Source organism: Bidens hawaiensis, unplaced genomic scaffold, assembly GCF_021521415.1.
Source record: "Bidens hawaiensis isolate Kalapana, Puna unplaced genomic scaffold, B.hawaiensis_p1.1 tig00003570_1, whole genome shotgun sequence".
NCBI lineage: Eukaryota > Viridiplantae > Streptophyta > Magnoliopsida > Asterales > Asteraceae > Bidens > Bidens hawaiensis.
The window spans coordinates 2,239,033-2,311,121 of NW_027491203.1; the positions used below are offsets into that span (position 1 = coordinate 2,239,033).

The 72,089-nt window shown below is 36.8% G+C and overlaps 1 protein-coding gene across 1 annotated transcript; it reads right to left on the minus strand.

Annotated features, from left to right (window-relative positions):
- Positions 1 to 32,659: 32,659 nt before the first annotated feature.
- Positions 32,660 to 34,000, minus strand: LOC143623856 (uncharacterized). Its single transcript, XM_077094664.1, has 2 exons — positions 33,161 to 34,000; positions 32,660 to 33,046 (listed from the first exon to the last, which is right to left on the minus strand). The coding sequence occupies exons 1-2, from the start codon at positions 33,998 to 34,000 to the stop codon at positions 32,660 to 32,662; spliced, it is 1,227 nt and encodes a 408-aa protein (XP_076950779.1).
- Positions 34,001 to 72,089: the final 38,089 nt, after the last annotated feature.

Genomic DNA, 72,089 nt, shown 5'->3' on the forward strand with positions numbered 1-72,089 from the left:
TGCCTCAACGTCACCCTATCAGATACGTGGAGAGTGTGAACAAGCGTATCTTTGCTCAATGTAGAACTTCGAGTGCTAGAAGCAAGCCTGAACTGCGTCCTAGGCATACTCCACTGTTTGGGTATTTAATCAACCCGGAGTATGTTCCTGCTAATGGGGACGAGTTTAGAGATCCTCAAACACAACAGGCGGGAGCACCTCAAGATGTACCTGCTGCGCCTGTTGTGTCAGCTGAAGAAGAGGTAGACCTTGACGCTGCTTTTGGCGGCCAAGGATTTTTTTACATGGACCGAGTTGATCTTCAAGAAAATATACAGGTCTCGGTTCCACAGAGTACGGGAGTAAATGTTACTAGAGCAGCTACGACGGTGGATGACTCAGATTTTGATGATGTAATGGATGAGGCAAGACGTATGATGGTGACTCAAGAGAGGACGTATGGGAAGAGAAAGAGGACAGATGACGACAGTGAGTCAGAAGAAGAAGAAGACATTCATAAGTTGATCAGACGTTCAAGAAGGGACAGGACAGGTGCAGGTAGGGGAGCTGGTGAGAGCTCTAGAGTCATACGTTTCGCTCCGCCCGCACTGTCCGGTATGTCAATTGTCCCTACACCATTACAGGTCACAAGGCCAAGCGCCACGGACGTTCCCATGGTGGCTACATCATCATCTGTTGGCCTCCCATCCATCACACTCCAGCTGACGACTCCAGATATTGTATCGTTGCCGCCTCCAACGCTTACTCCGTCGGAGGTTGTTGCACAGGTTATTGAGTCGACAGTGGTTCACACTACAGGGTTGTCGGTCACGATACCACCTCCGGTTACGTCCACAGCTACTTCTGATGTCCCGGTTTCATTCGAAATCCCTCCTCAGTATACTCAAGACATATCTCACATGAGGTTCGATTTCGATGCAACCCTATCAGACACGGAAAGAATAGCTGCACTAGAGCGGGTCGTGGCAGAGCAATCTAGGATATATCTTATCCAGACCCAGGCTATTCAGCGCCTAGTAGTAGAAAATCAACTACAGTCGTCCCTCCTGGTTGAACATGGAAAAATTATAGATGCTATGAAGGAGTTCTTGGCATCTCAGGGGGAGACGAGCTGTAAAGGCGACGAGCTCAGGACAAAGAAGAAGAATGACAGAGACGATGATCCCAATGCATCGAAAGGTGCAGGTGGTGAGTTGCCAAGAACTACTCAAGCTCTTGGGACAATCACAGCTCAGGGGGAGTCTGCAGGTGCAGCTGGTGGTTCTGGTGGTGATGAGGTGGTGATGGTAGATGACGAGGAGATGGGAGATGATGTGATCGATGCCTTGAAGGAGTTGAATGATGATATGTTAGATGTTGATGATGTGTGTGATGATGATGTGCTGCCATTAGAAGAAATTGAGAAGATTGGTGCACAGATAGTGATAGAAGATGATGTTGAAGAAGGTGAAATTGTAGAGGAGAATGTTGAACACGAGCTTCCAACCGTTGAGAAGTCGAATGTATGTGAAGATACAGTAGTTGATGATACAGAATGGGAGGAGCAGCCTAGATGGAATGAAGGCTATGCTCATTGGTTTATCAAAACGAAGAAGCCAGTGGTACCTACAATGTTCAAGAAAAGTTATAATATTAAAGGGTACGCTGAGTCAAAGAAAGGCATTATCTGTTGGTTATATGATGAACAGCTAAAAGTGTTTGTGGTGAAAAGATATGATGGGATCCAATACTTTAAGAGGACGTTGAGATCTCTAAATACCTTACCTGAGTGTGAGGTAAAGGATTTGGCCAGACTGGGGTTGATTAATAGAAGTGATGATAATATGGCCAGAGTTATTGGGAAGATAGTATGGAAAGAAAGTATTAAAGAGAAAAAGTTTGAGTTGTTAAAACCACAGAAAGGGAAATTAGTTGAAGATACTGAAAGAGGAATGAGAGCAAATGGCAAACCATGGATGGTGATGAAATATAAGCCGATTCGGTGTTTGAAAGAGGTTCCAATGAAGACTATGCCTCAAGATGTGCTGAAAGATCTGAAATGGTGGTATGTGGATTGCCAGACTGCTGAAGCCGTGATGGAAGACGAAGACGAACAAGAAGTGCTAAGAGTGTATGATCCGATGCATCTTGTTAATTTATCTAAAGCTGATCTGCAGGTGTTAAACGAGAAGAAGATATTCTATATTCCTGCTTGGAAAGGCGAAGCGAGGAAATATCAGCGAGTAGTCACGATCTGTGTAAGAGAGGGAGTGCATGCATGAAAATTACAAGACAAGTGTTTAAAGATAAAGATATGAAGCTACTGCCAAGGGGGAGTCTGTTGGTGCATAATGTCAGTAGTTCATAGTCTAGTATCTGTAATCCAGTCTGTAATGTTAATTGTGTTTCGTTTATGTTTAAGCGAAGTTACTGACAAGTTCGCTTATCAGGCGAACTTGTTAGTCAAGCGAAGTTAGCAACAACTTCGCCTGAACATATCAGGCGAAGTTGTCGCGTATTTATAAGCTAGGTCACGGCTTGTTTAAGTTAGTTGAAGGTAATCGTATACAGACGTGTGTGAGTCGAGAGACGTGAGAACCAGAGAGTATTGAGTCTGTATTCAGTGATTATTTCACGTGTTTCGATTATAATATAACGTGTGTTCGTTTATTCGTATCGTGTGTTTGTTTGATTCGTGTTCTACGCTCGTAACAACCTACGCAGGGATTCCGCACCTGTGTAGATTGAGATATCCCGTGCAGATCCATCCAGGGAACCTACAATGTTTGTTGTTTGTTTATGTGCTAGGTATCAAGCTAGTCCCCGAGTGATTCACCTGGCAGCGGTCAAGCGTATTCTTCTCTGAGGGGCTATCCTGACACCGAGTTATGGTACCCCGAGGACGATACTTTCGATCTTACCGCTTATTCTGACTCAGACTATGGAGGATGCAAGATTAATTTCAAGTCTACAACAGCAGGATGTCAATTCTTAGGAAACCGGCTTGTTTCCTGGCAGTGTGAGAAGCAGACAACGGTCTCCACTTCAACAGCTGAAGCTAAGTATGTTGCAGACTCGAGTTGCTATTCCCAGGTTTTGTGGATACAACAACCTCTTCGCGACTACGGTTTGAAGTTTCTTACTACTCCCATTTTAATTGATAATTCTGCTGCCATTAGCATCACCAAAAATCCCGTTCAACACTCTAAAACGAAACATATCAAAATTCGATATCATTTCATACGGGATTGCTTTGAAAAGAAATTAATTGACCTTGAGAAAGTACATACCGATTTTCAAAGAGTTAATTTATTTACCAAGGCATTTGATAAAACGCGTTTTCAATTTTTTCTTGCTTTAAATGGCTTAAAGACCCTTGCTAATATCCTGAAACTAGGATAACTATCTTTATTTTTAGTTTATTTTTACCTTAAATTTTATTTTGGTTTTGGCTTTTAGGGGGTGAAAATAGAAAATACAAAAAGATTGTGCTTTTCGTTAGTATAGATATAGATAAAATCCAAAAACATTAAAAAAATTTAAAAGATCAAAAATAGTGTGTTTTCATGTGTTTAGTCTTTATGTTTATGTTTTTTAAAATTTGAAAAACTCAAAAACACTTTAAAATTTGAAAAGAGAAAAACATTGTGAAATATTTAGTTTTTATTTATAAGAAAATGCTGAAAATTCAAAAAGATTGTGAATTTCTCGTTTGTATAGAAAAATCTGAAAAAGACAAAAAGATTGTTTTTTAGGTATGTAAAGAGAAAAACCAAAAAGAAATTTTCTTACATTCGCTGAAAACCATGTCAATTACTTTTATTTGAAGGACATATACTTGTATATGTTTGGTCCTGATAATTTCTTGTAAATATTCGGGATTGCCATTTACCTGATAATGGAAAGTAGTTGGGGCGTTCGTTATGCTCTTTATGTTATTTTTCCCGCTGAAAATTATGTCGGTTATTTAAGTTTGTGGAGCATGCTTGCATGTTTTGGTCCTACTATCTACTTTTAGATTGATAAGATAGCCATTAATCTATAGACTGAAAGTAACTGGGGCGTTTAAATTCATTTTGTTTTTTGCTCCTCAAAATTTTTAGTTTTTGAAGCAAAAAGAGAAAATGATAGTACATTGATTGTTTGACCCCAAATCCAGAAAGGAATAAGCTTAAAAGAATGAGTGCTTAATCATTGGTGAATTGATAGGTCTTAAACAAGTTGTTAGAGTAAAATATGTGATATAAACATAAAGAAAAGACAAACTGAAAGAGGTGTTGGTCTCTAGAAAAAATCTCAGTGAGGATGGCATAAATGTAATAACCTGTCATACTCAAGCCTTATAGTTGTTGATCACCCAAAAATATAATAAAGCAAATAACAAGCGTTAGATTCTGGACACTGTGAGTCTTTATGCGGCTTAATCATCTGGGTATTCATAATCATGAATATTTCACTCGCTTTTAGAGCAAACCTAAAGTCATTAAACTTAATCACTTATGTACTTCGTACAATCAAAATTACTGACTTGATCAAAATCCGTTGTTAGTCAAACATATGTTCCTCCCTTGCGCGTGTCTCATTACCAATAAGAAACAGACCCCAGGGGATACAATGTATGTAAGCCGACAGATGGACTCGTGCATACTCACTCACAGTAAAGGAAACTTGATGCATTGCTCAAAAGTTCTAAAATCTTCAAAATTTTGATCAACACTATAATGGTTTAAGTCAAGTTGGGGTGTTTGGCAAAAATCAAATTAAGCTTGAACCTAGATTAGAGGTTGATAGTTTCTGATATTCTGTGCGCTAATTAATCATATCACAAAAATGCTTGAAGTCTTGTTATAAGATCGCTGAAATATAAAACTGAGATGGAAGGGCAATTCAGACAATATGATTCTCTGCTATTTACTACTTTTAAAAAAACAAAAATATTTTCTAATCTATGTCTTTCATTTTTGGATATTTCGTTTGTAAATATTTTAAATTTTAATGAACAAATTATCTTTAACTTATTCGATTTCTACGGACACCAAAACGGTGCACTAACATTAGTTATTTATTTAACTTCTTTTTAAGTTATAAGTTTCAAAACGTGAAATAATTTAAGGTATTCAATTATCGAGATAAAGGTCCTCGGTAATTCATTTTAAGTTAATATTGCATTATTTAATTCTTTGATTTATATAAATATTTAATTCATTTATTAATTTGATTATTCATTTAAAATTAAATAAAGGGTAATTCGTTAATTATGAATAACGAATTTTGTCATTTTAACGAATTACATCCTAATTCGCTTCCGCACTCTGTACGAATGACATTTAATTCGTTATGCATATTTAACGAACTAGACAAGAATAAAACCTATTTCGTTATGACACATGTTAAAATTAACCTAACGAATCACCTGATTCGTTAGTTCAAATTTCAAATAAATCATCTTATTCGTTACATTGGGAATCGTGTTGTGTCAGACTATATAGGACGGCGTGCATACTAACCGCCTCACTATTCACCATCTTCTTAATTCCTTTCGTACTGTTACTCTGCCAAAATTTTCACCATTTTTTCAACCTTCGAATTTCAGTGTTTTGATTATATCTCTGGGTTTCTAAGGTATAGATGGTCAAATCGCAATACCTTTCGTCAAATTTAAGGATGGTTTGATAGGTTAATTGTGTGATTTTATCACCGGGTTTTGAAGGTTTACGTGACCTTTTATTTAACCTCATGTTATCATGATTTGGATCACCATTTTTGTATCATTGTGATCGCAATACATTTCCGAGAATCTTTGCGATTACTGGTTTGCAGTTGTATTGTTGATGATAAGTGTATTAAGTTCCGATTGCAAATTTGACTTCTGATGTTCCTGGTTAATTTTGACCTTGACTATTTAAGTGAAAGATTAAGCTTATTGGCCATTCGTTATGCTTAGCGAATTGGAACTAATTCGTGTCCAATTCGTTAAGCAATTCAAACGAATTAGAATAGCGAATCAATTATCTTAACGAATCATATTGGTATTTGTTAATTATAACGAACTAGATGATTAGTTCGTTACCTTTTCATAGTAATTCGCTAATTCTTAATTCGTTATTTATTTACTTGATAGCTAATCAGGTGATTCGTTATAATATTGTAACGACTCAGCCTGTTTTTAACGAATGACATTTTAATTTACTTCCTTTAATATGTTTAATTGATAATTTTCAAAATCTACAAATTTATATTTATGTACTATTGAATATTACTGATTCTCGACGCTATTGATTTAGAAATATGGCTGATAATATTGAACAAGATCCCCCGGCTGCTGATCCACAACAACAAGATATGCCGTTATTGCCATACGACAAAAGGCATAATGTTTGTTCCTTTGTCGGTACGAACTTTGCAGACGAAGATTTATTTGTGGATTTACTAGCTTTTCTAAGACGTTCGGTGATACATTATGTTGTAACTGCTCGGCCTAAGGTTTATCTAAGTATTATACGTCAATTTTGGAACATAGCCGAGTACGTTGAAGTTGAGAACCTCATCAAAGCCACAATTAATCAAACTCCTATCACTGTAGATACCGATGTGATTAGATATGTTCTTCGTTTTGGGGACAACATTGACAATCCGTGTGAGTTCGACAATGAGTTGATAAAGGGTTTATTTCTTCGTGTATTCTAAGGTGGCAACATTGAAGACTCTATGTACAACAAGAATGGTTTATGACCGACTTACAAGTATTTATTAAATGTATTGATTCATTGCTTGGGAGGTCGCAAGGGTGGTTTGATGAATGCCGAATCATGTTATAGTCGGCTTTTGTTGCAATAGTCCTTAACAAGCCATTTAACTTCTCAGGGATGATTTTTTTATCATCTTAAAAAACAGTGTCTTCAAACGGTTCAAAAGAAGAAGTTCTTAATGTATCCACGTTTCCTCCAGTTAATTATTCAAGACTTGATTCCAAATTTGGTCATCGATCAAACATTGTTAAACGATATGTTGGAACTAGATCACATGACGGCAGATACTGTACGGAGAATGAAGATCTAGCGAAAGGAGGTACCTAGGACCAAATGTTTTATTGCTCATTTGGTGAATCCAGAATGTGTATGTCCTGACAATGATCGCTGGATCCATGACAATTCGGATTCATAGCGTGAGGAGGTACCAAGTGGGAATGATGGGGGTGATGATGGTAATGATGATGGTGATGGTGGTAATGGTGGTGATGGAGATGCGGCTATTCTTGAACAATAAGTTGCGGGTGAAGCGGCTTTAGCTGCTACAATTGATGCTCAACGAAAGAGAAAGGGTAAAGAGTTGGCTACTGAGGGATCAGTTAAGCGACAAGTGTCTGCTGGTGCTGGCGTTTCGTTTGGAGTTCAACCTCCAAGGTCGTCCATGTCTCAACGCCCGGCGGTGCTGCTTACTACTAGCACTCCGGAGCTTACATTAACGACCACGCTTACGACTGATCCTAGGCTTGGTATGATTCCTCAAACTGTTTTATCTCCTATACCAAGGCCTTCAATGGCTACATCGGTGGTATCTCCTACACCGACTATCTTTCCTCTACAACCAATGGACTTCTCATTCTTGAGGATTAACCGACCTCAAGGTCCTGTTCAACCTATTCCAGCTTCGTTTCTTGCCATGACGCATGATCAACAGATGAGTATGGTTCTGAGCCTACTTCATTTATACGAAAATCAAATATCTTCTGACCGTATGACTCAAGAACGAATGATGGAGAATCAACGAAGGCTGATGGGATATATATCTTATTGTCAGAAGGAAACTAAGGATCTTCGTGAGATTTTTAAGTCTCAGGGGTGAAGATAAAAGAACAGGCAAGGATGATATACTCAAAAAGATCAAGAATGATGAAGAAGATCCGGATGAGTCTGGTGTAGGTGGTGAGCCTAAACAATCTCACGGTTCATCCTCAGGTGCAGGTACAAGTGCTACGGATGACTCGAAAAAGCAGATTATTATGTATCACGACTATACAACTGCCAAACCCATTGAGATGATCGAAGCTGACACTGTAATCTTCGTTGATGGATCTTGGGTGGTTAGGAGCGTGGTGAATAAAGATAAGATTGAGGTGGGTTAGTTTGTATAAAGGTCCCTAACACGAGAGCAGATTTCACTACTGCTTGGATTAAATGATGATGAATTGATTGTGTTAGAGGCTGAGCCTGATATTGAGGTCGAGAACGATGAAGAGATCTTAAATGATCCGACCATTCAGATGAATACGGACTTTATTTATGAAGATGAGGAGGTTGAGGTTGAAGATTTTATAGCTTAGGAGTATCCTGACCTGTTTCAACATACAAATATTGGTCAGGGTGCTCCAGTATTTAATGAAGAAACGTTTAAAGCAGCTGAGGACAATTTGAATAGGTTATCAAAGGGAAAAAGTGTAGTTGACAGGAGTTCGATTCGATTGAAAACCGGACCGATGCTGATATTGAAAAATGGTTTGGGTATCGAAGTATGAAAGCTCATAAAGTTATTAAGGCTTATAGGTATGTGGATCAGGAGCAGAAGGATGAAGCTGCTGCTCGTGCCAAAGCCAACCAAGTGACTTCATTCAAGAACGTGTCAAAGGTTCAAGGTGATATTATCTCTTAGTTATTTTATTATGATATGAAAATATATATTGTTAAATGGGAGAAAGGGATCCAATATTATGAGAAGATAATGGATGTTCTCACACTACCGCGTTGGGATGTTCGAACCCTCGCGTGTCGTCCATTTATCAACCGTGGGGGTGATCAGATAGCAGATTGGTTCCATCAACATCTGTTATTCGAAGTCAACCATGGATTTAAGTTTCTTAAGCCACAGGTCCCTATTCGTAAGCGTATTAATGAGACTGATCCGAGGACAGGCTGGAGAAAATTGGTCCTTAAAGTAAAGCCGCCAAAGACCATGAAGCGTGTGTCAGTGAAGACGTTGAATCAACAAATGCATCTATCATTCAACCGCTGGTATTACGATAACCGAACTGGCGAGGCCGTCATTGTCTTGGGTAAAAGTCTAAAAACAGAGTTGATTAAGATCATCGATCCAATGTTGCTTGTCAACTTAACTGAGACTGACAACGACGTGCTACATAAGAATAAGAAATTGTTCGAGCGCAATGAAGACTATGATCTGGCTATGCAGTTCCAACGCTTCATGCGTGTATGTTATGAGAATGAGATTCATAGTTGCAGAGCTTGGCAGTCCAAGCGCTTCATGTAAAGTAAAAGACTAAGAGCTCAATATGAGGGGGTGTCTGTTAGTACACGGTTTTGCGTCTCGAGTCTTTGTATTTATCGTTAACGTATTTTTCATTTTATTTATGTAATAAATATTAAGTTGTTTGTGTAGTTCGTTATGTTTATCATCTAGTTCGTTAAGGATGTTTAGCGAACTAGACTTAAGTTAAGTTCCCTCCTGATTCGTTAAGGATGTTTAACGAATCAGGGGTGATTCAATAAGTTTATTTCACCTATTGTAATGTAACGAAGTGGGTGGCTAGTTCGTTATGGAATGTGTAACGAACTAGACCCATCTTCTATTTATAGAGGTGTTCACCTTAGTTAATTTAAGTTTTGAGATTTAGGTATTGAAACTCTGTCCAGATCTCGTCTCAATCTTCACCTTAATTAATCATCTAACATTATACATACACCTATATACAATTAATACTATACATAACATTAATACGTAATTAAACCAGAGCATCATGAACTAGATCTGGTTTACAATTATTAGATCTTAGATCTATAAGATTAGGTTCAAACAATAATATCATAAGATAATATCTCTAAATAAATTATCCATGTAATTTGTTGATTCCTCAAGTGAAAATATTTAGAAACTCATTTTCTAAATATCATAAGTGTTAATATTTATTTGTTAAATCATATCTACAATAAATATTATGGTGTTTGTCTAGCGTGTTATTGGGTATGACCAGAGTTGGAACATAACGTACTAGCCACATCAATTATAATATGTGTCTTGGGCAGACGATACCAACAATACTTGTTCAAGCAAGGTTGTTTTTCAGTCGAGCAAGGTTTGTCTTAGAGCAAACCCTTGACTTAGCCAAGATTAAACCATGTAACTTGGTGGATCGAGCAAGGTTTAAATAATATGATCTCAAGAACACTTGTAGGAAGTTAGTGGAATTATGCTAAGGACTTCTATGAGCAAGGTTCAACCTCGTGAAAGTTACAGGACCCAAGCACACTTGCTTTACTAGAATAAATCTTTGACATAGAAAGATTCAGATAGCTTCAAGTCTTGCAACAGGTTCATAGACCATATTGTAATCAATGCCCTCGCCTTGGTTAAAACCAAGAATGACCAACCGAGCTTTGTTTTTTACAATAGGCCCATTCTCATCACGCTTTCATTTAAAAACACATGTTGTGTTTATTTTCTTCTTATCTTCCGGTAAATCAACAAGCTTCCAAACACCAAGTTTCTCGAATTGTTGCAATTCCTCTTTCATAGCATTAACCCAACACTCATCCGCTAATGCTTCTTTATAGGTCTTTCAGTTCAATTTGAGATATAAAGCACTTGAAAGAGAACCGACTTTGCAACTGAGAAACCATTGTGTAAAAATATCTGAGACTTTGATCAATTTGACGTCTTGTTTGTATATCCAGTGTTCAAATCACCAATATCATTCTATTCTAGATGGTATGACATGGTTCGCGGAATGACATTAGTTAAAATACTCACATCTTGTTGAATATTTGTCACATTTTTTTCACCATCTATTTCAACCGAACTCGTAATAGCCACGGCTTCATTGATTTCTCCATCAGATTCACCATTGTCATAAAAAATAGGAGTAGTTGCAGGAAGATGTATAGAAGGTTTTTCTTGATACACTACATGAGTTTCATCTTGTACATCTTCATGAGGTGTCGGGACCACATAAGATACAGATTATTCAATTTGACAATCTATCTACAAAAATTGGAGTGGTCATAAAATTCAAACCGTAATCGCGCATATGCTGTTGTATCCAAAAAAACCCGAGAATAGCAAGTTGAGGCATCGCAGGTAGATTGTAACACAATGGTTTTCTTCTTACATTGCGCTGTGTCCAACCTACTACCGAAGAACTGACATCCAGCAGTTGTAGACAGTAACATAGTGTTTTGCTTCTTACATTACCATGTGACTAACCTATTACCGAAGAACTGACATCCAGCAGTTGTAGATTTGGCATTCAGCTTACAGCTTCCATAGTTTGAATCCCGAGAAAGAATTCAACACAAGTTCATCATCCCTAGGGTACCAAATGTAACACCCCGTAACCGCAGCGGAAACGTACACGGGATGCAACAGACACATCTGATATCAACAGCATTGCTTATAAAGAAAATACCACTACATTAATTTATAACATATTACATTGTTGCGAGTTTCGTTACTGTCTAGGTGTTACACACATATTTTACCGATAAGACAATAATATATTCATTACAAAATATAGAGCAGCAAGCTTCCAACAGGTAGCACAGATAGTTAAGCACATATCAATCATTCCAACTTGGGCATACCTAGAAAACATGTAAAGAAAACGGGTCAACTACGAATAGTTGGTGAGTTTCACTAATTTAAATAAACACTGACAGATCATTTTAATAACCATTTATTAGCAATGTAATTATGCTGGGACTATGTTACCCCAGAACATTTCCATTAATCTTCTAGGAACTAAGTTACCCCAGAACAATAATAACCTCTGGGAACTACGTTACCCCAGAACAATAATAACCTCTGGGAACTATGTTACCCCAGAACAATAATAACCTCTGGGAACTACGTTACTCCAGAACAATAATAACCCCTGAGAACTATGTTACCCCAGAACAATAATAACCTCTGGTAACTATGTTACCCTAGAACAATAATAACCTCTGGGAACTATGTTACCCCAGAACAATTCCACACGATAAACAATTTATATATTCTGTGCATTAAACATATATATATAAATATACAAGTGTTTCCATACGATCGGTATGTACTTAAATACTTTAATAAAGACATGTTTTCCGCCCCGGGAAAATATTTAAAACAAAGGGGCTCGTGAAAACTCACCTTTCTGTGAGTCGGGGTAATACAATGAACAGCTACGTGCCGGGATCTGTAATATGATATCTAAGTCGTTACTATATAATTCCCATAAATTAAATCCGTATTAATCGGTACATCTGGGGACATTGTTAACCCAGTACTGTACTCGATCCGGGGACAATGTTAACCCCGTGACACTTCTAAGGACTCAGATTGTGACATTGCTTAGAGTCTAACGGTCAAAATTATCGTTTTTATGATTTCCTTGATTTGCGTGCCTAGCACGGTTATCCGTTTTTAGTTTCAAAAATGAGTGTGGTCACACCCGACCCAAAAATGGTGTTTTACTGTTAATTTAGTTAAAGTGATGAAATTAGAGCTCGGTTTGGACACCCCGTTTGGCCGCGGAGCCCGTTTCCGTCATTTAGGTGCCGGAAACAGTAAAATCGGGTAAAATTACTCCAAATCATCCGAATTATTTTCGGATGATTTACTTTTATTTAATTTACTTAGTATTATGAAAATGGTCCATTTTTAGGTTTTTATATGCCAGTCAGCTCGCTTATGCGAGTTTTGCCGGTTTACACGTTTTAAGCTTTAAAATTTGTTTTTATGTTCTTTTTAGCACAAATAATTACCCGTTTAGTCTCGGGTCTTGAAATTTTGCACAAAACTTATTTTGACAGTAAGAAATTTTATAAAAATTTTCCAGATTTATTTTCTTATATTTACATTTATTCATCTATTTTTAAACCTTATTAAAACACTAAATATGTCAAAAATACCAAAAGACTTTAGAAAAATACCAAATTTTTCTAGGATGATCCCTGCCATCCTCATAACTCCCTGGAATTTTTCCAGAACCCAAAACTTATTTTTCAAGCCATTTTCACAAAAACCGAGCTAGAAAGCCCTAGAACTCGTTTTACCGAAAAGCCCCCTTAGACTTCTCCAACTGAGCTCAAATTTTGTGTGTGACTTTTATATGTTATAAAAACCTTATCCTAAATTTTCCAGAATTTTTCATCAAGTTTAGCTATTTTTCACCATTTTTGGCCAAAACCGAGCATTAAATTCACCAAATATTCATCTTTTACCCAAAAATTACCAAAAATTCACAGATCTCATATTTTCATGTGTAGATCATCTCTGTGAAATTTCATGACCCGAACCTAAGCACACTACAATCTGTCCAAAATCACTAAATCACACGAAAACCGAACTATCTTGTGTTTTCTAGCGTTAGATCGCAAAGATCTTGGTTTCTAGCTTTTGCTAGCCACTAGATACAACACTTACAAGCACAATAACACTATACCAAGCAAGTTACACCAACAATCAAACCATTTCTTTCATAGTGTCGGTTTTGATATAAAAACAAAGGTTTTAACCGTAAAAATCCGTTCTCGACTCTTTTTACTCATTTCTTGGACCAAGATCCCTTGTATAACTTGTATACATCTCTTGATCATGCAAGAGTCGGTTTCATCTCGGGTTTTCACCCGTCTTTCACATGGAAACTCATTTTTACAAGATTTCAACCGTAAAATTTCATTCTAAACTCTTTTAACTAATTACTTGGATCAAGATCCTTTGTATAGCTTGTATACATCCCTTGATCACACGAGAATCGGTTTCATCTCGGGTTTTCACCCATTTTTCACATGAAACCTCCTTTTCTCAAGATTATAGAATTAGAAACAAGAATCAAGCATTAAAAACATGTTTATACCTTCAAATCTTGGTTAGAAATGATGGATTTGGATGAATACTTGAAGGTTTGAGAGAGTTTTGTGAGTTTTTGATGTTAGAAAAAAGAAAAAGAAGTGTGTAATGTGTGTGTATAAGGGCCGGCCATATTGGTGGTGTGGGGGGGGCCCACATCTCAAACCATGGCCACACATTTGGATTACGCAATCCGGATAATGTTGTGGATAATCTGGTTCAGTTCGTTTCTCGTTTAAACTCGTAATTCGGCTTAAAATGAGCCTAAAATGGTTGTTTTTCGGGTTAAAATAAAATTTACATAAAACCGACTTAAAAACTTTAAAAACTTAAACCATGACATTAAAACATCATATTATTAGTAATTACGCATCTTTTTCGGCTTGATCGATCGTCTCTTGCTTGGTTTGATGTTAAAGGTTTCGTTTATCGTACCGACGCACTAATAAATCGAAATCCTTTTTCTGTGCTATAATTCACTTATCCCGAAGCATTAATACTTCGTAAACATCACTAAACATTATATACTTCGTCTATAATGTAATTCCCGATTCGTTCGGGTTTCAATAATCGTTCATTGGTTAATTGTAATTCCAATACGATTCACTATATAATCGAGTATGATTCGTACTATGAATCAAATATACTCGTATATACGTACTATAACTCATATAATCAATATTAAATGACACGTAAATAGTATATACCGGCTAGGGTATACCTGGATTTGCCGGGATCGTTACACCAAAGACCGATTCCAAGACATCCTTTAAGATACTGAAGTATCCTCTTGACAATCAGCAGGTGTGAGACTCGCATTGAAGCAATCAAATGCATGACAGAGCCAATCATGGATCGGTATAATGTTTGATCACATTTTCCCCGATGGGATCACGATCAATCCCTTGATGCATGGATCGGTAATGGAGTCCTGGTTGCCGATGAATCAGTCTTATTGAACTTCTCTAGGATGTCGTTGACATGCTTCGTTTGGTGAATAAAAATACCATCGAGTAACTTTTCAACCTGCTTAACAATTTGTTCTCCAAATCCGTGATGTAATTCACCTTATCAAACATAACCATGCCATTTGACAATATGCCTTCTCCTACTATTTGCCCATCTTGATTTCCAGTAAACCCCACATAGACAATATACCTTCTCCTACTCTTATAGGTCTAACATCTTGAAGTAAATGAAGGGTACCTATCATGTGTCTTGAGGCTCCACTATCCATTATCCAACGTGAGTCCTTGGATCCTTGAAGCCCCTACACATACAGAAAAGGATTAATGAAACAAGGAAACCCAAGCCATCTTGGTCTTGGGTTGTTCAATTTTAGTCATAAACAACAATTCATGAAATTCATCAAAATCTGAGTCACTAGTTAAAATACTTCCCGTAAGAAATTGAATTTTCTTTTTCATTACAAACAGATGGATTACCTTTGGACACAAAACTTTTAGGATTAACCACCCAGTTTTGTCCTACGGAGTGTTTCTTTGTTGTAAAAATTTAAACTTTTAGGTGTAGAACACTTACCTATGTTGAAGCATAAGCGTCTACTGCTTAGATACCAAAACCAAGCATCATCCAAAGGAGAGTCTGTTAGAGCGTAATGTCTAATGCTAGGTCTTGTATGGTTTAAATGAGTTGATATTGTTAGATCTATTTCTTAAGGGGCGTATAAGTTGATTAACCAACGTATAAGACTTATACGGCGTATAAATCTTATGCACTGCAACAACTTATACTGACCATAGGTTTGGTTATAAATAGTCTTGAACTTGTCATATTTTGTAGATCTTTTGGAGAGTTTGTTAGTCCAACTTCTAATTGTTCTATAATTGTCAAATCTGATTGTACTTTACCAAGATTGAGATATATGAGAAATAGAGAGAATATAATGATTAATCTTGTAGTTTTCGATCACGTTTTGTGAGAACAGATCCCCGGTGCGGAAGCGTGAATATTCAGTATCATTAGTGTGGAGCTCGGATCTAGGGTTAGGATCGAATCTAAATCGTATTCACTCTTGAAAGATGTTTGGACGAATGAGGTGTATTGGGAGAGAGACTGATTTGATTAACAATCAATAATAGGTTGAACAATCAAAATCAAAACATAAAAGATAGAAATGGTAGTATGATAATATTAGTCGAATGATTCTCATAAAGATGAAACACTCATACATACATTTATACATACATTCGATTAAGAAATATCAGCCGCCACCAGGAGAGCTCATCCTGGAGGCGGAGACTCTCTCATAGGGATAAAAATTACCAAAATACCCCTGGTATATATCTTCCGTAAGCTTGTTGAAATTGTATGAGGTTTGAATTCCATAAGCTTGTTGATGATTGGAGAAAAATTACCAAAATACCCCTGGTATATATCTTCCGTAGAGAACAGCTTGGTCAAACGGTCAACGGCACCAAAAAATCTCAAAAGTTTCTTCAAAACCTTGAAATGATTCACAAATATAAACTTTCTGTTCCCTAGCACACAGTGTGCTTGGGAGTAAAAAGATGCAGTTTCATGTTTTCCATTCCTAGCACAAAGCATGCTCGGTTTTCAAACCTAGCACAAAGCATGCTCGGTTTTCAAACCTAGCACAAAGTGTGCTCGGTTTTCATTCGTAACACAAAATGTGCTCGGGAGCACTTTCCTAGCACAAAGTGTGCCCGGAAAGCAAAACACTTGTGATTTTTATTTTTTTGACTAGCACAAAGTGTGCTCGGAAGCACTTTCCTAGCACAAAGTGTGCCTGGAAAGCAAAACACTTGTGATTTTTCATTTTTTCAATAGCACAAAGTTTGCCAGGAAGCACTTCACTAGCACAAAGTGTTCTTGGGACTTAAAGATAGTTTTCTTGAGAAGACCAGGGATATGCAAGGGGTTACTCGACACTGGAACTTAATGTGCCCTAGATAAGATGTGCCCGAGATAAAGTGTGCCCGAACCAAAAATTTGTGCTTGGGCAAAATACAAACTGTGCCCGAAGCAACACTTAACCATTATCATTACTCAAGAACAATCTTATATGTTCATTGTATGTCTGGTACATCAAAAATTCATTTCTGCATCATCAATCACTGATTTGCCCTTGCAAAACCTGCTTAAATATTCACTTTGCATTTGATACAACAAACAATGATAATATTGCCTTTGGTACCTGTTCATTCTTGACTTGTACCTACTTCATACCAGTTTGTACCAACGGCAACGTTTCTAACATACCATATCCTGTTTGTGCAGCACACTTATCAAAATCAATATCAAGCAAACAAAACCCTAATTCTTTCAAATCGAAAAAGTAGTTCCGAAATCAGAAAAGAATCGATGAGCAATATCTAGATCATCTCGAACTAAATAAAAGAAATCTATCTTCAATCTTATCCACAGCCTTTTCAGATTTGGAAATCATCAAATGAACATAGTTGCCCCAAAACGAGCCAAATAACACTGTTACATCAGATATGGACTATTCTGACCAAATAAACATGAAATTGATGTTGGATCTCCAAACGAGTCATCAACCCAAACATCAATCCATATACTTTTCTCCAAATCATCAAATAATTTCAAAATCCCCAAAAATAATTTCAACGAACATCATGATTTAACGTCCATGGCAGATTCAAGAGCGAATTGAATCAAATTCAGCGGTTAGTCTGAACGATTCGGTAACCTCGCTCTGATACCAATTGTGACAACCGAGCCCCGGTGCGGAAGCGTGAATATTCGGTATTATCAGTGTGGAGTTCGGATCTAGGGTTAGGATCGAATCTTACTCGTGTTCACTCTTGAAAGATGTTTGGACGGATGAGGTGTATTGGGAGAGAGCCTGATTTGGTTAACAATCAATAATAGGATGAAAAATCAAAATCAAAACACAAAAGATAGAAATGGTAGTATGATAATATTAGTCGAATGATTCTCATAAAGATGAAACACTCATACATACATTCATAAATACATTCGATTAAGAAATATCAGCCACCACCAGGAGAGCTCATCCTGGAGGCGGAGACTCTCTCATAGGGATAAAACCCTAGATCTCACTCATACACAATACAGTCACTCATACTAGACAAATGAATAAAAACATCTATTTATACTAGTCTAGCATGACTTGGTCTTCAAGCCATCCACCATTGGTTGAGCCAAATAATATATTTTTCACCCACAAATTAATTCGATGCGTCGGTCTAAAATATAAGTCCCAACACGTTTAGGGATTTCGCATCTTCACGTTAATTGTAGATATCGATCTACGTCTTGTTCATGACACAAATACGATCCTACATGTTGTATCAAAGCTTTGGTGCTCGATATCGGAAATACAAGCACTACTTGTTTCACGTCAAGAATCGATCTATTTCTCAATTCGTTAAAAGTTCGTTCCAAATTCGTTAAAGTCAAATCATGTCCAAAATCTTAGATATTGTTCGTTTTTGTGTGTAGATCAAGTCTGAAAAGTTTCGTTGGGTTTCGAGTTTGTTTACTCGCTTAAACGTCAAAATTCGTTAAAAAATTCCAAGATCTTTTAATTATGAAGATATTGTCATACGTGATCAACCAGAAACATCAGATGATGTTTCAGTTTCTTCTGATGATGCACACTTTGAAGATTCTTCTTCCGCTCCATTTGTTGAATCTCAGGATGTTTTTAAGATAGCTATTGAGGAATTTTCCCAAACTAGGGTTCGGATCTGAACGAATTGAATCAAATTCAGCGGTTATTCTGAACGATTCGGTAACCTCGCTCTGATACCAATTGTGAGAACCGAGCCCCGGTGCGGAAGCGTGAATATTCGGTATTATCAGTGTGGAGTTCGGATCTAGGGTTAGGATCGAATCTTACTCGTGTTCACTCTTGAAAGATGTTTGGACGGATGAGGTGTATTGGGAGAGAGCCTGATTTGATTAACAATCAATAATAGGATGAACAATCAAAATCAAAACACAAAAGATAGAATTGGTAGTATCATAATATTAGTCGAATGATTCTCATAAAGATGAAACACTCACACATACATTCATACATACATTCGATTAAGAAATATCAGCCACCACCAGGAGAGCTCATCCTGGAGGCGGAGACTCTCTCATAGGAATAAAACCCTAGATCTCACTCATACATATTACAGTCACTCATACTAGACATATGAATAAAAACATCTATTTATACTAGTCAGCATGACTTGGTCTTCAAGCCATCCACCCTTGGTTGAGCCAAATAATATATTTTTCACCCACAAATTAATTCGATGCGTCGGTCTAAAATATAAGTCCCAACACGTTTAGGGATTCCGCATCTTCACGTTAATTGTAGATATCGATCTACGTCTTGTTCATGACACAAATACGATCCTACATGTTGTATCAGAGCTTTAGTGCTCGATATCGGAAATACAAGAACTACTTGTTTCACGTCAAGAATCGATCTATTTCTCAATTCGTTAAAAGGTCGTTCCAAATTCGTTAAAGTCAAATCATGTCCAAAATCTTAGATATTGTTCGTTTTTGTGTGTAGATCAAGTCTGAAAAGTTTCGTTGGGTTTCGAGTTTGTTTACTCGCTTAAACGTCAAAATTCGTTAAAAAATTCCAAGATCTTCTAATTATGAAGATATTGTCATACGTGATCAACCAGAAACATCAGATGATGTTTCAGTTTCTTCTGATGATGCACACTTTGAAGATTCTTCTTCCGCTCCATTTGTTGAATCTCAGGATGTTTTTAAGATAGCTATTGAGGAATTTTCCCAAACTAGGGTTCGGATCTGAACGAATTGAATCAAATTCAGCGGTTAGTCTGAACGATTTGGTAACCTCGCTCTGATACCAATTGTGAGAACCGAGCCCCGGTGCGGAAGCGTGAATATTCGGTATTATCAGTGTGGAGTTCGGATCTAGGGTTAGGATCGAATCTAACTCGTATTCACTCTTGAAAGATGTTTGGACGGATGAGGTGTATTGGGAGAGAGCCTGATTTGATTAACAATCAATAATAGGATGAACAATCAAAATCAAAACACAAAAGATAGAATTGGTAGTATGATAATATTAGTCGAATGATTTTCTCATAAAGATGAAACACTCATACATACATTCATACATACATTCGATTAAGAAATATCAGCCACCACCAGGAGAGCTCATCCTAGAGGCGGAGACTCTCTCATAGGGATAAAACCCTAGATCTCACTCATACATATTACAGTCACTCATACTAGACACATGAATAAAAACATCTATTTATACTAGTCAGCATGACTTGGTCTTCAAGCCATCCACCCTTGGTTGAGCCAAATAATATATTTTTCACCCACAAATTAATTCGATGCGTCGGTCTAAAATATAAGTCCCAACACGTTTATGGATTCCGCATCTTCACGTTAATTGTAGATATCGATCTACGTCTTGTTCATGACACAAATACGATCCTACATGTTGTATCAGAGCTTTGGTGCTCGATATCGGAAATACAAGAACTACTTGTTTTACGTCAAGAATCGATCTATTTCTCAATTCGTTAAAAGTTCATTCCAAATTCATTAAAGTCAAATCATGTCCAAAATCTTAGAAATTGTTCGTTTTTGTGTGTAGATCAAGTCTGAAAAGTTTCGTTGGGTTTTGAGTTTGTTTACTCGCTTAAACGTCAAAATTCGTTAAAAAATCCAAGATCTTCTATTTATGAAGATATTGTCATACGTGATCAACCAGAAACATCAGATGATGTTTCAGTTTCTTCTGATGATGCACACTTTGAAGATTCTTCTTCCGCTCCATTTGTTGAATCTCAGGATGTTTTTGAGATAAATATTGAGGAATTTTCCCAAACTGTTAACGATCAAGCGGCTGAAGAAAATGTCCCCAAAATGCAAGACAATGTTATAGTTCCTGAGAATATGATTCTTCGGATTAATTCTTATCGTCCCCAGAATAATATTATTGGTGATGTAAATGAAGGAGTCCATACACATCGACAAGTTTCTAGTGTATGCAATTATAATATATTGTGTGCATATGCGGACATGCATGCAGCGGGTATTATGAGTATTACCATATACACCTACTTTTTTTTATCACAGATTGAACCAACAAGTGTTACTATGGCACTTCAAGATTCATCTTGGGTAGAAGCAATAAAAGAAGAGTTGCAGCAGTTTGTGAGACTGGGTGTTTGGGATCTTATTGATAAACAGGATAGGGTTAATAAGGCTATCTCGAAGAAATGGATATTTAAGTGTAAGAAAGATGATAGTGGGGTAATCATGTGCAGCAAGGCATGATTAGTCGTTTAAAGATTTACTCAGCAAGAAGGCGTGGACTACACTGAAGTATATGCCCCGCTTGCGAGATTGGAGACAATACATATTTTCTTAGCCTAGGTTGCGTTAAAGAATTTCTAAGTATATCAGATGGGCGTTAAGAGAGCATTTCATAACGGGGAAATTCATGAAAATGTGTATGTGGAACAGCCTCTTGGATATGAAGATCCAGACTATCCTGAGCGTGTTTACTGATTAAACAAGGCTCTATATGGTCTTCACCAAGCCCCGAGAGCTTGGTGTATCACACTTGTTAACTATTTGATTGATAGTGGGTTAAAATGAGGGACTGTGGATTGTATTCTCTTTTATAAGCCGGCCGAAGAAGATTTGCTCCTTATTCAAATTTATGTTGATGCCATCATATTTGTCTCAACAAACGATTAGTTATGTAAGGACTTCGAAACGACGAGGCAAACAAAGTTTGAGATGAGTTCGATGGGAGATATGAGTTTCTATTTAGGATTGCAGGTTCACCAATCTGATGACAGGATCTTTATCCATCAGACGAAGTATGTGAACGATGTTTTGTTAGTGCATAAATGTCTAATGCTAGGGTCTTGATATTGAGTTGTAAACAGTTTGGAATATATTTTTGTTATGTCACAGCGCATAAGTTCATATGCATCACCTATGTACTTATACGTTGCATAACATATGCACCGTATATGACATCTCCTCCGTATATGTGAGAAGAAAGTCTATAAATACCAGACTTATGCGTTTCATTCAGCAGTTGTTCATTCCAGTGTACTTGAGCTGACAAATTGAAATATCCATATTGTACTTGCTTTGAGTTTGAAAGTAAGGTTCTTGTTGAAGTTCTCCTAATGAGGAAACCTGAAATAATTTTGCGCCCAAAGGAAACAAAGGCAGAGCCCACGACTAAGGTCCGAGCTACCTTTTTGAACTAATCACCTTCTTGTTGTTCAGAGTTAATCAAATACTATTTCAGGAGACAAATGAATCATGGATAGTGGATACTCTCGCCATATTACCGACAACCATAATCTCCTTTCAAATGTGAAATATATTCGAGGGGGTTATGTGGCGTTTCTGGGTAATCAAGGAGTGTTGATTACAAAAGAGAGAGAAGTCTCCAATGGTCGTATTACATTCGAGAAAGTAATTATTGTGATAAAGTGGATGATAAACTGTTGAGTGTGTCACAGATTGGTGATAAGAAATTCACCACTTTATTCACTTATAAAGAATGCGTTCTTCTAAAATCAGGATTTGTTATTCATGTGGACATTGTTATCATGCAATCACCTCCATCAAATGATATCTATATACTTGATATGGCTTCTAAAGTATTATCTTCTTCAATTGCAACGTGTTTTGTCTCAGAAGCAACCGATAAAGACACGATCCTATGGCACAGAAGAACGGGTCGCATTCACGTTCGTAAGATGAATCATTTAACGATTAATGATTTGGTGGATGGAATTTAACTGAAAAATTTCAAGTTGATAGATCAATGTGTTGTGTGCAAGAAATGAGAACAGAAGAAGAAATCACACCCATTGAAGCATAGTAACCTTATTGATACTCCTTTGGAACTACTTCACATGGATTTGTTTTATCCTGTGAACCGATCAAGTATTATCAGAGATCTTTATTGTTTAGTTGTTACCGAAGACTATATAAGGTTTTCTTGGTTGTTATTTATGAGGACAAGGGATCAGACACCAGTTCTTGTGCAAAATTTGATTACTAAGATTTAATCGCTTTATAAACATAAAGTGAGAGGTATTCGAAGTGATAATGAATTGTTTGTTATTTAATATAAGAGAAGAGACTAGAAGTATAACTTGAGTGCATTCCATCTCATTATGGTTTCCACTCATAATGTTAAAGAGTAGATAGTTTTAGATTGTTATATTGATCTAGTCGTCACATACACGATGACCTTTCAAGTGGTATCAAAGCATTGGCTCACTTTCTGCTTGGGATAACACAAGTTTCATCACTTTTCATCGGATTTCCAATAAGATTAGAAAAATTCAACATCAAAAATCAACCAGATTTTAACAAGATGTCATATTACTAGTTAGAATCCATACTACCAAGTTTTAGAGTCTTACAAAGTGTTTTGCAGCTTCAAAGTTTCATGAATGAGTTCTGGCATACATGTTTTGAGAACGGATATCTTATCCAGTGTACGAGTCTTCTAATGCTAAGTGTTCCAATATAAAAGTGACTTATACGTTGATTGTGACATATACATTTTTTAACTCTTATCCGCTGATAGGACTTATCAGCTTGAAGATATGTGTTTTCCCAAGACATATACGGTGTTTATTACTTATCCGTTGAAGAAAACTTATACAGGAAAAAGATGTATCCATTGAGATTTTCTTTTAATAATGCCAAACATGAATGCTCTAGTATCTCAACCATCTGGATTGCTTCTCAATCTTAGTTTGGACAATGAGATTGGTACTTCCAACAAGCCTCCGAAGCTTCTCAAGATGGAGGACTATCCTTTATGGGCTGACAAGTTTGAGACCTATGTTCAAGCTTTGAACTAAGATAATTGGATTGCTGTTGAAGAGGAATATCTTATTCCTAAAAATGAGAATCGATCAAGTTATCGTTTACCCCAAATTGATGCTGGAGATAATGGTACTTTTTTTAAGAAAAAGAAGATCTTGAATCTTTTTCAACAACTAATCAAGGCTGAGATATTTCAACTGATCCAACACAATGGATCATGCTATTCCATTTTTCAAGCATTGTTGAACAAGGATAAAGGAAATCCAGACATGGGAAAGAGTAAAATGGCCCTCCTGAAGAAAGAGTTTGATATCTTCACCATGGTAAAGGGTAAATCTTTTGCTCAACTAAATAAAAGATATGGTCATCTGGTGAATGAAATAAAGCGTATGGGAATTGAAAAGCTTGACTATGAGTAGATTGATTAGTTGGCTGATGTTTTACCTAAGGAGACTTTCATTATGATCCAACAAGCCAATCCTAGTTCATAGGCACGTCTTAACTTGGCTAGGTTCATAGAGAAATTGGAAGCACAAGAGTTGAAACTTAGGAAGAAATAGAAAATGAAAAGTTCAACTTAGAAGCATTTTCAAAGGTTGTCATAATCAAACATCCATGCATCTCCCGATTTTCGTATTGGAATAGTGTCACATTGACGGTCCACGTGTTGTACTTACACGATTTGGCGCAAGCTAGGTAAGAATACACGTCTTAACGGACAAGCATAACCTACAAAGAAGTCATCTAAAGCTTTAGATCCAAACAGGCCATCGGGATCAAAAATGGTACATGGAGACCCAAAAGGTTCAAGCCACTTAAGATTTGGCTTTCTACGATTAAGTAACTCAATGAAAGTTTTCTTTGACTTTCTAATTTGTTTACTCCTTTGGTTGATGAATGAACTGAAGACTTGGTTCGTGCTTATTTGAGAGTAGTTGTTTTCCAAATCATTAGTTATCATGTCACCCCAACTTGACTTAAACCTTATAGCAGGTCAAATTAGATTTCAAATTTAAATTTTTACTTAGATTTTACTAGAAAACAATCCCCACTACAAGGCATACCCCTTTTAACAAGCAATACCCCAAGTTTCATTTCCCATGGATGAGTATGAACGATTTCATCTGTATGGCTTGCAGACATTGTATCCCTTGTCGTCCATTTTTAATGGTAATAATACGCAGCAAGGGGACAATGTATGACTAACAGCATGGTTTGATTAAGTCAGTAGTGAATTAGTACAATGAAGTACTTATGTAATCAAGTTTAATGGCTTATATATGGTAGTAAAGTTGCGGGTTCGCCTTTTGAGCAAAATAATATTCGCATTTGTAAATACGTAAACATTAATATCCATGCAAAGTTATTGGTGTAACTTGTGTTGTGTCGCAAGGAAAATTATAAAAGAGAAAATTTATTCAAACAAAAGGGTGAGAACTTTCCCCCCAAAAGGCTGGTGCTACCAGAAAAACAGTCTTTTGAGCTTCAACATGATGCAATGTCACAATCCGAATGTGACAAATGGCTTGAAGCTATGAACGCTGAGATGCAATTCATGCTTGACAACCAAGTATGGGATTTGGTTTTACCATCTCTTAACTCCAAACCGGTTGGAAGTAAGTGGGTTTTCAAAAGGAAAACCGATATGCATGGAAACTTGGATACTTATAAAACAAGACTTGTAGCAAAAGGTTTTACTCAAACTCAAGGGGTTGATTATGATGAGACCTTTTCGCTCGTGGCAATGCCAAAGTCTATTAGGATATTATTTTTCATAGCCTCATATTACGACTATGAGATTTGGCAAATGGATGTCAAAACCGCTTTTTTAAATGGACATCTTGAAGAGGATGTCTACATGGTTCAACCGTAAGATTTTGTTGATCCACAACATCTTAATAAGGTATGCAAGTTAAAGAAATCAATCTATGGATTGAAACAAGCATCTAGGAGTTGGAATCACCGTTTTGATGAAGAGGTATTGTATGTTGATGACATACTATTGTTTGGGAATGACATTCCAACCATGGAAGGTGTAAAAGCCTAGCTTGGGAGTTGTTTTTCCATCAAAGATCTTGGTGAAGCCGCCTATATTTTGGGAATAAAGATATATAGGGATAGATTAAGGCGGTTGATAGGTTTAAACAAAAGTGCATACATTGACAAAATCTTGTAAAGGTTCAAGATGGTAAACTCTAAGAAAAGTTTGGTACCTATTCAAGAAGAAGAAAACACAAGAAGAATTCTTCAAGTGCAAGTGTTATCAAATCCTTGCATGTAAGGGTGTTTGTTGGATGCTTGTGGGTATACAAGCTTGAGGATCTTCTCTCCTTGAAGACTAGCCTCTCAAATCATCATCTCCTTTATTTGTTGGAGTCTTGAAAGTATAATACACAAACACCCTATGGTTGATAATGTTGGTAAGCATGTAATTTCGTATATGGATCCAGGGCTTGGGTTTTTACATATAAAATCGGTTTTATATTAATCTAAATAAAAATATTTAAAACAAATTAATCCTTTGTTTTTCATATAAATGGGTTTATATGACTTTGATAATCTTTTTAAAACCCAACAGTATTAGGCTTGCTCGAAGTTCCAGGTTTGCTCGAATTCAATACTTAGAACAATTTTGAGGAAGTTGAGAAGATTTCAATATTCCTTGATCAATTAAATGCACCGACATAGTCGAGCATCCAATCAGGTCCCTTGCCAAAAGTTGGAGTAGTGTATCGCTGACAATCAACACGATACCATTCCTCGACACACCTAGAAAAGAATTTAAATACACATTTCTTAGATGACGCATACCTAAGAAATTAACCTTCGATCGCTTTCTCTTCAAATTTTCATGCCTCACGTTTCAACATTGTGTAATCTAAGAATTCACACAAGCACACAAACACATAAAATTACTAACCTATAATTCTATAAATAAACACTTAAAAATATAAACAAGTTATAATTAACCAATAATTGTTTTATTTAATAATTTAAATTATATATTATAATTAATTATTTTAGTTGCTTGAGTGTTTTGAAAATTTTAAGTTTCTATTTTATTTATAATCTTGGCTTATTTTAGTCGGTTTTGTCGTTTTTGCCGGTTTCGTCAGTTTTGAGCTTAAAAACGAACCGGTTATCATTTCTTGAAAACTTTTAGTTTTAAATTATCAAGAACACTTTTTATATAGTTTTTAATCAAGTTTTATTAGTTTTTCAATAAAATTGAAACGATTTTCATTTTAGCTCTTATTTTCATAAAAACGCCAATTTTAACGTTTTCGTGTTGGTTTTCGCGACACGAACCGTGTTGGTTCAAGTTTTGCTATTTTTGACTTTTCTTATACTTTAACTTATTTTCACCACACATGCTCAAGCCTTAGCTTAAGCTTTCAACCCAACGCAATAGGCATGTTATTTCTATAATTTCTATAAGGTGTTTATGTATCAAAATTTTCAGATCATAACAACCCATAATACGATCTTAATTCATCCCATCATCATCATTTAAACAATATCATTGTTAACTCTTTAACAACAAAGTTTCCATAATTAGAAATTCGTTTATTTCAACAACTTTCATTCACTTCAACCTTTTAAATGAAATCAAGTATAACTTATATCTATCTCATTCAACTAGTTTAATTACTGATCCGAAACCGAAAAAACCTGAAAATAAAATTAAAGAAAAACCTAAAAACCCGAACCTAAACAAAATCGACGGTTTTGTTTTTATGTTTTTTGTAAGCATCGAACTTACGGTCCCGTTTTCGTTTTACATGTAATAAAAACCGAAACGGAACAACCGAAATTTCGGTTTTATCCCAAACCGAACCGTGCACACCACTAGACTAACAATTAACAAATACAATCATCTTCTTTATAACTTATTCTCACCTAACTTAAACTCATACCTAAAACCTAGTAATTAAAATTAATATTAAGTACCAGTAGTGAAGCACATATGAAAGCCGGCTCGTTCCACAAGCTTAGCACTAAGCGCATTGAAACACGCAGGTCCTTGATGAACTCCAGGAGTATCACAGTTCTGTTTCGGCTTCGCTTGCAACAAAAACCGAAACCGAACGTTTTCAAAAATTCAAATACCAAAGTTTCGGTTTTTGGTTCAGTCTTAGCCAAAAACGGACCCGAACACCGAACCGTACACACCCCTAAACTAACAATTAACAAATAAAATGATCATATTTATAACCGATTCTCACCTAACTTGGTAATCAAAATTGAAATCATATAATTAATTAATTAATATTAAGTCCCATTGTAAGAAACAAAGCTCGGTAGGTCATTCTTGATATTAACCAAGGCGAGGGCATTGATTACAATAAGGTATATGAACCTGTTGCTAGACTTGAAGCTATACGAATCTTTCTAGCATTTGCTTCATGGAAAGGGTTTAAAGTAAATCAACCTGATGTCAAGTCTGCTTTTCACAGAGGGAGACTTGGTGAGAAGTATATGTGGAACAACCACTGGGGTTTGTCGATCTGATCCATAAAGGCAAGGTGTACTTACTTGATAAAGCGTTATACAGTTTACATCAAGTCGCGAGAGCTTCGTATGAAACTTTCTCACAACATCTGTTGGATAACGGATTTCATCGAGGAAATGTTGATTGTACATTGTTCCCCAAGGAAGTAGCTGGAATTTTATGTTTACTAATCAAACCAAATTATTAAACATTTTGCACAATTTCAAAAAATTTCTTTTATTAGTAAGTATTAACACTAAATTCTAGTTTGTTTATGATACTAAGTTTCATGACATCCTAGAATTTCTAGTTGATTTTATTGCATTCTATATGTCATATTCAATCAACACAAGATCATTACAGGAGAAGTATTCACTTTATATCAAGTATTTGGATTATGTGCTTATGTAAGTTAACTTTTTAAAATAGTCAAATAACCAAATCTCTACACCACTTTGTCAACCCTTTTAAATGATACCATTATTATTTACTTTCAATTTTCAAACTTATTATTAACAATTACTTAAAAAAACTTTTCAAGTAACTATTAATAAATCCACTAAGTGGGTTTCAAAATTAACAATCATTCTTAACCATTTTAACAAGTAACTAGTTAACAAATGCCATCCATAACCCACGGCTCATGTGGGTATGTTTACCCATAATCCATTTTCAATCTTTCAACCTTAAACACACTTACTTTTACCTCTAAAGCAATACTCAAACCCATTTATTCAACTAACTCAATATGGACAATTTAAATCAAGCTATTATATAACCATAAGAAGTCCTATAACAAACTAAACCCATTTCCTACATTCACATACAAACTCACGGCACACACATGCATGCACATCATCAAATATACTACATTCAAGCTTTAATCAACATATAATAACTAATATACCCAATATTAAGGTGGGTTACCTTGGATTTTTGGTTTTGGTGACTAAGGGAATGATAATGTGAGCTTGTGCTAGCTTGTAATCCTTTCCTTGGCTTCTAATCCTTGTTACTTGTTTAATCTTCCATCAATCTCCTAATCCAATTATTTTTTGTGTAGAATAATTTGAAATGGTGAGATGGTGAAGTGATGGTGGGGTGGCCGGCTATATGGAGAGAAAGAGAGGTATAGTTTGATGTGTTGTATTGTATAGAGTGTGTATGTGGACAATTATGAAGCTTCCAAGTAACCTATCAATCATTGCATGTATGCATACTAAATTATCATTGGTGGGTTTTAGAGGTGGGTTGGGTATGTGTGTGTGTGGCGGCCGAAATAGGAGGGAGGGAGTGGAAGAGTTGGTGCTTAAAAATAATATATGGTATAGTTTAGGGGATAAGGTTTAACGTAATGCGTATTTTATATAGTTAAACGAAGTCTGTTTTTGATAATTTTTGTCAGACATTGAGCGAAACTAGACTACATTCAATGTCTGCCAAAAAACTTAATTTTCTGAAAAACTTGACGTCGGGTTCTTACGGTGTCCTCTACCGGCTTTCGGTTACTTATTTTCTAATTTTTGCAATTCAAACCTTCTAAAATTAAGTTTGTACCCTATCTCTAATATTCTAATATAAAATTTAATTTTCGAGGTCATCTAGACACGTTTACGAATTTATTCGTGTCTAAGCCGTTACCCGTGGTCAAACTAGGCAGTGTTTGCTACCCGACAAAATTGAACTTTTTCAGATTCCATATTATAAATTCAACTAAAGTCAAGGAATTTGGACAAAATTATTATTCCTATATATTTATTTTATCATTTAATACGCGATTACTGTTAAGATAATTACCAGATTAGTCTAATTTTTGGCAGTTGTCATATTCTCCCATCCTTTTAGAAATTTCGGCCCGAAATTTAGGATGTAGTACTGGTTTCAGTTTCTACAAGGAAGAGGTGGGGATATTTAAGTTTCATTTTATCCTAACATTCTCAAGTGAACTCGGGACAAAGTCTTGAATTCCAGAGTACTTTAACTAGCTTTATCCTATTACGTCTTAGCTTATGGATTTTCCAATCCATAACTTCTACAGGCTCTTCTACAAATCAAAGCTTATCGTTAACCCTAATATCTTTGATAGGAACAATCAGCGACTCGTCAGATAGACACTTCTTCAGGTTGGATATGTGAAGAATTTCGTGTATTCCACTGAGTACTGAGGATAGGTCGAGTCGGTAGGCTACTGATCCTACTCGTTCTGTAATTATGAACATTCCAACGTATCGCGGGCTTAGCTTGCCTCTTTTACCAAATCTGACTATTCATTCCAAGGTGATACCTTTAGTAACACTTGGCCTTCTACTTGAAATTCCAACGGTCTCCTGCGATTGTCCGCATAACTTTTCTGTCTGTCGGCTGCAACTTTTAACATGTCCTTGATTTGAAAGACCATGTCGGTGGTCTCTTGAACAATTTCAGGCAATGTAAGTTGCTTCTCTCCGACTTCTGCCCAACAAAGAGGGGATCGACACTTTCTTCCATATAAAGCTTCAAACGGCTTAGTACCGAAGTGATAGTTGTTATTGTAAGAGAATTCAACTAAAGGCATATAAGTATCCCAATTATTTCCAAAATCAATGATACATGCTCGCAGAATGTCTTCAAATGTTTGGATAGTTCTCTCGCTTTGACCGTCTATCTGGGGATGATAAGCGGTGCTCATAACCAAGCGAGTTTCTATGGATTCGTGAAGAGATTTCCAAAAACGAGAAATGAAATGACCATCTCTATCAAAAATGATTGAGACAGGTATACCATGTTTGGCTACAATCTCTTTCAGATAAAGCTGAGTTAACTTTTCCATTCTGTCTTTTTCTCTGATGGGTATAAAATTAGAGGATTTGGTTAATCTATCCAAAATTAACCAAATAGCATCATGACTTCGTTGTGTAATTGGCAATTTGGTTATGAGTCCATGATAATATTATCCCATTTCCACTGTGTGATCTCTAGTTGCTGCAGTAATCCAGGCAGTCTTCTATGTTTGTCTTTTACTTTCGAACATGTTAGACACTTGCTGACATAAACAGCTATGTCTCTTTCAAGTTAGGCCACCAATAATGCTCTTGGAGATCCTTGTACATCTTGGTTGATCCTGGTTGGATCGAGTATCCAGACTTATGCGCTTCGTCTATAACAAGATTACGCAAATTTCCATAGAATGGTACCCAAATTCAATCAGTTAGGTATAGCGTTCCATCGGACTTTATGACGAATTCGCATTCAAGTCCTCACAATTTCTCAAACTTTATATTTTGCGGTTTCAATGCTTCGCGCTGTCCATCACGAATTCGAGTAGTGAGACTCGTTTGAATCGTTAATCCTAATGCACGAACACATAGAGGCTTTTCTCTTTCTTTTCGACTCAATGCATCCGCTACAACATTCGCTTTACCTGGGTGGTAACGCATATCACAGTCGTAATCATTGAGTAGTTCTATCCATCGATGTTGCCTCATATTTAGCTCTTTCTGATCAAAGATATGCTGGAGACTCTTACGATCAGTGAATATTATACATTTCGTTCCATACAGATAATGCCTCCAAATCTTGAGCGCAAACACAACAACTCCTAATTCCAAGTCGTGAGTTGTGTAATTCTTCTCATGTACCTTAAGCTGGCTCGATTCGTATGCTATTACCTTATCTCGTTTCATAAGCACACAGCCAAGATCTAAGAGAGACGCATCGCAATATAATACAAATGTGTATGTTTCTTCAAGCAAGGACAAGATAGGCGCGCTACACAACTTCTGCTTTAAAATCTGAAAAGCTTTTTCTTGATCTTCAGTTCAATTATACTTCCTTTATTTATGGATTAATAGCGTCAAAGGTTTAGCTATTTTGGATAAATTCTCAATGAATCTCCGGTAAAACCCAGCAAGACCTAAAAATTGATGAACTTTGGTAGGTGATTTTGGTGTTTCCTAGTTTTTGATTGCTTCAATTTTCGAGGGATCTACGTGTATACCTTTTTCATTGATCACATGTCCAAGGAAGCGTACTTCTCTCAACCAGAATTCACATTTTGAGAAATTTGCATAGAGCTTCTCATCTCGTAGTAATTCTAGTATTTTCTACAGATGTTGTTTGAGTTCCTTCTTAGTTTGTGAACAGATAAGTATATCATCGATGAACACTATCAAGAATTGGAACAAATATGGCTTACAAACCCTATTCATGAGGTCTATAAATACAGTAGGTGCATTTTTTAGACCAAAAGGCATGACTAAAAATTCGTAATGGCCATATCGGTTCGGAACGCAGTTTTGTGAACGTCCTCTTCAGCAACTCGTAGCTGGTGATATCCACATCGCAAATCTATCTTTGAATAGTAACTGGATCCTTGTAATTGGTCAAACAAATCATCAATTCTCGGTAAGGGATACCGATTGTTAATGGTCAGTTGGTTCAATTCGCGATGATCGATACACGTTCTAAACGAGTCGTCTTTCTTTTTCACAAAAAGACCTGGTGCTGCCCAAGGGGAAAACTAGGTCTAATGAATCATTTATCTATCAGATCTTGAAGTTGGTTCGACAGTTCTTGCATTTCCGACGATGCCAATCTATACGGAGATCGGGCTATCGGTGTAGCGTCTTGAACTAAATCGATTCTGAATTCAACTTGCCTCGGTGGAGGTAAACCAGGTAAGTCTTTAGGAAAAACTTCAGGGTAATCTCTTACTATAGGAATGTCTTCAATATTTTGCCCTTCAGCTTTAGTATCCACAACGTTTACCAGGAATGCTGGATAACCTTTGCGTAGCATCTTGCATGTCTTCATAATACTTGTAAGCTTTAGAACTAAGTTACCTTGCTCTCCTTGAATAGTCAATGTTTCACCACTTGGGAGTGGTAAACGAATCAACTTTTCTGAGCAAACGATCTCGGCCTGATTTTTGGATAACCAGTCCATTCCCACAACTACATCAAAACTACCTAATTCGACAGGTATCAAATTAATACTGAACGTGTGGTTTGCTAAGAGAATACTACAGTTTTGCACGACTTCACCGGTTTCAATTGTCTTCCTGTTGGCTAACTCTATTGAATATTTGGTATCTAGTTTACTGGACTCTATGCCAAGGAGGGGTTCAAATTGTTTGGAAACAAAACTTAAATCGGCTCCGGTATCGAATAATACGTAAGCATAGTGTCTATTAATAAGGAACATACCGGTAACAATAGAGGGGTCTTTCCTGGCTTTCTTCGCGTTTATCTCGAAGGCTCTACCTTTCGCGTTCTGTTTTCTGAGTTTTGGGTAGTCCTTCCGATAATGTCCCATGTTTCCACATTCAAAGCATCCGGCAATCGGTTTTTCTAAACCGGACGAAGAGTCCTTGCTGAAACAGTATTGAGTCTGGTGTTCAAACCGGTTACACATGTGACATTTCCAACAATCTCCAACATGAATCTTTCCACACCTGTTGCACTGAGAGTCTTGACTCGCGCTCTTCTCCGGTCTACTCGTGGTAGCCGTAAACATCCTCCCGGAATTCGGTTTCTTTTGATATTGCCCTCCAGAGTTATCGATCCATTTCTTCTTCTTGTCAGCTGACTTTGGAATCGTTCTGAAATCCTTCTTATCCAGGATGGAATATGCTATTTTCTTACCCATCACTTTCAAGGTTCCCATTTGTACAGCATCATCGGTTAGGGTCTTTGAGAATTCTCGGGCATCTTGGATTGTGGTTGGCTTCGAGGAAGTAACGATTCCTTGAATTTCAGGTGCTAAACCCCAAATGTATCTCTCAATTCTAACATACTCCAGCGTAATTAGTTGGGGTACCAATCTTGCCAGTGCATTGAACCATGAGGTATGCGTGCCGATGTCTGCACCTTCCATTTTCAGTGTCCAGAACTCATATTCAATCTTTTGAAGTCCATTTCAAATACAATATTCTTTTAATAACAACTCTTTCAACTCATTCCAAGTCAAATTGTAAGCCGCATCTTCTCCCATGTTTTGAATTAGTGAGTTTCACCATTCTAAGGCTTCGTCCTCGAATGAGCACACCCCATACATGATTCGTTGTGAGGGGGTACAATCACTAATTTTCATAACTGACTCCATCTTTTCTATCCATCTTACAATTTCAAGAGGTCCTTCGGCCCTGGTAAAAGCTTTGGGTTTACACCCTTGAAAAGTTTTATACATTCACCCGGACACGGGATTCCCTGTTTTAACATAGTTTGCTAACAATTACTATCATTAATTATTGCATTTTACTAGTTAAAATCTTATGGAAATTTTTATAAATATTTTCGTCCTTTTACTAAAACAATTGTATGTACCGCTTTGAATTCCGGTTCCAACATCGTTTCGGATAACTCGGTCCGCAGTTTGGTCCACATTTTTTCGTTCGAGTGCGTATGTGATAAAAATAGTTAATTAAATATTAACTAAATTAAACAAGTAATACAAACTAGACTTAAGACTAAACTACACAAAACACCGACAAGTGAACTGTCAATTGTACTAAAGCTAAATAAATCCGGAATATCGAACCCATAGGACTCAATAAATTACGTAAATTAACTAATTAGACTCGACCTACGACACGACTATTTATTATTAATGTTTTTAGGGGGCTTTTAAACTAATATTAAACTAAGAAAGCAAATAAACAAGTAAACTAGAAACAAGCAATAAATTACAGGATCGAAACCAATAAGGAATCTACCAAGGTAAGAATCCCATGCATCAACAATCATCAAGCAATGGACGACTAACATGATATGGAAACTGATTTCTAAACATATTCGTCTAACAAACCCTAAAGGACCCTTGACCAAATCAAGCGAAATCCCAAGAATAAGTATTAGATTATCAAGCAATATGTTAAATTGATTTCCTCATAGTTATCAAATAGGGTTAATTAATAGTATCTAAAGCAAGCAAGCTCACAAAACACTAAACCCTAGATAACTTGATAAACTTATCATGACATCATGAACAAGGATCAACACAATAACAAGCAAGAATATTGTCACCAATCTAACCTAGAATGCGATTGACCAAGACACATGAACAACTCCTCACCTTACAGCTATTAGAATTTCGCAAAACATTCTAAATCCTAACCAACGATCAACAAGCTTCTATGATCTAATAGGCCTATTCAATCACAATAATCAAAACACCAAGTAATGATTAAACATGAACCCTAATATCTAAAGAACACAATCAATAGAAAACAAGATCCATGTGAAGCAATAGTTAATAATCAACCAAGATAATAAACACTCATATGCATCATGAAAACAAAATCAAGTCTTTAATATTAAATCAACAAAACCATAATCAAAACAATCGTCCAAAGCAAGAATCAAGCATCAAACATGTTCATCAAACCTAGGCAGACATGAAGTCTAGCCTATCATAATTAAATAAAATAACTAGAACAAATAACAAAGAGTAGATTCATGTAAGGTTAATGAACAAAGACAATGAAAAAGAACGAAAGAACCCGTCTTAATCAACCATTGAACACCCTTATGAAAGCTGATGATCTTCTCTCTTCCTAGCCTCTAAAGCACCTTCAATACCATATTTTCTTTCTTAGAATCGGCTACAACAATGAATAATCCCATCTAGGTTTGCAAAGTGATGTTTATATAAACGAGTTGGGCCTTTACTAGCAAAACTTGGTTGATCTGAAAACATAGGCGCCGCACGACGGGCTTGGCCTCCCTGGTCGCGTGGCGAGGCGTATACCATAAGGGAGCTCGAATTTTCCTTTTTATTTTATTATTAAATCATGCTAGATCTCTTCCTTGAACTCCAAGCAACGATGAGAAACTTCTAGAACTTCTTTTCGTTGACTCCAAAGCCACGAATCTATAAAGAACATAACAAAACATTAGTGATGTAATCATGTAACCATTGACGAGCAAAACAAACTTAAACTTCACATGAAATGATAGAAAAAATTACAGTTTAACATGCAAGTTACCAAAAGATTTAAACCACGATAAACATCGAATAAAATTGACTCAAAACCTAAATTAGTAAAAGATCAACAAAACACGAACTAAATCGAACTCAAAACCTTAAATACACATAACTTTACAAGGGATTCGAGATGTATAAATAGATGTATATCGGTGCCGACTTGACATGATGAGCTATTAGTTGTGCCAATTCCTCTTGATATGATGGCATTTCGGTCGCTTGACTAGTGGCGGTTCTCCTTGTTTGAGGTGCCATAATTCTTTTACATACAGAAAACAATTTAGTTTGCAACCATAATACTTAAATAAGATCAAAATACCATAAGGCCATAATGTCCAAAAGGGTTTACGTGGGAATACTTATTTGCATTACAAATTAACAAAATTTGCTACATTACCTATTATACCTAAATGTCTCGGTTTCCCATGTTAGTTCTACCACATGAAAGTCTAAAAAGTCTTGACAAAATACATAACCAACACAAAAGACAACCATAAAAATTCCTATTGGAGATCATAAGCTAACGCATTTGAGGCTCCAAAGTCCCAAGTCTAGCCTCCAACCCAATCATCTTATGCTCAAAGTTTCTCATGCGAACATCCATGGTGCACATAAATCTTAACAACGTGTCAAAAGGCCAATCATTGTTACCCCATTTTCGTTCCACACGGCCTAGGCGCACTCATGGTCACTCAAGTTTGCCTCATGCATGACCATTTTCTCGTCCCGAGAGGCAAACTGGTCATCTATAGTCAGGATATCTCCCAACATCTTCCCCTTAGCATGAGGGGGCGGTGGTGGTGCCTCAAGGGCGAGTAGAAAAAAAATGGCGGTGTTCGGCTCGAAGTCATCTAGGGTCCTCTTTCGTGAGCTCTCACCAAGGTGAGTGTCTCGAAAAGCAGGCACGGGATGGGGTAGAATGGAGGCGGATAATGGCTCCATCGGGTCAAGTGGTGCGAAATGAGTGCTGCCCCTAGAGTCAGGGATATCAATAGCATGTGGCGAAGACATCTGTAATATAAAGTCAACCCTTAGTAATTATAATTTATAAATATATAAACAACTAAATAAATATACTCATATATATTTAGTTACACCTTTACCTTTTGCTTCGCGACGCCGGATCGAGCGTGTGTTTGAATATTCTGTTATAGTTTAGAAATTTAACTTTTCTAATTCACTATAACAATTGGATCTGATACCAATCTCTGTCACACCCCGAAAACCCATAATGATAATTCAGCGGAAGTATTACAATTAAACATTTTCGGGGGATGACAGATAGTCGATAGCCAATCACAATAACACAATGTTTAATCTATAATATTAAACATATTTATTAAAATATCAGAGTCTTACATACACTACGTGAATATTGATCTTCGGTCACACGAAAAACCTGTGGCCGTAGGCCTTTAGCTACACACATTTGGTTCAGGTCATATATGGCCAAAGGTCGCGACACCGTGGGTATGATATGGCCACACAGAGTTTTTAGTGGCCTTATGTGGTAATAAGTGTGGCTAAAGGGTACAGGCATTAGTTGTTGGCAATCGAGAAGTCTCTCCAATAAGTGTGGCTAAACGGTAGAAAATGGCCACATGACAATTTACTATGAGTGACCATTGCACGTATATAGCCACATGAATTCATGTTTCAGCCACATGAATTTTACATTAATGTGGCCAATAGGGTTGTGTTAAGCTTGCATTGTGACATATACCGTGTGGATATAGCAAAGAAATGGCTACTTATATTTAATAATAGAGTGGCTAATTATATGATATAGACACAGGATATTACATTAAAAGTGGCTAAATATATTTACTTGCCACTCAAACACTCCTTTGTAGATAGTGTGGCTATTGTCTTACCGTTTGTCACACATACTGCTTTTCGTAATTTAAAGTGTGACTATTGTCAAACTTTTCGTCACACATAGTGAGATATTGTGTGGCTAATCATATCATATAGACACTGGAGGTTATTGTCAATGTGGCTTAAAATGTGAACTTGCTAGTCAAAAACTCTTTTGTACATTATATTGTGGCTATTGTCTTACCGTTTGTCACACATAATGCTTTTCGTAATTTAAAGTGTGGCTACTGTTAAACTTTTCATCACACATAATGAGGTATTGTGTAGCTAATCATATCATATAGACACTTGAAGTTATTGTCAATGTAGCTAAAAATGTGAACTTGCTAGTCAAAAACTCTTTTTGTAGTTTGTGGTGTGGCCATTGGCTTACCGTTTGTCACACAAAATGGTTTTCGTAATTTAAGGCATGGCTATTGTCAAACTTTTCGTCACACATGGTGATGTACTGTGTGGCCAAACATATCTTATAGACACTAGAGGTTATTATCAATGTGGCTAAAAATGTGAAGTTGCCACTCAAACACTCTTTTGTAGATTATATTTTGGCCATTGTGTTACCGTTTCTCACACATAATGTTTTTTTCTAATTTAAAGTGTGGCTATTGCCAAAATTTTCATCACATATAGTGATGTATTGTGTGGCCAAACATATCATATAGACACTGGAGGTTATTGTCAATGTGGCTAAAAATGTGAATTTGCCACTCAAACACTCTTTTGTAGTTTGTGGTGTGGCCATTATCGATTTGACACAAAAATCGACAGGTTGTTGTCAAAGCGGAAACAGGTGGAACACAGCACCTCTGGCCCGGACTTTCAGCGTCCGAAAAAGAAAGCCATTAAAGAAAAGAAGCCAGCCGAGAGGTGAAAACCTTTTGTTGAATTTGTAGACAAAAAATTGAAGAATAGGTGTGCACCTATTAATATTGTTGCTGCTGCTGTGGCGTTTAGTGTTGACGGGAAGGGGATTGATGTGGCTGCTGCTGCTCCTGCTGCTGTGATCGTTAGTGCTGCCGGGAAGGAACTTGATGAGACTGCTGATGCTGCTGTTGTTGATACTGCTGTTGTGACAGTTAGTGCTGCCGGGAAGAGACTTGATGAGACTGCTGCAGCTGTGACAGTTAGTGCTGCCGGTAAGCCTGGAGTTGAAGAAAACACTGCAGCTGAGGAGAAACAAGAACATGGTATTAAACTTGTTATTTTCTTCTAAAAAGCTCTCATATCTCTTATCTCTATATGCATTTTATGTGATACAACATTATATGTAATTAAAAATAGATGGTTAAAGTGCATCTGAAACAAATAATGCCGATCAAACAGCTGAACAAGATTTGGATTATTATGTAAGCGATTATTCACCTTTAAGTTTGCAAATGCCTATCGTGCTTGTTGATTATTATTTAACTCCATTACAACTGGCTGGGATAAATTGAAAATGTTTTTTAAATTAACAATAACTATATTTTTTATTTTTACAGTCTTGGAATAAGGCAATGGATAAAAAGTTGAAGAAATTTGATAAAATTTGCTTAGAGATCAAAGTATTGGTCCGTCAAGGAAAGGATAGACATCCATCAAATCACAATATCTTTGCTAGATGTTGTGAATGGGAAAACAGATTCACTAATAATGTGGTCCCTAAAACGCAAGATTCAGATGTTGGTGTTGGTGGTCCAGTGGCTGCTCTAAAAGGTATTTGGGCTAAATTAATTATTAGTACAATTAAAACGCTCATAAAACACTTATGCTGCTATTTTAAACTTATTACATCTGTGTGATGCAGTTGATTCAGATGTTGGTGTTGGTGGTCCAGTGGCTGCTCAAAAAGGTGTATCATATATGTACCAGCTTAATTATAATCACAGTTGAACATATTACATATTTGGTTGTCGTAAAAAATGATGCAGGTGATGCAGGTCAAGAAAACAATGTCTCATGCGCAGATATTGATGAAGTTGTTAATACAATGGTTGAGTGGGAAAAAGAGGGTATTTAATTATAAATAAAAACCAAAAGGGGTTGAAGGTATTTAATTATAGTTACAGTTATTTTCAGTCAAATTTAAAAGGAGGTGTTTTATGTTTAACAGTTGACACCGGATTGTCAACAAGTGATAGCCTCGTTACACTGAAATCTCCATATCTTCTGAGAGAGGTTGACATATCCTCTAGTGTCACAGTAGATGAAGAAATAATTTCAGAGTATATATTTTGTCTTGAAGACATTTGGGAGGAGGTCTACAAGTCCACTCCCACAGAATCGTTCAAGGTGATCTTTGAAAGCTACTGTCATAGCATTTATATAACCACCAATGCAATGGATGCATTCATTGAACTAATTAACTATGAAGAAAAGAAAAAATCTGCAGCATCACCGTTCAGATTCTTTGCTTCAAGCACTGTGCTGGTACAAATTAATCTATTTTGTTTGTACTATTAGAAAACGCTCAATAACGCTTTAATCATCTGCATTTTAATTATTATACAGACAAGTGACCATTATGTTGAGTCAAGAGGTTACACAGACAAAGAAAGACTGGATGTGTTTTCAGACAACATCGAAAAACAAATGGCAATTTTTGGAATTCTATCACTCAAGGAGGTTGCTATAGTACTAGTGCCAATTCTACAACACGGTCATTTCTTTGTGGTTACCTTCAATCTTCAAACAGGAGTTATAGAATTACTTGACAACAGTGCAAATCAAGAAATACCAGGTAATGCAAAGTTTAAAAGCTTAGAAGACAAATCAAAAGCAATTAGAGAGAATTTTGAAGAAAGATATGAAAAGACTCCTGATATACTGGTAAACATATATACCTTTAACCCAAAAAACATACATACCTGTTATAAAAATTGTCAAAATACTTAAATTGCTTTCTATTTTGTGTAGAGAAACGTCTTTTGTATGTATCTTAAAACAATCAAACACCCCATTACTCAGCAAATCCAAGTAGCAGCAATCAATAGATTGAAGATGACATGGAGAACAATAAGTAATGGAATAGATTGTGGTATTTTTGCTATGAGACACATGGAGAAATATGATGGGAAGAGACCATGGGGGTGTAATCTCAAAAAGGAAGGCCCTAAACAACAAAGATAGCTAAAATGGTTGAGGTCAAAGTATTTGTGCAAAATCCTCCTCTCGGATGTAAACCAACACAGAAATACTCTTATCAAGAAAGCACTGCTATTCCATGAAAATGACGACACTCGTTTAACCGGAAAAGAGTTGATTGCTGAACTTAAGAAAAGGCAACAACAAATTTGAATGATTTCAAAACTGACTGCTATGTACTTTAAGATACTTGTTATGATATGGACTTATGGAGATCTCTAGTCTTCTGTTACCAGTTTGTAATGTACTTTAGATAATAGTTACATGATGAATCAATGATTTAACACAAACATAAAAATTTTATTATTACCAAAATGCACATATAAAGACACTATCACAAACATACAAATTTCATTATTACTAATCTCTGAGTGACATAAGAAAATTCAACTTCAATTCCATTGAGCAATTCAGTTCAAGAATTGCCTTGCACAAAAGTTTTAACTGGTCAAGCTCTCTCTGTCCTACTTCAACCATAAACAAAACAGCAAGATCTCGGATAGTAATAGCGGGCATTCGAGTAAGAACTTTTGCAATGACATCCCTGGCATCCAAGTTGTTACTAGTCTTTACAAATTCTTCTTCCCGACAAGCTTTATCTATCTCGATTTGAGATTTGCCTCCTGAGGGCAGTCTTGTAGGATGTGGATGATGATGTTGATGGCGAGCAATCCATTATTAACTAAAAAAAATAATTTAAAATTATGAGTTTCACAAATGTGGTGTAGGTATATATAACCAAAAGGATCACAGACAAAACAAAAGGGTGTCCCACGCTTGGGAAACGCTCACGAACGAATAGTAACTCTGTAATAAAAAAACAAAAGGGTGTCCAAGCTTGGAAAACACACAAACTTGCCTCATGTGTTTTTTGTTTAATCTAGAGATTACCTGCATTTATATCACTTGTTAGAATTAATTTGGGAAATTGATCACAATTATACTCACCTGTCAAAAATCTTTATTATGATAATGATAGCCTACATTAAAGTTAAGCTATATCTTACTATATCTTACTACAAATCAAACTTAACTACATTAAATTACTGTCTCAACTACTGAAAATTTAATTTTAGGTCTATATATTTGTTTTTCATTCACACTAACAGTTTCACTAAGATAATAAAAATGTATCCTTCTGACAAAACCGTGAAGAACATAGTGAAAGAAAGGATGAATCTTGAGAAAGAGAAAGACGACGCTTTGTTGAAGACAATTGAAGAGATTAGAGCTAGACTCGCATTTGAAAAATCAAGGACCTTCGACTCATGTAAACTCATGTTGTTTGAAGCAGAAAATGGGTATAAGGCAATGGTTGTTGATTATCAGAAACAACAGTCTGAATACTACGACTCAGTATGTGGGACTCTGGTTGACACCATAACTACGGTGACAACCAACATGAGTTTTAAGGAGATGGGGGCGGAGACTGTGGACAAGGCTGAGTGATGGTGATGTTAGCTTTGCTGGTCTTGGTTTTTTTGTGATGTATTGTAATTAATGGTACTTTTTATGATGCATCTTTTGATGAATGGTAAATATGGATTATATTAAAATGCTTTCTTAACATGTTTTATGGATCATCTAATTGCTATCTCTTTCTTTGTTAAAAACGCTTGTAATCGATTAGGTTAAAATATGTTATATATTTGTTCAAACCAGTCTATTACGCTTGCAACACGCTAATGTACAAAGACATATTTAAATATCCTAACATGCTATTAACACGCTTTTGTACAACAACTCCTTCTAAACCCTCCTATATATATATATACTTATATATCTAGTTTTGTTTTCAATAAGAACTCCTTTTTCACCATGGAAGAAATCTCATCGCGGACCACAACATCCATTAACAATCGATCTCAGGTTTATTATTTTTGTGGTCAAGATGCCATTCTAAGAACATCAAGGACCACCAAAAATCCAGGTCAGAGGTTCTACAATTGTGCATCTCAGGTTAGTGAAATTGCAAATAAAGTTCGAATTCATCTACAATTGTTGACCATAAACTCTATATTTTTTTAACTTATGGCAAAAAATGTGATTTATTTATATGGTCTGATTGTTTTTCGTCCACAAGATCTGATGTGTGCACAAGATGTATAGACATAATTCCTATCTTGATAAGGGCAAATAAGTCATTAGAGGATCAACTTGCAAGGAGTGTAGCTTCAAGGATTGAATCAGAAAAAAAAAGTGAAGATATTGTATTTTATTTGCTTCTTGTTGTTTTTAGGGCTTTTAATTAGTTTTATAATTAAAAGCTAAGAAACGTTATGATTTTAGACCAGCTATTATGATGTATTTTTATGTTTCTGAACGGATTTAAAGGCCTTTTAATGAGTAGTTTAGTTTGAGTGTTTCCAAAATCACAGTGTATTTATTTCATTAAAAAGAGGTTATTATAAAAAATTAATAAAAATATGTTCCCTCCTGAGTTTCGAACCCGTCATATTTGCAATCTATGTTTAATCACAAGCGCCTCAATTGTTTGAGCTACACCCTGAGAACGTAATAGAACCTCTTCTAATATTTATGTAACCAAATTTAGATGTTTAAAATTTTCATTTTTACCCGCCAATTAATCAAGTTATCTGTTGGAAGACTCCCAAATCAATTACTATTGACCAAATAAAATCTCACAATCTCACCAAACCCTAATAAATGATCTGCTAGTGTATTTATTAAACTCTCATCAATCTCAATCCTACCAAACAGCTTCATTAATCTCAGGTGAGTACCAAATATTTTTGTTTTTAGTCAGTTACATTTATTGGCCTTAATTAGTATATATATATATCGTTGATGACACAGTTAATAAAAAAATTCTTGGAAGATGGATAAGTCTTGGATGTCAGTAGGCGACAGGTGCAGTAAAGCATATAAAGATTGTGTTAAGGCATTTCTACATTTTGCAGTTCGTAATTGCAAGGAGACATCACCACCAATTTCTATTTCATGTCCATGTGTTCGGTGTGTGAACCACGTATCTCTTAGTGTAGACGATGTAAAACATCACTTGTACAAGTTTGGAATTAATAAGAGTTATACTACTTGGATAAAACATGGAGAAGCCGACACCAACATTCCAACTAATTATGTTAATAATACTGGGTTTGCCTGCACCTGCATTCCAACTAATTATGATAATAATACTGGGTTTGTTGACACCAACATTCCAACAGATGCCTGTGAAATTGTAGAAATGGTAAATGCTACAAAAGACAATTTCAAAGGCGACAAGTATCAACAGTTTCTACAACTACTTGTTGACGCTGAGAAGCCCCTATATAAAGGATGTCTTGACTTCACCAAGTTGTCTGCATTAGTACAACTACTAAACTTGAAGAGCAAACATGGGGTATCTCATAAGTTCGTTGATGAACTTTTGAAATTGTTGAAAAAGATGCTACCTGCAGATAACGAAATGATAAATAATATGTATGAGGGCAAAAGGATGATGAAGGCAATGGGCTCAGGATACGAAAAGATACATGTGTGTATCAATGACTGCATTATTTACTAAAAGGATTACAAGGATTCGGAAGCATGTCCAATTTGTAACAAGACAAGGTGGAAGGTGGATGAGAAGACTAACAAAACTTACATAAGCACACCCGCTAAGATACTGTGGTACTTTCCCATTATTCCACTATTCAAGCGCCTCTTTCAATCAAAGACCACAGCAGAGAATTTAACATGGCACGCCACGAGTACCAATAAACCCGGTGTTTTACGCCACCCATCAGATTAACCGGCATCGAAAGCCATAAATGACAGGTACTCCGATACCATTGGAAGCGATCCAAGAAATCTTCGTCTAGGGATTTGCATTGATGGGGTCGACGTACATAGAGGCAACAGAAACCACAATGTCTGGCCTGTTTTAGCAGTCATTTACAACCTTCCACCTTGGATGTGTATGAAAAGAAAATTCATCATGTTTTCCTTATTAATATCCGGAGTGCTAGGAAACAATATTGATGTGTTTTTACAGCCTTTAATTGACGATCTAGCATCTTTATTTGAGGTCGGGGAGCCAACATATGATGCATATAAACAAGAAATGTTTACGCTACGTGCAGTTGTGTTATGGACGATTAATGATTACCCTGCTCTTGGTACACTATGTGGCTGCCCTTACAGTGGATTCAAAGGTTGTATAGTGTGTCGGGGCAACACTCAGTGTGTTCGACTTTATCACACAAAGAAGTAGAGTTATGCTGCCCACAGAAGGTATTTATCACATGACTACCCTTTCAGAAAACAAACAAATACGTTCAACGGAAAAAAGGATATGAGAACCACTAAAGAGCCTATGACAGGGGAAGAGATATACGAAGAGGTCAAAAACATTAACAATGAATGGGGAAAGGGATCTGAATCCCTAAGTGGAAGTAAGAGGAAAAGGGATAACACAACGCCGCAACCATATTGGAAGAAGTTCAACATATGGTACCAACGGCTCAGCTATTGGAAGTATTTACCTGTCCAACATTGTATTGATTTGATGCATGTTGAAAAGAATTTGGCAGAAAGTATTGTCGGGATGTTGCTGAACATTCCCGGTAGGACAAAATACGTATTGGCAGCTAGAAAGGACTTGAAGTTTTTAGGGATTAAAAAGGAGTTGCAACCAAAAGCAAAAGGCAACAATACAGAACTGCCTGTAGCATGCTTCACATTATCAGCGCAAGAAAAAGACATGTTTCTTGAAACACTGTATAAACTGAAGGCTCCACTAGGGTATTGTTCTAACTTCTCTAGTTTGGTGAATCTTAAAGAAAGGAAGCTATTAGGCCTTAAATCATATGATTATCACATGCTTATGCAACAGTTTTTGCCCCTTGCAATACGGTCCATCATGCCAGAACCAATGAGAAATGCTATAATCAGGCTTTGTTTTTTTTTCAAGTCAATTTGTAGCAAAGAAATCATTGTAGAAGAGCTTGATAAGATGCAGGAAGAGAAAATAGTTACACTGTGCCTACTGGAGAAGTACTTTCCTTCATCATTTTTGATGTCATGGTTCACTTAACTGTGCACCTTGTAAGAGAGATAAAATTATGTTGGCCACCATGCTTTCGTTGGATGTATCCCTTTGAAAGGTGTATGAAGGTTGTCAAAGGGCATGTGCAAAACAAAACTTATCCAGAAGGGTGCATTGCTGAGGAGAACATTGCGGAAGAAACAATCGGGTTTCTGAGCGAATACCAAAAAAAACATCAAGAGTACTGTTGGTATTCCATATGATAAGCATGATGATAATGGGGTGACAATTCCTGTCATAGGCGTTAAATCAGTTGAAGTTTCTACTGATCTTTTCAAGAGAGCACATTTCTATATGCTAGAGACCAATGGACAAAACTTTTATTTTGGGGTTTTGCAAGAGATATGGGTCCTAGATTATCATACTAAAAGAATTCCGGTCTTCATATGCCAATGGGTTAACCGTAAACATGTCAAACATGATATTCTTGGTTACACGTCGGTAGACCTAAACAAATTTGGCCACAAGGATGATCCGTTCATATTGGCCTCGCAAGCACGCCATGTGCTTTAATTTCAAGATCAGCTGGATAGAAAAAAACATGTTGTCCTCATGACTCCGCCCAAGAATTATAGACATTTGTATGACGAGGTCAATGAGGAATTTAGTACGGTAACTTTCCCTCATGAGGGTAATACATTGCCACTTTTACAACCAAATCAACTGCTTCGTAATGAACCCCGGATGATTACTGGAGGCCCGGAAAAAGCCTACAACTATTCGTAATGGAGATTGACACCGATGTCGGGGTTGTTGTAACGATTCCGGCAAATTCAGGTATACCCTAGCCGGTATATACTATTTATGTGTTATTTAATATGGAATATATGAATTATAATGAATTTATACGAGTATGAATGATTCACAGTACGAATTATACTCGATTATACGGCTAATCGTATTGGAATTACGATTAACCGATGAACGGTTATTGAAACCCGAACGAATCGGGGATTACGTTATAGACGAAATATATGATGTTTAGTAATGTTTACGAAGCATTAAAGCTTCGGGATAAGTGAATTATATCACGGAAAAAGAATTTCGATTTAATGGTACGTCGGTACGTTAAACGAAACCTTTAATACCAAACCAAGCAAGAGATGATCAATCAAGCCGAAAAAGATGTGCAGTCATTAATAATATGATGTTTTAAGTCAATAAATGTCATGGTTTAAGTTTTTAAAGTTTTTAAATCGGTTTTATATAAATTTCATTTTTAAGCCGAAATACGACCGTTTTAGCCTCGTTTTAAGCCGAATTAAACGTTTAACCGAAAAACGAACTGAACCAGATTATCCAAAACATTATCCGGATTACACAATCCGAATGTGTGGCCAAGATTGGAGGTGTGGGCCCCACCCCCACACCTTATGAAGACCGATCGGTCTTGTTAAGGCATTAGCCTTCATTTTTTTTTTCTCAATCAACCAAACTCAAATTCTCTCAATCCTTCAAACATTCATCCAACTTCCCTTTGATTTATACCAAGAAACCGAGGTAAAGATCGTATTATAGTCGTGTTCATCTTCTTTTCTCGAGTCATTTACAAGAAAATGAGGTTTCAAATGAAAAATGGGTGAGAACCCGAGATGAAACCGATTCTTGCATGATCAAGTGATGTATACAAGTTATACAAGGGATCTTGGTCCAAGAAAGGAGTTAAAAGAGTCAAAAACGAATTTTTACGGTTAAAATCTTTGTTTTGATGTCTTAACCGAAACCATGAAAGAAATGGCTTGATTGTGGGTGTAACTTGCTTGGTGTGGTGTTATTGTGCTTGTAGGTGTTATATCTAGTTGCTAGCAAAGGCTAGAAAGCAAGATCTTTGCGATCTAAAGCTAGAAACACAAGGTAGTTCGGTTTTTCCTATGATTTATATGATTTGGACAGATTGAGATAGACTTAGAGTTGGGTCATGAAATTTCACAGAGATTATCTACACATGAAAATATGAGATCTGTGAAAATTTGGTAATTTTTGGACAAAGGATGAATATTTGGTGAATTTAATGCTCGGTTTTGGCTAAAAATGATGAAAAATAGTTAAACGTCATGAAAAATTCTGGAAAATTCCAGATTAGCTCTTTATAACATATAAAAGTCACACACAAAATTTCAGATCCGTTGGAGAAGTCTAAGTAGGCTTTTCGGTAAAACGGGTTCTAGGGTTTTCTAGCTCGGTTTTGGTGAAAATGGCATGAAAAATGAGATTTTGGTTCTGGAAAAATTACAGGGAACTATGTGGATGGTAGGGGTCATCCCAGAAAAATTTGGGATTTTTCTAAGGTCGTTTGGTATTTCCGATATATTTGGTGTTTAAATGACGTTTAAAAATAGATAAATAAATGTTAAATATAAAAATTAATTCTGGAAATATTTTTATAAAATTCCTTACTGTCAAAAAGTGATTTGTTCAAAATTTCAAGATCCGAGACTAAACGGATAATTATTTGTGCTAAAAAGAACATAAAAACAAACTTTTAAAGCTTAAAACGCGTAAACCGGCAAAGTTCGCCTAAGCGAGCTGACTGGTGTATAAAAACCCTAAAATTGGACTATTTTCATGAAACTAAGTTAATCAAGTAAAAATAAATCATCCGAAAATAATTCGGATGATTTGGGTAATTTTACCCGATTTAGCAGTTTCCGGTGTATTGAAGACGGAAACGGGCCCCGCGGCCGAACGGGGTGTCTAAACCGAGCTCTAATTTCACCACTTTAATTAAAATATCAGTAACAACTATTTTCGGGTCGTCTGTGACCAAACTCATTTTTTTTGAAAACATAAAAACGGATAACCGTGCTAGGCACGCAAAACGGGAAAACAAACTAAAGGTAGTTTTGACTAAAGAACTCTAAGTGATATCACAATCTAAGTCCTGAGAAGTGTTTCGGGGTTAACATTGTCCCCGGATCGTGTACGGTACTGGGTTAACAGTGTCCCCAGACGTACCGGTTAACACGAATTTAAGTTATATTAATAGAAATTGTATAGTAACGACTTAGGGATCGTATTACAGATCCGGACAGGTAGCCGTGCACAGTGTTACCTATTTGCTCACGAAAAGGTGAGTTTCACGAGCCCCTTTTTACTGAACTGTTTTAAATATTTTCCCGGGGCGGAAAGCATGTTTCTATCAAAATGTTTAAGTACATGCTGATCGCATGGAAATGAATGTATTTATATAATGTTTATTGTACGGGAATCGTACGGTAACGTATTAAGATGGTAATTGTCTGAGTTGCTAACATTGTAAGGCCCGAAACAGTGTTCTGGGTTAACAGTGTCCCCAGAGGTTATTAAATGGGTTTCTGGGTTAACAGTGTCCCCAGAGGTTATTAGATGTGTTTCTGGGTTAACAGTGTCCCCAGAGGTTATTAAATGTGTTTCTGGGTTAACAGTGTCCCCAGAGGTTATTGGATGTGTCTCTGGGTTAACAGAGGTTTCACTTGTGGGCTCAGCATAATTTCATCGCAAATATACGATTACTATAATGATTTGTCATGGTTTATTTAAATTAGTGAAACTCACCAACTATTCGTAGTTGACCCGTTTTCTTTACATGCTTTCTAGGTACTCCCAAACTGGAATAATTGATACGTGCTTGATGATGCGTGCTTTTGTGGAGGCTTAGTGATCTTTATTTTGTATTGAATATGTTAACGTATTATCGGTAAAACTTATGTGTTAACGCCTAGATGATAACGAAACTCGGAACAATGTATTGCGATGTAAATTAATGTAGTGGTGTTTTCTTTATAAGCAATGCTGTTGATATCAGATGCGTCTGTTGCATCCCGTTTACGTTTCCGCTGCGGTTACGGGGTGTTACAGAACTTGGTATCAGAGCCATTGGTTATAAAGAATTAGGATGTCTTTAAAAAGATACCTAAAATATAACCAGTAGCTCAAGTATTATAGGATCTGAATATCAACTTATAATTCATAGTGACGAGATCTGGATGAACTTGGATGGACAAGTGAGTTATTATGGTCCGGAACATAATAACAGACTTGTCTGCACGAGGGAATTCAGGGGAAGTCACGGGGGACTTTAATAGGTAAAATTGGCAACATATGTGTAAATATATGATAATATTGTTATGTGGTAAAGTTGTATAAGTAAGCGTATATTAATTTGATTATGGTTTACACTATGGAAAGAACTATATGTTTGATTAACTTGTGTGCAGGTAAGAATGTCGAGAACTCATAGTTTATCGGTGGAGGAGGACCCGGAGGAAGTCAGCTCCGGGAACTCTGGGAGTCTACGCATATCATCCAGCTCTGAGCCTAGCGAGGCTAGTCGTAGGAGCTCTAGCCAGTCCTCCCCAGTCAGGATTGTCAGATCCCCCACCCCACCCGCACCACAGGCCACCCCTATCCCTCCCGGATTCGGACCCCGCCTCACGGCGCGGATCAGTGTCCCGCATGTCCCACCTACCTCTCCCCCACCCAGACCTGCTACCCGCAGGGGCGAGCCCTCCCGCTCCCAGCCCGAACCTGTGACTCCACCTGTGTGGGGTCTCCCTAGGCAGGAAAGGGACGCGGCGGCATGGCTTCGAGTGCTCACCGAGCAGGTGAATGAGCACTCCGCCGCCTTGACAGTGGGAGTGCAGAGGCGGATGTATCAGGGGGACTGCATACTGGACCACCAGTATGCGATTGCGCAGCTAAGGAGGGAGTGCTCATACTCCCAATTGATGATTGATCGGTTAGAGGCGCGGGTCCGGGGTGTGTTGGCAGTGATGGTGGTGTTGGTGGCAGTGATGGTGTGGTGGGTATACCACCGTGTTTAGTGATGTTAGGATGGTAGAAGTCATGGACCGCTTTTTGATACTCTGTGTAAGCAGTTAGTGGTGATGCTAACATAGAGTGAATCTTGGGTAGTTAAAAATACAACCACTGGCCCTTAGGGGGTCTCTTTTGGGGTATATCATTATAGATACTTTTGGGTATCATTCAAGCACTGACCCATTGCGGGTTATGTCGAGATGATGCCGACATAGGCCCTATGTATGAAAACTTAACCTATGTAATGATGACAGGAAAGTATGTGAACTGACGTTGATGTAATATGTACTGATGTTTATTAATGAATGGAATGTGGGTTGTGTGTTATGATTGGAACTTGTATTAATTATATGTATTTTCTTAATGTTGTGTAGAATGGCACCAAAACGATCAGCTCAAATGTCAGAAGTAGATGTGAGCCGTTTGATTGCTCAACAGCTAGAGGCGTCGATACCGGATATAGTATCGCGCATCGCCGCCAGTATTAACAATTTGATCAATCCAACCCCTCCAAGCAATCAAACGACCACCAATAATGACGGGGAACAAAATGTTAATCCTCCACAGAACCGTAACACGATTCCGAGTAATGACGCACCGCCTAGGGTGGTCGTTACGGACAGTAATGGCCCTATACCAACTGGAGAAACGAACCGCACTGGACCGATTCCTGCATCCAGGGGTTGTTCAATCAAAGACTTTATGTTGTGCAAGCCCCTAGAGTTTAGCGGGTCTGAAGGACCAAATGGGTTGGTTAAGTGGATCGAGAAAATAGAATCAGTTGTGAACATCAGCAACTGCCCCGAGGATTGTGTTGTTAAGTACGCCACCTGCACATTCACGGACCATGCCTTGACATGGTGGAACACCATAGTGCAGACTCGCGGTCAGGCGGCGACAAACCGCATGACCTGGACAGAGCTCAAGGCTCTTGTACTGGAACATTTCTGCCCGAAAAACGAATTGCAGAAATTAGAAAATGAATTGTGGAACCTGGAGATGCAGGGGGCAGACCACTTGGGTTACACGAACCGTTTAATGAGTTATCGCGATTGGTGCCATGGCTGGTCACCCCAGAGTCGAAGAGGGTTGAGCGTTATATTTGGGGACTAACTCCAGTTGTAAGGAGTATAGTCAATTCTGGGGGACACCAGACGTATGAGGGGGCGGTGACGCAAGCTGGTATCGTCACGTATGATTTCGTAAGGAGCGGGTCACTAAAGGTGGCAGGAGAATCCGCTGGGGGAAAGCGGGGTACACATGACCATAGGATCCAGGAAAAGCAGCAAAATAAACGTGCTAGGCCCACTGCCCAGAACTACGCCATGTCTAGTTCAGGCGGAAGGCAGGAACCGCAGACAAGGACGTTTCCCAGGTGTAGGAAATGCGGTTACCAACATGGTGGCGAGTGCAGGGTGGTAGTGTGCCATCGGTGTGGCAGGGAAGGGCACTCCGCACCGAGATGTAGGACAAACCTGAACAACCTGAACCGACAACTGCAACCTATCCGTGCGCAGCCATTTAGGACCCAACCAGCCCGACAACAAAACCAACAAGGAAACCAAACGGCGACCACCAGCCGTGCTTGCTATGAATGCGGCAGCACGGATCACTTCAAGAGGCACTGTCCGAAGCTGAACCAGGGAGGAAACGGGAGACAAACCACAGGTCAAGCTTCGTCGTCCAATCCGGCGAGAGGCCGAGCATTCGTGATGGGGGGAGCGAAGCACGCCAGGACCCCAGCATAGTGACAGGTACTTTCCTCGTCTCTGATCATTATGCCTCTGTATTATTCGATACGGGCGCCGATAGAAGTTTTGTCTCCGTTAAGTTTCTATCGATAGCAAACCTTCCAATTGGTGAAACCATAGAACCTTATACCATAGAAGTCGCTAATGGTAAAACCATGATAGTTAATCAAATAGTTCGTAATTGCCCTTTTATTCTGAACGAACAATCCTTCCTGATTGACTTGTTACCGGTAGAATTGGGTAGTTTTGACGTGATAGTGGGAATGGATTGGTTAGCACGTAACAAGGTAGAAATAAACTGTGAAAAGAAAATCGTCAAGATCCGGGTGTCGGATGACGAAGAGGTATTAGTGCAGGGTGAGAAGTCGGGCAATATGATACCGTTTATATCCCACCTCAAGGTGTTAAAATATATACGCCAGGGATGTGTGGCGTATCTAGCGAGCTTGACTGCCACAGATTTTGAGGAGAAACGAGTGGATGATATACCAGTGGTGCGCGAATTTCCACAAGTTTTCCCAGAAGAACTTCCTGGATTACCGCCAACCCGACAGGTCGAATTCAGAATCGACTTATTACCTCAAGCTGGCCCTGTTGCTAAGGCGCCCTACCGACTTGCACCATCTGAGATGCAAGAATTATCCAATCAGTTGCAAGAATTGTTGGATAAAGGATTTATACGTCCTAGTTATTCCCCGTGGGGTGCACCTGTACTATTCGTGAAAAAGAAGGACGGGAGCCTTAGAATGTGCATTGATTACAGGGAGTTGAACAAGTTAACAATCAAAAATAGGTATCCTCTTCCCCGAATTGATGACCTGTTCGACCAACTGCAAGGTGCGAGCTACTTCTCAAAAATTGATCTTAGATCGGGATACCATCAGGTTAGAATTCAGGAGGAGGATATCCCAAAAACCGCATTCCGGACTCGCTACGGCCATTACGAGTTCTTAGTTATGCCTTTCGGGCTAACAAATGCGCCAGCAGTGTTCATGGATCTCATGAATCGAGTCTGTAAACCCTACCTCGACAAATTCGTCATCGTGTTTATTGACGATATTTTGATATACTCGAAGAGTAAAGAAGAGCACGAGCAACACTTAAGATTAATTTTAGAGCTTCTTAATCAGGTGAAGTTGTATGCAAAATTCTCCAAGTGTAACTTCTGGTTACAAGAAATGCAATTCCTTGGTCACGTTATAAACCATCAAGGAATACACGTTGATCCGAGTAAGGTGGAAGCAATTAAGAATTGGCAAGCACCTAAATCTCCAAAGAAAATCGCCAATTCTTAGGCTTAGCTGGATACTATAATCGAATTATAGAGAACTTTTCCAGCATCGCCCAACCTTTAACCCTCCTGAACCAAAAGGATCGAAAGTATGAATGGGGTGAAGAGCAGGAAACGGCGTTTCAAACGCTAAAACAAAGATTGTGCCAAGCGCCGATCTTAAGTCTCCCCGACGGAGACAATGGTTTTGTCGTGTATTGTGACGCATCCCGTAGAGGGTTAGGATGCGTGTTGATGCAGAATAATAAGGTTATAGCCAATGCTTCTCGACAGTTAAAAGTACACGAGAAGAATTACACTACTCATGACTTAGAACTGGGAGCAGTTATCTTCGCACTTAAAATCTGGAGACATTATCTCTACGGTACAAAGTGCACCATCTTCACCGATCATAAAAGTTTGCAACACATATTCGATCAGAAAGAACTGAATATGAGGCAACGAAGATGGGTCGAGTTATTAAGCGACTATGACTGTGACATCCGTTATCACCCCGGCAAGGCTAACGTCGTAGCCGATGCCTTGAGTAGGAAGGATCGGGTTAAGCCATTGCAAGTGCGAGCGCTGGGGATGATAGTCCAGTCGAACCTTTCGGACCTGGTTCGAGTCGCTCAATGCGAGGCGTTGAAAGAGGAACAATTGGAAAAAGAGGGACTTTACGGTAACGAGAAGAATTTCGAACAGCGCGTGGACGAAATTCTCTATTTCAAAAATCGGATTTGGATCCCGACCCTCCATGACCTTCGTGAATTAATCATGGACGAAGCGCATAAATCGAAATATTCCATACATCCGGGATCGGATAAGATGTACAAGGATGTGAAGGAGTTCTACTGGTGGCCGGGTATGAAAACGGATATAGCCACATACGTCGGCAAGTGCACGACGTGTGTGAGGGTTAAGGCGGAGCACCAGAAACCCTCGGGGATGTTACAACAACCGGAAATTCCCGAATGGAAATGGGAGCAAATCACGATGGATTTTGTGACACATCTCCCTAAGACCTCCCGTGGACACGATGTAATTTGGGTAATCGTGGATCGATTAACCAAGTCGGCACATTTTATTCCGATTAGAAATAATTATAACACCGAGAGACTTGCGCAGATTTATATAAATGAAATTGTGTCTCGTCATGGTATACCCATCTCGATCATCTCCGATCGGGATAGCCATTTCACCTCCAATCTTTGGCAAGCTGTCCAAGAAGCGTTGGGAACGCGTATTGATCTAAGCACAGCTTACCACCCTCAGACCGATGGTCAGTCTGAGAGGACCATTCAAACCCTGGAGGATTTGCTTCGTGCGTGCGTACTGGATTTTAAGGGAAATTGGGATCAACATCTCCCACTCGTTGAATTTTCCTATAATAACAGTTACCATAGCAGCATAAAGGCAGCACCTTACGAAGCATTGTATGGGCGGAAGTGCCGATCACCACTCTGCTGGACTGAAGTGGGTGACACACAGGTTATTAGATCAGACCTGGTCCAGGAAACGACCAGCAAAATCCTTGAAATTAGGAACAATCTGAAGGCCGCGCGGGATCGGCAGAAGAGTTATGCTGATACCCGTAGAAAACCGTTGTCATTTGAGAAAGGTGATAAGGTGTATTTGAAAGTATCACCGTGGAAGGGTGTGGTTAGATTTGGCAAGGCGGGGAAGTTAGCCCCGAGATATATTGGACCATTCGATATTACTGCAAAAATCGGTCCCGTAGCTTACCGATTAGAACTACCCGATGAATTAAGTGCAGTTCACAACGTGTTTCACGTATCGAATTTGAAAAGGTGTCTGTCGGATGAGACATTGGTATTACCACTAGAGGGTGTCCAATTAAACGATAAGCTTAATTTCGTAGAGGAGCCCATAGAAATTGTAGACGGGAAAATCAAGCAACTTAGACAATATAAAATTTCGTTGGTCAAAGTTAGATGGAATTCGCAACGAGGCCCAGAATATACTTGGGAACGAAAAGACGAATTTCGAAAGAAATACCCCTACCTGTTTCCTCAAAAGGAAGTAATCGACGCGTAAAATTTCGAGGACGAAATTTTTGTTACGGGGGGAGAATGTAACGATTCCGGCAAATTCAGGTATACCCTAGCCGGTATATACTATTTATGTCTTATTTAATATGGAATTTATGAATTATAATGAATTTATACGAGTATGAATGATTCACAGTACGAATTATACTCGATTATACGGCTAATCGTATTGGAATTACGATTAACCGATGAACGGTTATTGAAACACGAACGAATCGGGATTACGTTATAGACGAAATATATGATGTTTAGTAATGTTTACGAAGCATTAAATCTTCGGGATAAGTGAATTATAGCACGGAAAAAGAATTTCGATTTAATGGTACGTCTGTACGTTAAACGAAACCTTTAATACCAAACCAAGCAAGAGATGATCAATCAAGCCGAAAAAGATGTGCAGTCATTAATAATATGATGTTTTAAGTCAATAAATGTCATGGTTTAAGTTTTTAAAGTTTTTAAATCGGTTTTATATAAATTTCATTTTTAAGCCGAAATACGACCGTTTTAGCCTCTTTTTAAGCCGAATTAAACGTTTAACCAAAAAACGAACTGAACCAGATTATCCAAAACATTATCCGGATTACACAATCCGAATGTGTGGCCAAGATTGGAGGTGTGGGCCCCACCCCCACACCTTATGAAGACCGATCGGTCTTGTTAAGGCATTAGCCTTCATTTTTTTTTTCTCAATCAACCAAACTCAAATTCTCTCAACCCTTCAAACATTCATCCAACTTCCCTTTGATTTATACCAAGAAACCGAGGTAAAGATCGTATTATAGTCGTGTTCATCTTCTTTTCTCGAGTCATTTACAAGAAAATGAGGTTTCAAATGAAAAATGGGTGAGAACCCAAGATGAAACCGATTCTTGCATGATCAAGTGATGTATACAAGTTATACAAGGGATCTTGGTCCAAGAAAGGAGTTAAAAGAGTCAAAAACGAATTTTTACGGTTAAAATCTTTGTTTTGATGTCTTAACCGAAACCATGAAAGAAATGGCTTGATTGTGGGTGTAACTTGCTTGGTGTGGTGTTATTGTGCTTGTAGGTGTTATATCTAGTTGCTAGCAAAGGCTAGAAAGCAAGATCTTTGCGATCTAAAGCTAGAAACACAAGGTAGTTCGGTTTTTCGTATGATTTATATGATTTGGACAGATTGTGATAGACTTAGATTTGGGTCATGAAATTTCACAGAGATGATCTACACATGAAAATATGAGATCTGTGAAAATTTGGTAATTTTTGGACAAAGGATGAATATTTGGTGAATTTAATGCTCGGTTTTGGCTAAAAATGATGAAAAATAGTTAAACATCATGAAAAATTCTGGAAAATTCCAGATAAGCTTTTTATAACATATAAAAGTCACACACAAAATTTCAGATCCGTTGGAGAAGTCTAATTAGGCTTTTCGGTAAAACGAGTTCTAGGGTTTTCTAGCTCGGTTTTGGTGAAAATGGCATGAAAAATGAGATTTTGGTACTGGAAAAGTTACAGGGAATAATTTGGGATTTTTCTAAGGTCGTTTGGTATTTTCAATATATTTAGTGTTTAAATGGCGTTTAAAAATAGATAAATAAATGTTAAATATAAAAATTAATTATGGAAATTATTTTATAAAATTCCCCACTGTCAAAAAGTGATTTGTTCAAAATTTCAAGATCCGAGACTAAACGGATAATTATCTGTGCTAAATAGAAAATAAAAACAAACTTTTAAAGCTTAAAACGCGTAAACCGGCAAAGTTCGTCTAAGCGAGCTGACTGGTGTATAAAAACCCTAAAAATGGACTATTTTCATGAAACTAAGTTAATCAAGTAAAAATAAATCATCCGAAAATAATTCAGATGATTTGGGTAATTTTACCCGATTTAGCAGTTTCCGGTGTATTGAAGACGGAAACGGGCCCCGCGGCCAAACGGGGTGTCTAAACCGAGCTCTAATTTCACCACTTTAATTAAAATATCAGTAACAACTATTTTCGGGTCGTGTGTGACCAAACTCATTTTTTTTTTGAAAACATAAAAACGGATAACCGTGCTAGGCACGCAAAACGGGAAAACAAACTAAAGGTAGTTTTGACTAAAGAACTCTAAGTGATATCACAATCTAAGTCCTGAGAAGTGTTTCGGGGTTAACATTGTCCCCGGATCGTGTACGGTACTGGGTTAACAGTGTCCCCAGACGTACCGGTTAACACGAATTTAAGTTATATTAATAGAAATTGTATACTAACGACTTAGGGATCGTATTACAGATCCGGACCGGTAGCCGTGCACAGTGTTACCTATTTGCTCACGAAAATGTGAGTTTCACGAGCCCCTTTTTACTGAACTGTTTTAAATATTTTCCCGGGGCGGAAAGCATGTTTCTATCAAAATGTTTAAGTACATGCTGATCACATGGAAATGAATGTATTTATATAATGTTTATTGTACGGGAATCGTACGGTAATGTATTAAGATGGTAATTGTCTGAGTTGCTAACATTGTAAGGCCCGAAACAGTGTTCTGGGTTAACAGTGTCCCCAGAGGTTATTAAATGGGTTTCTGGGTTAACAGTGTCCCCAGAGGTTATTAGATGTGTTTCTGGGTTAACAGTGTCCCCAGAGGTTATTAGATGTGTTTCTGGGTTAACAGTGTCCCCAGAGGTTATTAAATGTGTTTCTGGGTTAACAGTGTCCCCAGAGGTTATTGGATGTGTCTCTGGGTTAACAAAGGTTTCACTTGTGGGCTCAGCATAATTTCATCGCTAATATACGATTACTATAATGATTTGTCATGGTTTATTTAAATTAGTGAAACTCACCAACTATTCGTAGTTGACCCGTTTTCTTTACATGCTTTCTAGGTACTCCCAAACTGGAATAATTGATACGTGCTTGATGATGCGTGCTTTTGTGGAGGCTTAGTGATCTTTATTTTGTATTGAATATGTTAACGTATTATCGGTAAAACTTATGTGTTAACGCCTAGATGATAACGAAACTCGGAACAATGTATTGCGATGTAAATTAATGTAGTGGTGTTTTCTTTATAAGCAATGCTGTTGATATCAGATGCGTCTGTTGCATCCCGTTTACGTTTCCGCTGCGGTTACGGGGTGTTACAGTTGTCGACCCAGCAGTTGTGTTCGTTCGGCTAGTTAGATGTAAATAATGTTTAAATTTAGTTGTGATACATGATATCACCATTCTTTACTTTGTACTTATTAATTAAAACTAAAGAAATATTGGTTGTTTTTAATACTATTACTACTTATACAGGTCAGTTTGTTGAATTCATTTCATCTTCTGGCTATTTTGGTCAATTGGTGTCAAGTTCAAACATACATGATGTTACATCGATAAAAGTCACAATTGACTTGTAGTGTACCACAGTAAGATCAATAAAGTCATTACACTCATAACTGACTCGTGCTATATCAAAGTTACATTAATACAAAGATAGCCCAAAAATGCATCATGTTGTCTAGGGTGTTCATGGTTCGGTGACAGTCATCATTTCTCGCCTGATGGTTTTGTTTCTTACACAACCTCTATTTGGTTATGTTTCAACATACTTTTCAACAGCTGGTTTCCTACAAAACATTATCAACTCGTTTTATAAAAAAAAGACCAGTATGCCCTTCTTTTCACTAACCTGCATAACAAAATTGTACCCTCCAGACTTTGAAGAAGCCTTTGAACAAATAAAATTTAGTTTTGAAAAACCGCTTCCAAACTCAATGCCATCACCAGTAACCTAATTTAAGATTTGGTGATGGCATTGAGTTTTAGAAAAATTTTATCAAAATCTAAGATCTTTGGGAAGTTTAAGATTTGTGGAAACCTTAAATTTTTTCTTCTTGGCCAAGTTTGGAATTCACATAACATATATAAAAGTGTAATAAATTTCAGTCACCAGTTTTATTGCAGTCATTAAAGTCTCTGTTGTTTTATAATTGGTTGTTGAGTGTATAACACACTATAACTGTATACTAATTACTACCTGTCAAAATGGTTTCCACAGGCTTTGGAAACGCTCAGAAGCTAATTAATTTTGGAAATTAATTACATTTATACATACTACCTGTCAAAAATCTTGGAAATATATTTATATAATGATAGCCTACATTCAAGTTAATTAAAATAAAAAAACTAGTATATCACACGCTTTTTGTACGCTTTAAATATCTGTCAAAAATCTTGGAAATATATTTATTTAATGATAGCCTACATTCAAGTTAATTAAAATAAAAAAAAAACTAGTATATCTTACTAGATAGGCTACAAATCAACTGAACTACATTAAATTACTGTCTCAACTACCAAAAATTAAATTTTAGGTCTATTTTGTTATTCACTCACACTAACATCTATTTTAAAGTTAATTAAAAAAACTACATCAACTACGCTTCAAATACGCTTTAAACAAAATATAATAATAACATTTACAGTTAATACCAAAATATAATAGTTACATTACATTAATATAGAAAAAGTAAATCCTAGCATCAGATTTCAAATCTGAATCTACATCCGTCGGATTCTCAGCTTCTGGAGTCCGAGAGGGCATGATCCTCTCCCACATGTCGTCCGAGGTGTAGGTAGAGTCCTTAAACCTTCGGAGGTGAAGGTTCACCTCAGTATGGAATGCCCCATAAAGGGACACAACCTTGAAGTCCTCCACGGAGTTCAAATCAATGCACGCCACCTCGACTCCCGGGACTTCCATCACAAAGCTGAAATAATCAGCAGTGGTGTACCCAATAAACCTAACCATTCGGTTAAGTTGTGGGTACGTGAATGTTTGAGGGTGGACATAGTCCACAAACCTCACCCTTTGATTCTTCCCGACGGCGCTGGAAGAAAAGTGAAAAACAAGGGTGAAGAAGGTGGGGTCGTAGTATATGGGGGCATAAGTACCCGGTTCACGTACGATCCATGTTGAAGCCATTTTTCGGAAATTAATCGGAAGAAGGTGATTGTGGATTGTGATTGTGATTTGCTGGATTGTGATTGTGATTGTGGATTGTGACTGGTATTTAAACACCTTCTGACGCCGGCAGTACATCCCCCTGACAATTTGAAATTGGCGGCACAAGAAACTGGAAAGACAATGATGACGTTAGCCACTCGTCAAATCAACGTGTGGTCATTAATTACGTTTGGACACACTTACAAATATTTTAGTGTGACCATTTATCACTTATAGCCACACATAATAAGTGTATCTGTGACAATAAAAAACTTAGAAAAAATAAAACTAAGATACTCTTTGGTCGCACAACCTCTTATAAGTGACCATTAATTACATTTGGACACACTTAAAAATATTCAAGTGTGACCATTTATCACTTATAGCCACACATAATAAGTGTATCTATGACAATAAAAAACTTAGAAAAAATAAAACTAAGATACTCTTTGGTCACACAACATCTTATAAGTGGTCATTAATTACATTTGGACACACTTAAAAATATTTAAGTGTGACCATTAATCACTTATAGCCACACAACATCTTACAATGATGACGCCGCCACTGCCACCAGCCACCACCATCGCCGTCCACCGCCGCCCACCGCCGCCACCACCCACCTCCACCAACCATCGCCATCAGTGCCAGCCACCCCGCACCGCCGGCCGCCCGCCGCATATATCAACCATCGCCCCACCATCACACATGCCGCCCACCGTTACCGCTGCCCACCACCGCCTCCACTGCCACCAATCACCACCATCGGCGTCCACCGCCGCCACCACCCACCTTCACAAACCATCGCCATCAGTGCCAGCCACCCACCACCGTCATCCGCCCCCCGTATCCATCAATCATCGCCCCACCATCACACCCGCCGCCCACCGTCACCGCTATGCACCACTACCTCCACTGTTACCGCCACCACCACCACCACTCACTACCATTTTAATTTTATTTTTTTATTTTTTTCTTACCTACCAACAATACAAAGTAATGATTATTTCATTCCCATGTGGCAACCAAACATTTCATTGGAATTGTAATAACCCATTCCTTTCCTTTGTCCATTCCATTAGCACGTCCATTCCATTCCGTCGTCCATTCCATTACCCATACCAAACAGACCCTAAGTGTATCCGTGACAATAAAAAACTTATGAAAAAATACTAAACTACTCTTTGGTCACACAACCTCGTATAAGTGGCCATATATTTTAAGAATTTTAGTCACATTACTAATATATACAATGGTTGTTCGTCATATTTCGCCACATTATTAAAAATGTGGCTAACAAATGTGACATTAGGTCACACAACGTAATATAAGTGGCTATATCTTTTACCTTTTAGACACATCTCTTATCAATAAAGTAGCCGTTCGTCACATTTGCCCACACTATTAAAACATGTGGCTAGTTAAATGTCACAGTTTGTGGCTAATGCATGTGTTTTTGATCACATGTATCAAAGATCTAACAAACTATGACTGTAGGTCACATTTCGCCACACGTTTTTATAATGTGGCTAAATTTTGTCACAGTTTTTTTCAAAGTTTGGCGAAAAGTACCTGAGTAGGTATAGAATGGTCACATGAAGAATAACATGTGTGGCCAAAACATTCTGGAAGGTTTTCAAACATGGTCAAATACCTTTTAGCCACACATTTAGGCCGAAGTGTGGCAAATTGCCCAGACCACATGTGTGGCTAAAAGGCGATATTCACGTAGTGATAGTTTTTATTAATAAAAACTACAATACTGTCCCATACATAACTTATTCAAACACCCACGCCTCTTTCCGCTCCTCCTCGCGAAAGCGTCATTTACCTGTAAAGCATGATTAAATAATATTTGGGTCAACACGAATGTTGGTGAGTTATTCCCGAGAAAAACAATTATATAAATATAGAAAATTTATATATAAACAAAACACATGAATATAACAGGGTACGGCTATTATACACCCAATAGTACCGATCTGTACACGGTACAACACAATAACGAAACCCGCATTTTACCTTTATGCACAAAAAGCGTTAGTTGTAAACTATCTAAGAGTACAACTCGTGTATGACTACCAATTTGATAACTCGAAACGTACCATACTCCAAATATTCCCACTTCTAACCCAACATGAATGGAAGTAGGAGGCGTCACCCCGATAGATCAAACAACATTTATGTGCCCTTACTAATTCGTTTAACAGTTATTTAACCAAATTAATTCATCCCACAACAATTTGTAAAGTATAATGTGTTTTCAAAAATATATATATAAATAAGAATATAGATATACAATATCCTTTTCGGAGGAAAAACTCACTTTCGATTTCGGTGTACGTCCACAAGCTCGTGTCCTATATTAGAACACGTTAGTTAATTTTAAGTTCGGGTTTAACCAAAATTGGTTAACTAACTAACTAAATATATATATATATATATATATATATATATATATATATATATATAAAGTTAATCTAAGAATTCACACAAGCACACAAACACATAAAATTACCAACCTATAATTCTATAAATAAACACTTAAAAATATAAACAACAAATAATTAACCAATAACTGTTTTATTTAATAATTTAAATTAAATATTATAATTAATTCTTTTAGTTGCTGGAGTGTTTTTAAAAATTTAAAGTTTCTTTCTCTGGCTTTATTTTAGTCAGTTTTGTTGGTTTTGCCGGTTCCGTCGGTTTTGAGCTTAAAAACAAACCGTTTATCATTTCGTGAAAACTTTTAGTTTTACATTATCAAGAACACTTTTTATATAGTTTTAACCAAGTTTTATTAGTTTTTCAATAAAAATTATATGGTTTTTATTTTAGTTATTATTTTCTTAAAAAACGTTAACTTTAACATTTTCGTGTCGTTTTCGCGACACGAACCGTGTTGGTTCAAGTTTTGCTATTTTTTACTTTTATTATACTTTAAATTATGTTAAACATAAGAATTTTATGAATTTAGGATCTGTTTAAAAACAGTTCGAAAAACTCATGTCGGTTCACGTTAATAGTCAAACTTTTCGACCGTTAATGTTACTGACAAGCTATTTAAGTCATAATGTCAAAACCAAACCATTTTGTACAGAAAATATACACCAAATAACAAGTAATTCGTCATCTCATTCAAGTTTGATTATCTAGCACCAAGTATGTACACAAAACAAATTTTCACCACACATGGTCAAGCCTTAGCTTAAGCTTTCAACCCAACACAATGGGCATGTTATTTCTATAATTTCTAGAAGGTGTTTATGTATCAAACTTTCCAGATCATAACAACCCATAATATGATATTAATTCATCTCCTCATCATCATTTAAACAATATCATTGTTAACTCTTTAACAACAAAGATTCCATAATTAGCAATTCGGTTATTTCAACAACTTTCATTCACTTCAAGCTTTCAAATGAAATCAAGTATAACTTATATCTATCTCATTCAACTAGCTTGATAGGAAACTCTAAACTTATTATACACTTAGTCTTAGATTTTCCATTTATCAACTAACAAAGTTACTATTATTAGCAAGTAGCAATTTAACAATTCAAATAGCAACTCAACAATTTTTATAATAGAGTTTACTAATGAATTCCTAATCACAAGTCTTTAATTATTTACACAATATTATGTTTACTAATCAAACAAAGTTATTAAACATATTGCACAATTTCAAAAAAGTTTATTTTATTAGTAAGTCTTAACACCAAATTCAAATTTGTTTATGATACTAAGTTTCATGACATACAAGTATTTCTAGTTGATTTTATTCCATTCTATATGTCATATTAAATCAAAACAAGATCATTACAAGACAAGTTTTCACTTTATATCAACTATTGGATTATGTGCTTATGTAAGTTAGCTTTTTAAAATAGTCAAATGACCAAGTATCTACACCACTTTGTCAACACTTTACAAGATTTCATTATTATTTACTTTCACTTTTTAGACTTATTGTTAACAATTACTTTAAAAAAACTTTTCAACTAACTATTAATAAATCAACTAAGTGGGTTTTAAAATTAATAATCATCCTTAACCATTTTAACAAGTAAATAGTTAACAAATGTCATCCATAACCCAAACCATAACCCACAGCTCATGTGGGTATGTTTACCCATACTCTATTTTCAATCTTTCAACCTTAAACACACTTACTTTTACCTATAAAACAATACTCAAACCCATTTATTCAACAAACTCAAGTAACTCAATATGGACAATTAAAATCAAGCTGTTATATAACCAAAACAAGTCATGTAATCAACTAAACCCATTTCCTACATTCACATACAAACTCACGGCACACACATGCATGCACACAACCATATAAAACTTGCGTGAACATCACCAAATATACTACATTCAAGCTTTAATCAACATATAATAACTAATATACCCAATATTAAGGTGAGTTACCTTGGATTTTCGGTTTTGGTGACTAAGGGAATGATAATGTGAGCTTGTGCTAGCTTGCAATCCTTTCCTTGGCTTCCTAATCCTTGTTACTTGCTTAATATTCCATCAATCTCCTAATCCAAGTATTGTTTGTGTATAATAATTTGAAATGGTGAGATGGTGAAGTGGTGGTGGGGTGGCCGGCTATATGGAGAGAAAGAGAGGTATAGGTTGATGTGTTGTATTGTATAGAGTGTGTATGTGGAAAACTATGAAGCTTACATGTAACCTATCAATCATTGCATGTATGCATACTAAATTATCATTGGTGGGTTTAGGAGGTGGGTTGGGTATGTGTGTGTGTGGCTGCCGAAATAGGGGGGGGGAGTGGAAGAGTTGGTGCTTAATAATAATATATGGTAGATTTTAGGGGATAAGGTTTAACGTAAAGCGTATTTTATCTAGCTAAACAAAGTCCGTTTTCGATCATTTTCGTCAGACTTTGAGCGAAACTAGATTACAGTCAATGTCTGCTAAAAACTTAATTTTCTGAAAAACTTGACAACGGGTTCTTACGGTGTCCTCTACTGCCTTTCGGTTACTTATTTTCTAATTTTTGCGATTCGAACCTTCTAAAATTAAGTTTAAACACTATCTAATATTCTAATATAAAATTTAATTTTTTGAGGTCATCTAGACACATTTACGAATTTATTCGTTTCTAAGCCGTTACCCGTGGTCAAACTATGCAGTGTTCGCTACACGACAAAATTGAACTTTTTCAGGTTCCATATTATAAAACTCAACTAAAATCAAGGACTTCGGACAAAAATATTATTCCTATATATTTATTTTATCATTTAATACGTGATTACGATTAAGATAATTACATGATTAGTCTAATTTCCCATGCTCCTCACTTTCAGATGTTGAAACAAAGAAGCACATACTTTAATGTTGCTGACTTGATGAAAAATTATGTTCTGGTAACACCATTGTCAACGTAGAATAAGCCCTAGTCTCAATCTTGTATGTTTCCTTTTCCCATGCTCCTCACTTTCAGATATTGAAATAAAACATTTTCTCTGTCCACCGAACATAATCACTACCAAACAAAATATGTTTATACACAACATCTAAACTTTGCATACACTCTGGATGAACATATCCCAAGTGAGCTCTAAACCTTGATTTCCATTTAGGAAAATCACATAACTTCATGAGTGTCAGGTATTTAGTGTGAGACCCAATCTCAGAATCTAGGGTTAACATTTTTTACATTAAAGCGTTCTGGACGCAAGAGCATAAAAGTTTGTCGTTTTGAAAGTTTAAAATATAAACTAACCAATTTGGAAGTTTATGGTGAAAATTGATAATTTGTGTAAGTTTAATGAATGAGCAACGAATATGATGTGTCGATGTAGCGAATGAACAATAACTAATGACACTGTTCACACGAATGAGAAATATAACGAATGTGATAATCATGTAACGAATGAAACAGCGAATTATTGATATTGTTCACAAGAATGTAATTAATGAATAAATACTATTGTTCAAGTGGATGAACAATAGCGGATGAGTATGTAACTAAAGAAGGTTTATTGAACGAACGAGGAACTATTGTAGAGAATAGGTTGTTAAAGTTGTTAGACATCTGTCAAAAGTAGTTACAACCATCTAGCGAATGATCTATGGAATTAACGAATGAGGCTCGAAAAAAGAACGAATGAGCCTTCATATCTTCAAGTCTTCAACAGTTTTCCATATTCAAACTCACAACAATCCAACACCAATACAATCCAAACTCATTCCAAATTTAACCAAATCTCACCAATAACCACTCAATCAACTCGAAATCCCATTCCAAACCATCTCAAACCAATCCGAATCACAAAAACAATCCAAATCTCATTCAATTTTGTCCAAAACTCAGTCAGCAAAACCTCTGTTCTCGTGTAAACTCAATCTATCAATTCACCATGAATCAATACGATTAAACACTATCAGATGTTCATATCATCATCATGAACACTCCTATAGTCCAATTAACACTTAATATAATGATTTCAGTATATAATTGATCAATTATATACACTTAACAGTCCGAGATTCAATTTCAGTACAATTAGGTTCAATTAACTGTGAATCGATTAATCAATTAAGTCGCAATTGCATTCAACTTGTAATTCAATCAAGCAATGTGATGCAGCGGTAAAACGATAACGAAGATCAAATCACGTTGATTCTGTGAATGCCCGCGATGAGCTTCTCATAACTCCCAAATCCCACCCAAAGGTCAAGAAAAATGAAGAGAAAATACTTTATTGATAAAATTCAAGTCTGCTTTCTCACATTACATTAGCATCATATAAATAGACTTTCAAATTCGAAATGGACCCAAAAAAGGCCATGGGCCAAATACAAACCCAAAAATAATAATGTAAAAACTGATGAAAAAATATAAAAAGACCCATAACTTTATTTAGGAGGCGTTTTTGGGTTAACAATCGTGCGCAGTTTGCCACATCTTGCTCCTCGTCTCAAGCTTCGATTTGAGTGGTCGTGGGCTTGAAAGGGAGCTTCGTAGGCCAAGATTTGCCCGATTTCGTGGGCCATCTTTGGAAGCACGATCATGGGCCTCCAAATATAACATGACACACTCTTCAATACTTGGGCCTCCATCACAATGGCTCTGATAGCACTTGAGGAACCAATGATCTGATCAAACATGAACGATACGTTAAGGATCTAGGCTTTGATATGAATTACGATTAGATTTACGTTACTAGGTGTTACTGTGTTTGTTGAGAGTGAATTCGGACAGAGTAACGAGGCTTAGATTGATAAAATAAGAACTGTTTAGATTAGAATAATTTACAAGGTATATATAGACGAAGATCCTCATTCGTTATACATCCCATAATGAATGAGTGTCATTTGCTATCATACTTTAAACACTATTCATTAGCATAACGAATAATCACATATGATAGTCACATTCGTTAACATTCCCAAACGAATGAGCACTAATAAACACGGGGACTCATTCGTTATTAGCTATTCTAACGAATGAGTCATACAATTAGCGAATTTGCATATACATTTGCCAAAATACCCTTAATACATTATCTTAATCACCAAAATATATTATATAAAGATAGAGATGTAAAACTGTGCACTAACAATTACTCTCATATTTATTAATAATTCTGTTGCGATAAGTATAACGAAAAACCCCATTCACCACTTGAATATGTAACATATTGAAATATGTTATCATTTTATTCATAATTGTTAGGAAAAGAAACTAATTAATCTTGAAAAGATTCACACAAATTTTAAGAAAGATAACCTTGTTCGGATCTCTTAGTTTTTAGTTTCATGATTCACATAACTTCTGTATTATTAAATTATGTGCCAATCTACATACATGTGATATTGTGGGGTTGTATTGTTGATGTGTGAATTTACAATATGCATTTAAATCATCAAAAGTTTTATTTCTTTAATTCTTTAAATATTTTCTGCTTAGGATCGCTTTCCAAGTTTTGGACCCCGAGAATTAAAAAATAATATAAAAAACATCAGGTACAAAAGCATCAAGAAAGTTAAATTTATGTGTCCTGTTTGTTATCTCTTATCAAAGATGTTCTAGAAAATGATCTATAAATATATCGCATAACAAATTGGTTTCAAATTCAAGACGTTTCTTCTTTTTTTTTTCTTTTACTTTATCTGTCACTCTTTTAAACTTTAGAATTGATTGAATGATATAATTCTGTTTAGTTATTGATAGACTAGTAACAAATTTATGAATGATACTACTGCTTTTCAGTGACAAGATTTTGATGTGGACTCACGAACCCAACAAAACATACTAGGGACTAAAGTCTCGTTTATAGGACATATTTTCATAGAGTTAACATTAGCAACTAAAATATCTTGATATTCGAGACTGATTAGCAGTCATTGAAGAAATCTTTAAGGGACTGAAATAATGTGGTATCAGGGGAGAAAATAAAAACTGAATTTTTATGTATTGGAGACTGGCTGTTAATCAGTGTTGGTGCCATACTAGAGGGGTTGATTTTCAATTACTATTAGCATTATCTAGGACTACTGGACTAGGTATCCGTCACTGGTTGGTGACTGGCAAATCAGTCCATGTTAACCATTAGGTATTGAATCTGGAGTATCAAAGACTGATTTTTCAGTCGTAGATAACAATCTTTTTTGGAGTTAATGAGACTTCAACTAGATTGTTTACCTCTGAGTGTTCACTATATTGATTCTGATCATGTCGAACACTCGGTTATGTATTCCGCACTTAACCAAGTGATAGATTTAACAACATAGATCCTAAATAGCTTTCTCAATGGCTTAGCTCAGAACATGTTTCAGATTAGAAAGTTATCGGGTCGGAACGGGATTTGGGTCAAAATGAGTTGGTTTAAAAAAATAATAATAATTTGAAATTAGTATATATATATTGGCTTTACTTCTTGATTTTAGACATCGGTTACGCTTGTTCATGCATATATATTGGCTTTACTTCTTGATTTTAGACATTGATTTTAGACATCGGTTTACATACGTCGAGGCTGATAAACGCATATCAAGAGCCATGTAACATGCATAACCCAACCTTGCTAAGCGCACAATCCAACGCCCTGCATAGTAATCGACGTAACATACGAGCGCTGATAACGTGCATTCCTATACTGGTTATTAATGTTTAACTTCGGGTTACACATGTACGTACTTTGGACGAGTTATGCATCCAATTTGGGAATACGTGTGCACCGTTAACGGGTAATGCATGTAACGACACTAATTATGCGTTTGATGTTGGGTTGCGCAAAAGCCCCATATAACATAGTAATAAAATGTAATTTTTCAATATATATATATGATAGAAAAGGTTATACAAGATGATAACGTGATAATGTTTTAAATTATATCTCAAAACCTTAAATAAGACACAGAAGACAACAGCAGCATAAGATACAACTATAAAACTATATTCTTGAGTTTTTTATTTAAGGGTTTAAAAAAGAAAAGATAAAAAAAAAATCTTTTTCCATTTTTGAGTTTTTTTCTTTTTAAGAAAAGAATGAGAACGGAAAGAAACGTTAGGCCTTTTTTCCTCCAAAACTTTCCAGCCAAATATGATATAATTATGAAAGAAAGTTTATAACCCATTACAATATTACTTTTTTCTTTTAACTCGAGAATTCATGTTAAGTGCATAATTTTTTTTCCTTTCTTTCCCTTTCTAGTCTTATCATTTTTTTTTCCTTATATTTTAAACCCGGAAATAAAATAGCATCAGAAAATTAGTTTGCATGGTCTGTAAAATATAATTAAACAGATTCAACACAAAGAAATGGATGTTAAAGAGATGTAAAGACGTGACTATACTCTATAGAAAATTGTTGGCTGGCCATCATATTGAATTTAATATTTTGTGAAAAGCATCTTGAAGCTTCAAATGTTGTCCTGTTGATTGCTTTTTATCACGTTTAGGTTTATATAATAGAGTAATCGAACATGTGTTTTGTTATAATAATCGGATGAAATGAAAGATGTAAACACTAAGGTAGCGTTTGGTATGCAGGAATGACAGGAAGAATGAAATGATTCATTACGTGGAAATGAAGAAAGTGGTGTTTGAGACTCAATGGAATGGAATTATCCATTACACATGGAATCTCATTCCATCAAAACCATTCATTCCCACCCCCTTTCTTTTTTTTCATTACATTCCTCCTTCACTCTACTTTCTCAACACCACCACCACCTAACAACAACTACTACCATTGCCACCACCACCACCCGACTGTCACCATCACCGTTGCCACCACCTCCGCCACCACCGTTGCCGTCACCACCACCATCACCTTACCACCAGCACTACCACCGCCGTCTGACAATAACCGCCACCACCACTGTCGCTGCCTAACCACCACCACCATCACCGCCACTCTACCATTTCCATCACTACCAATGCTACCACAGCCACCCCCACCACCACGACCACCCCCCCTTAACCATCACCATTTTCGTCGCCGGAGCTGCCAACACCATCGTCGCCATTTCGGTTTTTTTTTTTTTAGAAAATTTATATTTTTGAATATTTTTATTATTTATATTTCTTTCCTACAATTTTTTTATACCAAACAACATAAAGTAATTATTCATTTCATTCTTATAAGTTAACCAAACAAGACAAATGAATGGTAATGATCCATTTCTTTCCATTGTTCATTCCATTTCTTCTCTAATTCTATTCCCTCTTAATTCTATTACTTTCAACCAAACATACCTAAGGGTTCAAAAAGAGCTCCTTTAAATGAGAGATGTACGCTTCTCGTATAGAAACACTATGGTTATCATCATAAAACCCTAATTTTTATTAGGTTAGACCCGATTAAGAGTTACCTAACCCTCATTCCCCCTCAACCCCACCCAACCCCCCCCCCCCCACCCAGCCCAATAGGCCTTAGTAGACCAAAAAAATTGTAATAAATACAATTATATTCGATTTAAATCGTTTTAAGAGACATTAGAACACTCATAGAATTTTAAATATATATTCATTTTGGATTTAGCTTTTTGGGTTTTTAGTTTAGACTCTAGAGTTAAGCATAA

Coding starts and splice junctions, on each gene's coding strand:
- LOC143623856 (XM_077094664.1), bottom strand. CDS start 34,000: ATGGAAGGTGCAGACATCGGCACGCATACCTCATGGTTCAATGCACTG. Junction 33,047..33,160: donor CAATTGAAACCGGTGAAGTC/GTGCAAAACTGT, acceptor TCCAAAAATCAG/GCCGAGATCGTTTGCTCAGA.